Source organism: Zeus faber (assembly GCF_960531495.2).
Source record: "Zeus faber genome assembly, chromosome: 16".
Lineage (NCBI taxonomy): Eukaryota > Metazoa > Chordata > Actinopteri > Zeiformes > Zeidae > Zeus > Zeus faber.
Window position 1 is genome coordinate 26,457,483 of NC_137202.1, and position 53,886 is coordinate 26,511,368.

The window sequence follows — 53,886 nt, forward strand, 5'->3', positions numbered from 1 at the left end:
GCCAGGTCCGAGAGCCAAGTCTGAGCCCAGCCAGTGGAAGCCCCGATCCTTCTTCCCTGGCTCCTTATATAGTCTAACATACGTGCCGAACCACATGTGCGCAACTGGTCACAAAAGGACATATGGATCACAAAGAACTGACTCCAACCAGAGGCGTACGTGCAGGAACAAAATGAACAACATGTACTCAAGCGACTACATTCCAACCAGAGGAGCCATATTATCTCTAACAGTTCATATTATTTCTAACAGTAACCATCCATTGATCTCATGGTAATAACCTTTTGAGCGTCTCCCCCGGTCCTCCCGGTCCCCAGTGAAGCATTTCCGGAGACGGGGACGTTGAGAGGTGTGCGGCCCTGCGGTTCACCCTCTCGGCCCACAGAGAGGGATCTGGAGGGTCCCCGGCTCTGACATACGAGCCCAGTCAGGGCACGACCCCCCCCCCCCCTGGCGTCCCGGGGGAGGAGAGGGTGGGGCCGTCAGCCCGTCTAGTGGGGATGACGCTGGGGTCAGAGGGTAAGGAAAGAGACGCGAGGATGAGATGCAGGAAGTCATCAATCGATCCTGGTCGGGTCTTTCTCCTCCGTGGTCGTCTATTTTTTCCCGGGAATAACACACGCATACTGTTTTTTGAATCAGGGTCGTGGGCTACCAAGGCCAGTAGTTCGCAGCAGACGTGAAATAGTTTTGAATAGAAGTACATCAAAAATAAGCGATGATGAATGACTTTCCTTACTTCATTTATTCCCACGTCAAATAAGGAGCCTTCATAAAGCAGAGTTTTACAAACCCAGAGGCAAAAAATAAATAAATGGCCCATGCTGGTCATGTCCCTGTCACATTGAACCGTTTATTGACTGCGATTTGATCGTTGCCTAACTGATTCAAAGTATTGTGTTCCTCGCTATCCCCAAACCGTTGGGAGGTTTACAGAACGAGTTAAAAGTGCTTTTCACAATGAAATCCAAGCTTGGAAGACTTTGATCAATACTCATATTGATCAAAGTCATTTGGGGGGAGTCATACAGCGCTTGGCGTGTTTCCTTGCAGTTAGATAACGATGATTATTGACTGGTGGTTGTTATGTAAAAGCCTAAACCGAGCAGAGGCACGGTGTAATTCACGGTGCCCTAAGGAGCTAAATCGTACGGACTCCCGGCATTATCTGATTTAAACGCTTTAAACAGATCTACTGCGTCACGGTTCATTTCTGTACTTGATGGATTTCACAAACTAAAGCCACGGACCCAGAGATTCCCAAACGGCTTCCTTTTTTAAAAAATTCCTATTAATCATATCAGGTGTGTGTGTGTGTGTGTGTGTGTGTGTGTGTGTGTGTGTGTGTGTGTGTGTCTGTGTGTGCAAACCTGTGTTTGGACCCCACATTTCATTTGGCAGTGCCATATTACACTGACAGTCGCTGGAATGGATGGATGGCGTTGCCGGTGACGACCCGGGGCATCTTGTTTCCCCTCAGCCAGATTGCTCCTCTCTGTATAAGTGTAGCTCGTATCGATTGCTCAGTTGTGTTGAAGAAAGCCCCATTGATCTTGCGAAATAGAGTTGTCGCGGCAATAATTATGATGGTGCTTGTGCAGACAATTTGCTGGCTGGGAGCACCGCACGCCGCAAATTAGTTGTTAATGATTCCCAAATCCTTGAACAGTATTGACTCACAAAGAAATAATTCATCCATCAAATGATTAATTTCCTGCCGCTGTACTTCGCAGCTCCAGCTTGTGTTGCTGTGCAACTGAATCTCTTTATGGTGCTAAGGAGCGGCGACCATCTTTCTGTTTTCTGTGTTTGTACATTATGATGATGAACTGATGATGGATTCAAAAATACAATAATTGATGCTTGTGATAGGAAATGTAATAATTTATCATTTGTATTCTTGATATAACGCATGGATCATAGTTTAAACGTATGCAGCTCCAGAGCTGGCGTCAGCTTGTGTGACATCACAAAGCGCACGTGCTGGGCTGACGTCGGCGCTGTTCCCCGGGATTTTCCGAACACAATGTTCTAACAACCTCCCAGTTTGTTTAAACGTCAAACCTGTGTCACACGGCAATGTTCGGCTCCTTTTCATCGATTAAAAAGCTTGGACAGTCTGTCAGAGAGAGAGACGGCTATGCTCCATTGCGCCGTATTGGTTTTTCTCTCCTATTTTGCAAAACACATTTTCGTTTGGAGTCTGTTTGCGAAGGCAAAGATTCATCTCGCCGACCGCGCGTCGAGAGTTCTGCGACAGCATATTTCTTTGAATCGCGCCTTTTGAATAATGTCCGCTTTTAATATGCAAAGAAAAAAAGAAATGCAGGCTAATGATGTGAGGATCACTGCGGGGCCCTTTAATCTTCTGGAAGCGACCCCTCTATTCATCTCCTCTTTCTCTGTGGTTCAAAGGCGGCTGATTGGGCGACGGGCGTTGATTAGCCAGACAGCGTTAGAGAGGAAAACCAAAAAAAAACAAAAAAAAATAAAAAAGACAAAAAACATTTATCCATCAATCACACTCCAAGCAAATCCAGAGTCGGGACGCTGTTAGATCTTTTATGAACTTGAAATTTACTTAAAAGAAGCATTGAAAACGGTGAGTGATGCGAGCCCGAGCGCGAGCAGTGTCAAACTGCAGACAGTGGTACTGGAAACGTACGGGAAAGGCGGAGCATCCTTGGGTACTTTTGGACTAGTGCATATAAAAGTACAACAATGGCAAACCAGTGAGTGGTATAAGTAGAACAAATGGTTAAGACTTGGTCATAGCAAAAAAAGAAACAAAAAAAAAAAAAGGGAAAAACCCCAGCGGCGACGCCGCGTGGATGAGCCTCTCCGTTAGGACGACGCTTCTCTGTTTCTGGAGCGGTGCAGCGATCCCAGTACGAACACCACCATCACACGCAGTCGGGAGGAGGAGGCCGGCGCCTTTCAAACTACGGCGACACGATGCACTCAGCGTACTCGTTCCTTCCGTAAAAGCAAGATACACAACAAGGAATCGTCGGAACGAGAAATACCGCAAAGCTCTATTAATTAACGGGGGGGAAAGAGACGAGAATCGAGACGACTGTTATTTAGTGATCCCTTAAGACACATTAAAAAAAATATACAAAACTGAAAACTCTCCCAGGCATAAATATAACCTTCGATTGCGATATCTCGTCGGCTTAATTTTCAGCAAAGGTGTGCCCCGCACGTTATAACAAATATTTATAAGAAGGAAATACTTTATGGAAAATCAAAACAAGAAACCCTCGGTGCGAGGGTTAGGGTTGGGGGGTCAGGGTTTCCCATCCCAAGTTCACACGTGCTCGTCCTTCTTCCCAAAGAACTTCTTGAAGACGGAAGACTTGTTGCGGGGCCGCGGCAGGCTGGCGTAGCTCCTCAGAGCGCAGTCCCGGTAGGCACCGGCGTTGGGCTGCCACCCGGCAACGCCCGCCGACGCCGGGGGCGGGGCGCCTCTGTGCGCGAGCGGGCGTTCTGGCGACTTGTCTCCAATTACCAAGGTCACGGAGTAGCTGGAGCCCGCTTCCTGACCTCCTCCCCCGGGGCGCTGCACCACCGGGTTAATCTTCTGATAGGTTGCTGCGGGGGGGGGGAATAAATAAATAAATATATGTATAATAAATATATATATATATATATATATATATATATATATATATATATATATATATATATATATATATATATATATATATGTGTATATATTATACACCGATCAGCCACAACACTAAAACCACTGACAGGTGTATAACATTTTTCATCTTGTCACAACATGGAAGCAAGAAAAATGGGCAAGCATAAGGATCTGATTGACTTTGACAAGGGAATAGCACCAATTGCTGAAAAGGTTAATGCATGCTATGATGAGGCCTAGAAAGGCGTCAGAGAACACACAGTGCATGGCAGCTTGCTGTCCCATGCTGACCCCCGTCCACCGCCGAAAGCGCCTACAACGGGCATGTGAGCGTCGGAGCTGGACAGACTTAAAGGATCTGCTGCCCAGTCCTGGTGCCAGACACCACAGGACACCTTCAGAGGTCTAGTGGAGTCTATGCCTCCACAGGTCACAGCTGTTTTGGTGGTACCAGGGGGAGCTACACAATATTAGCGGTTATTAGTGGTGGTTTTAATGTTGTGGCTGATCTGTGTATGTATATACATATTGATCCTTTATGCGTCGGACGGCATTGTGAGTGGTTTCCAGTTGGTTTGGCCCGTTACTAACCAGAAGTGAAGGAGTGGGAGCGACGTTTGTTACTGAGCCAGTCCTGACCGCTGGTCACGGGAGATGGAGGGGAAGGAGAACCGTTCCCTCCGGAACCCCCGGACGGTCTCCGCAGACCACCAAGATCATCGCCTGGAAAGGGGACACAATTTATAGACTGCCAAGTCAAGAAGACCCGAACCCCTGGTCAATCAAATATACATCCATCGGGTAGATCCTTCCACTTGATGAGAGTTGGGATTTTTTTAATTTGGCGGTAGGAAAATAACCATTTAGCTCCACCTAGTGGTACAGTAGTGCGGCAAAGGCAAAATGAAATGAATCGCTCATGTCTAGTGTTCTAGAATCATGCAGAATTAGAGTTAACCATTCCTACATTGATGAAGGGTTTGGTCCACGAGGTAGAAGCCCTTACCGTGGCAATCTGCTACGGATATGGGAAACTGCTCCTCGGCTATCTTTTGATAACCCCGTGGCAAGTGATTGTACTCCCTGGTGAGGACAACAATCTCTTTGGCCGGGAAGCCGCCTGCGGGTTTGCACCGGGGGAAAGTGGAAATGACGTCAGGTCGGGAAGAGCAGTGGCATTTGTCCAGACGGCGGCAGCTGGGACACTGGGGGCGGCGTCTGGAAAGAAATCACGAAACCGTCATGGTATTTTTACGGCCGGAAGAATGTTCATACTTAAATGACAAAAAAATAATAATAATGGTGAACGATTCATTTCGGTAAAGAATTCTTACAGGGAAACAGGGAGGTCGGTGTCATTGGGACCTGTTGAGGACAAAAGCCACATAAATAACTCATCAAATCATCACCAGGCATTTTGTGGTCAAGTATTACAGGAAACCGTGCGTGTGAGGCATTCACCGGTGCTTGCTTGTAGTCTCAGCATCCATTTCTTCATCATGAAACGCGAGGAGGCGTTCAGGAGGTATTCAGAACCGTCCCGGAGTCTGGAGTTCACCAAAAAAAAACAAAAAAACACAAACAGTACGTTCAGCAGATGTGCGAAGCTCACACATGCATGCACATACAGCACTCTATCTAACTGCCCATTTTTCTAGGTTTGATGAATATCGCAATCTTTTCTTCGTTATTGTTGATTTTCTGGGGGTTTATTTTATTGCTTTTGTTAACTCTTAGGTTTTGGTTATTGTACTTATTGTCCCTACTTTTCTATCTTCAAGTTAATCCTTAGCTTTGTTGCCAATTATCCATCGACCATCCATCCATCCACCCACCCTTTCCTGTCCACCTCTAGCTGTGTGGCTCAAGGGGGGGGAAAGCTGGTTCGGTTGATGGGTAGGTTTGGATAAGTGAGGTTTGGGTACAGTATATGCAGCTCTACTGTGTAATGTCCTCACCGCAGACAGAAGCAGTTGGGCTTTTTGGTGTAGTCTGGCATGGGTGAACACTCCGCTCCAACAAGGTTCAGCGGCAGACCGCACACAGAACTCTGAAGCACAGCAACAAAATCCTCATTATTGACGAGCGCCCATATCCTCCAGACTCTTGGACTCTGTCATTCAAAATGTCCACTCCTTACCCTCAGTGTGTCCTTTCTATCCTGGTAAAAGCACAAGGTTTGTCTGTAGAGGACGGCGTGGTAGGAGTTCCAGGCTCTGGAAGGTGCCTGTGAAAATAAGATAAGACACAGCTATAGAGTTTGTATTACTGGCCCCAGAGCCGTATATCTATATTCAGCGGGAGCTTTCCATACTTTCTTTCCTCCCAGCTGCAGTCTTTGCTTCTTCTCCAGGGTTCCCTCCATCGGCTGCATCTCCGACTTTCCGCCCTGAAAGGAGTTTTTTTTGCAAAAATAACCCGAGGAAATTCCCGAGGAAAAAGTGGTTCACATTTTTAATGTGCAGACGTCTCTTTGGGTTCCAGGGAATCTCACCGTGGTGTTACAGCGCCCTGCTGTGGTCGTCCTGGCGTCATGCTCTGCCATCTCCTCTGGGCTCCCGGGGAGTGTCGCTGGCTCCTGGGCCGCATGCACACCCACATGGACCGATAATAAACCCCTGGACTGGTCCTGTTGGAGGAGAAAAAAGAGAGAATTTTTTTTTTTTCACATGCTATAAACACGTAGTTAACTTGATGCTTGGTGGGGAAACAGCCTGGCTTATTCTATGTCAAATTTGCAATGCTTTTCTTAACAGTAAGCATTTTCAGAATTAGTTAGAATACCTTCTAGCTGCTTATTGATGCTGCTGGTCTGATGTGGGCAACCCAGCCTATTTTTGGAGAGTGCCAATGTGATATTTTATGATACGGCGGCCGTGCTTTTTCCATTGGGTCGTTGGGTTCTGCTACAGGGTTGAGTAGGTGGCCTTGATGTTTGTTGTGGTTGCCGATTAGTTGCACCTCTTCATATTATTCAAAACTGTTCTAAAAAACTATGCAACCACTGGTCGGGAACTCCCCTCGCCAATAAATAAAATATACTAAATAAAGGAGCATGCCAGTTCCAAATTTAGTTTTAGCCTTTTTACTAGTCAGGAAACACATTTCCCATTACCCTATACCATCTTCCTGATGATAGATGAACGTTTACATAAGATCTTTTTATAATTTCTCTATTTTTCGGTTTTGGAAGATTTTAGTGGTGAGAAACCTTCCTTAAAATGATCTCCTAGTTCCACGGACAATTGCAGTAACATATTGTTGTTCAAATATTGCCATATTTTGTATTTCGTAATTACACTTGAAACGGTGGGAGCAGCACCATTGCACAATATGTGTTACCTGCTACTGCCAGTTACTAGTTGTTAGTAGGACCAATAGATCATTTTAAGGTAGGTTTCTCACCATATATTGTTCAAATTGTCCAAAATATAAGGAGGAAATAGGAAGAAATATAACGACGCCATTGATTATGCAACATGTGCTCAACACTCAATTTGTCACTGGTTCTCTAGATTTACATACTATTCAGTATAGGCTTATTAAAATGTAAAGAGTCTGTCATGTAAAGTGTAACTCTTGTTGCATTGTTGCAAAATAAATGGTGATCATCATTTTGCTTTCTGGTAAAAAATTAATTCAGGAGTATGGATGTGACAAAGAAGTCTTCAAGGGTATGTGTGGACATCAAAGTGGTTTAAACGTGGACCTCACCTGCAACCCGGCTGCGTACTCTTCCACCTCTTCCCCCACCTTGGCCTCCTCCTCAGCGTCAACGTTGTTGTTATCATCATCCTCCTCCTCCTCATCTCTGTATTGGTAAATGTATCTTTGGTTATCCTCAATATTTGGTAGTTTCAGTGGATCAGAGGCCGTCTCGTTCACCACAGAAGAAGGTTTCAAGGCTGGTTCTCCGTTGGAAAAGGCTGCCCAGGACTTCCTCTCGCCCTTGGCCACAGGGGGGCACTGATCCTCGGAAGACTTCTCCTTGTTGTAGCCCAGCAAGGTCTGGACGGAGGACGGCAGTCTGAACTCGGCCACCAGGAGGTTGGGGGCTGAGGCGGTGACAAGCTTTCTGTAAAGCACAGCTTGGGGCTTATCAGACGAGGAGGTCCGCGAGGCGGGTTCCGCCGGCTTGTCTGAGGGTGTGCCAGCCTGTTCCTGGTGAGGCTGGTACATGATGTCAGAGCATATACTCCGCCTGTAACCGTTGGTGTGGTTCCAGATGTCCTCCAGTTCCTCCTCTTCCTCTTCAAACTGCTGGTGATCTGGATGGACAGGCTCCGTTTCGACCTCCGCTGAGTCCAGAGATGTTTCTAGAGGTGGACCCATGGCGCTGAGAGTGGTCACTCTTGCTACTGTACAGTCTATGCCCCCCACCTCCAGAGACATGAGCCTCCCCACCACGCCCCTGGGCTGGGGGTTGTCTGGACATGGCACATCAGAGCAGAGCTTGAAGCTGCCAGAGCTGGAGATACCGGAGTCCACAGAGTCCTCTTGACTGCCGAAACTCACAGCTGACTTGAGGTTCACCACCATGTGAGAGGCCTGGCTCAGACCCTGCTTCCACTGAATGCCCGGGCTCTCCTCACCTACACTGGGGAGTTTTGCGCTGTGGTATTGGTGTCTGTCCAGGTCTTCAATTAGCATGTGAAAACTAGGGCACTCGTGTCCGTGTGTGGCTGAAGTCAAGGGGCTTTGGATTTTCTTTACATGCGGAGGGGTGTCTTCAAGGGGCTCAGGAGCTTTTCTAGCCCCTTCCATATTTACATAGGCTGTGCAGGAACTAGTCTCTGGTAACATTTTGTCCCACTTCCACTCCGTATCGTTCTGTGGACCGACCATCCCAAAGGACCTGGACGGGTGTTTAGGTAGGTCAGTACACGGGGCAGGTCGATCTTCATCCTCATTCCGGGAAGAAGCAAGAGACACTTGGGGTGCCTCATCCATATCAGTCAAATCTTTGCTCACAATAATCTGCGTCTGCGTTTCAGGGTATCTGACCATCCTGGTGATCGCTACGGGGCTTTGTTTGGAAGCCGCAGTGGGCACAGTCTGTTTAAATGAAGTGAGAGCTGTGTGTTTCTGCTCAGGATGTAAGCCAGTCCCTTTTTTGGACTCAGGCGGCGCAATTGTAATGATGTCCTGGATGCTGGGGATGAGACTCATGTCCTTAGGTAGGTCAAAGCTCAGCACTGAGCCCAGAGAGAGGAACCTACAGTGGCTCCTCACCGGACCTGCAGCTGGTATCGCCGACGCACCCCCCGACACCGCATATGGTGTAATGCTGTACTCCCCCGGACACTCCCTATCACAGTCACTCAGCAGGGGGTTCTTCATATCGCCCAAGTGTTCTGCCGAGTCTGCAGCAACAGGAGTCTTTGCAGCGCTCTTCTTCTTCCTCCTGTGCTCTTTCAGCGGCCATGTGTGGGTGTCGTACGAGATGGTTTCGCACGCAGAGTGGGGCGCCTCCTCCGGTCGCCCCTCCGCCCCCATCACCTTCTGGATGGTGTGTCTGCGGGCGTCTCTCTTCCTCTTCCTCTTTTTGCCCATCCTCTTCAGGCTGCTGAAGATGGAGCTGCCGCTGCACCTCGACGCGGGGTGGAAGGACACGGCGGCCGTCTGGGCGGCGGGCGCCAAAGGTGGCGGAGAGGAGGAGGACGAGGAGGAGGACGAGGAGGGGGAGGAGGAGAGAGGGGGTGGCGCTACAGAGACGAAGGCCGCAGGACGGGTCTTTTGGCGAGGCAGTGTGATACTCTCATAGACGGGGGTCAGGTTGTTCTCCGTGACATGCAAATAGGTACTAACCTTGAAAGAGAAGAGAGAAGCAAGTTAGACAATGACATTGCATCCCATTTGATCTGCACGAGCGTTATGACCGTTATTACTGTTAACCCGAGACAGATTCATGCATTCGTCGCTGCAAGCCAGTGGCTCGCAGTGCTCTGCGAAAACAAATCCTCTTTAGTTCTCAGTTTACATGTGTGATAGACGAATGATGACATAAGGGCAAAAAATGACCAGGACAATCAGCCACCCTTCCACTGACATGGATCAGCCCTCGTTTCTGGTGCACACACACACACACACACGCACACACACACACACACACACATAAAAATCCCTCTCATCCAGCACACGACAGAACAAGGAATGTACAAGCCCTATGTCACACTCCAATGCAAGCATATTAAGAAACACAAGTTAAAAAAAAAGAGACATGATGTCAAAGAACAAAAGCTTCTGGACACAAAATGTCCTCACTGCAGAGCTTAATAAAACTCATATGTGGCTGAACATGTCGTCATAGGCAGCTGTAATGGCTTGACCTTTCAACTCTGCGACTAATCTCATGTTGCCGTGGCAGCCTTAGTCTATAAATCATAGAGTGCAGTCTGGGGCCCTTTTCTCGGGAGTTCAGCGCCAGTTCCTTCGTCTAATGACCCCGCCTGTGTTGCCGTCTGGGTCCTTCTCTTGCTGGGAGCCCTTTTGGATCCCACTTTCACGGGAAGTGAGTGATGAAGTCATTTATTTTACACAATCGTGGTACAAAGTCGTGGAGAGGCAAACAAGACCAGCTCTTACGTCAGGCGTGCGGTTGAATGACATAAGGGGTTAGAGTAAACTTGTGTTCACAAGCAGGGCGCTCTGTGTGCCTCATCTCCACTCCCTTTGTCAACACAGCAATCAAATCCTTCTGGCTCATCCAGTGAGTCGGGGGCCAAGAAAACACTGTCAGGTTGGGGCGAAAGTAGGAAACTCTCAAATTTACCATTTCAGTGTTTAGTTTTCCGAAGAAGGTTTTTGCCACTTGTCTAAGTTTGCCTTTACCTCATCTAAAGATGGATTATCTGATTAACCTCATCAAAATTCCGCCGCGCTTCTCACGCAATTTGCTTGACAATATTCATATAAGAAAAATGTTGTTTCTCCCTGTAATGGATGCCAGATTCCACAGTAGAATTCAATAGGAGCTTTGCCAGTATGATTTAACCCTTAAGTGATCAACATATTGCAGATACAGTTATAACCGTGCCTGCACGGTGGAGGGGGTGGGTGGGCTTTTCCTGGGTCTCGCTAATCTTCAAGAGGGGGCTCATGTAGCCGGTTTAGGCCTATGTTCATTTGAAAGTAACCTTGAAAAAAAAAATCCTCTAATAAAACAAATTTCCTCAAATAAAACTCTAACATGTATATCAAATAGAATTTGCTGCTTTGATAAAATGTAGCATCACTGGGTTTTTAGGAGGGGCCATTCATTGCTTTGTGCAGCCCCATTAATGACCCAATGCGGTCAAATACGACTGAAACATAAAAGTAGTGTAAAAGAGGAAGAATTACATGGACACATTTAACCAGATTATCAATAGAAATAATACTGTGCTTATAAAATGTGTATTTTTCTTTGATACATAAAAGACCAAACTTGGGGATCACTTTGTGTTGTGCATGTATCCTGTCCCCAAAGAGCCCCTTGTGGGAACGGACATGGATCTGTAATCGCTTTCAGGGTCATTTATTTAAGGTAATGAGGTCAGATCAGACTCACTTGGTCACTTGAGGAGTTAAATTTGGTAATTGGAGATAAAATCCTGAAATATAATTATTCGTCAGAAAGCAAAGTCACTCTCACTTGTGTGTAATCATGTGAGATTTTGTTTATAATTATAATATGAAAAGGATGTGGGGTAGTGAATTACGTTTTATTTTGTGAATTGTAATCATAACACTTTACCTGTCAAATTGACAGGTAAAGTGACGCGTCTAAGTTTTGGCATTATAGTACTTTTGCTACTGTACTTTTATAGTATAGTTCTATATTTCCTTAGGCCTGGCCACACATGCATTTGCATGCACCAGGCATGGTGACCTGGCCTCAGTATCGTTGGGCAGATGAGCTCCAGCCTCTGTCGAGACACTGCCGACTGCAGTCTTGACGCCAAATCAGGAGTTAGTGGAACATGCCTCCCCTTAAGAGAGCGAGAACACAAAACACAAAACAAACAACACATCTACACACAGCATGCGTCCCCAGCACACTCGTGGACTCAGCATGCAGCGCCGATTCACACCACGCAATTTACCTCGTCCGCGCTCTGCCGATAAATCTTTGTCTTTCGTTTTAAACTACCCAAAGTATTTTCCAAAAGCCCCTGGCAGCGCCTCCAAAAGCTTTTAGAGGCAGTAGACTGAGTGGGCTGAGGGAAGAAAGTGGATGGAGGGGGGTAGGGGGTGGGGGGTGGGGGGGCAGAGGAAAGTGTTGAAGGAACAGCAGGGGGGTGGACTAGGAGGGAGATCCCCCTCTTCCTCCCTCTTCGTTGCAAAGGACAAACACATTACTGAGTCGTCGTTGGTTACGAACAGCAAACTGCACCTGGAATCATTTCCCTCGCAGCGAAGGAGCGAGGAGAAGTGTCGGCCCAAAGCAGGGGTCCGTAATGAGGCTGTTCCACTTCTAGTTTAAAGGCCACCTCCAGTTTTCCTTTTGTATTTCTGAGCTATTGAAGTGTTTTCGAGGGCACTTCTACACACGCACACATTCTTGATTTACCGAGCCGGCGCGCCCCACTTACCGCAAAATAAAACCTTTTCTTCTACCTTGTTTGGAGCAAGTGACAACATCCTTTTTACGACGATGAGTCAAATTTCGGGGATTGAGCTATTTATTTAGAAAAGTCCTCCCTCACATTGTTCACTTTCTCTATTATTGACACTGTGTCATTAACTGTCACTAACTGCCCCTTAATTTCCTATTTGGAGAGAATTTGTGGGGGAAAGCAGGAGGTGAAGTTGTCTGGAGGTTACAGATTGGTACAATGAGTTTGTATCTCACCCGATGGATGGGTTCAGAAGTCTCCTCTAGAACGTGGGGATGCTCTAGCACCTGAACCTGGCTGTCACCAGTGTTCCCCAGGTTGAGGACGAGGTTAACCGTGCCCCGCAGTGCAGAGGTGCCGGGCTCTTTAGGGATCGGGATCGGGGAGTTGGCAGAGTCTGAGGAGCCGATATCCCCTCCCCGCGGTCCGACGCTATTCATGACCTCGTACCCATCCTCGGGCTGCTTCTCGTCCCGGTGTTCAGCTTCTCCATTGGTGAGTGACTTGGCCCAGCTTTCTACTGTTGCAGATTGTTTGTCCTTACAGTCACTCGCTTGGAGCGGCTTGTTGCACCGGTAGACCTCCCCTTGCTCAGGGGTTGAACTCTAGGTGCAAAATTCAAAGGACAAAAAGGCATTATCAAACCCACCGCAATATGCCAAATTACTACAGCAATATCAGCATCAACAGCAACAATATCAGCATCATGATTGTGTGCGTAGTTGCACTGATAGCATAATAAGATGCCTTCCTGGGTTTTACCTCCGCAGGCGGAGCACACATTGCGGCTTCACAGTAGATGTTGTCCTGCGATGACTCCTCTCTTTTCATCCTATCAAGCCACTGTTGTTTCTGAGCCCTCCAGTGCACTGAAATCCAACCCAGCATGCTTCCTAGTTCGTCCATGCGCTCCCTTACCTGCAAGGAGAGCGGCACAACTCTTTTAAAGAACAGGCATTCAACTCAAACGACTTTGTGACGCGTCTCTGGGACGAGACCAACCCAAAGTTGAGACTTCCTACCATTTCTGTGAGGTGGTGCTCTGCATCTAACAGGTCCCTCCCGGTGGATGCCAGCTTGTCAAATTCATCAAACTTCTGCTCTATCTGCATATCCAGCTCTGTGGCTAATGGTTCCTGTCCATCTTTCCCGGCGTTCAAAGCAGTGTCTGAAAAAATGCATGACCGTGTATCCTCTGTCCACGAGCTGTCCAAAAAGAAAAATAATATAGGCGTTGGGTATTTTCAAGGGAGAAATGGAGCAAATACAGGACAGGCCTGTGAGTAAAGTCAGGTGTTCACAAAGCATTGAGGAATGTAAAACTCTGCGATAGCAAAGACATTCATTGTTTGTCCCGGAAGCTTGTATTGACCTACTTAGCACGTCGCCGATTGCACATTTCACTGGACAGTTTTACATGACAATAAGAACAGCCTGCTCTTTCGTTAAACAGTTATTGTAAAAGACAGATGTTCTCGCAAAGGTAGGTCAAGCGGCATTACGAAAGAAGGTCTGGCCATAAAAAAAAAGCGCCAGAACTTCCCGACGGCCCACTTACATCATTGCGAGGTATCTCCTGAAAAAGTGCTGGAGCTGAACAAACTCTTGCAGACGCGCTCTGTTTTCCATCATGCTGCTTCCCAGCTTGGTCCAGGCCCGCAGCGTGGCCTGGATCTTGGTCCCCAGAACCCGCACCCTCTCTGGGCACAGCTCCTCCAATCGAGAGGCCTGGCTCTTCATCTCCTCCACCTCCTCCCTGATGACCTCATAGTGGATCTGTGGGAAATCACAATAAAATAGAAGCCATCATTTCATCATCCAGAGGAATCAAGACGAATCCTTTCGGTGTTATCTTTCATGATGAGTTCATCATCCTGGCCCTCATGCATGATGCTCGGCTTGTGAACCATATGGCCTACATATGGCCCATAACGTTACAGCAGTGAACAATCTTGACCAACTTTTGACGAGGCGGTAATTAATAGCGTTGAGGGCTCTATGGTAGCCATACTTCATGATGTTTCTCAGCTACAGTAAGCCTCAGGAACACAAGGAGATGAATTCCTTTCTGCTGACGCCACAGTTATTTCGGTATTGGAGTTTAGGTCATTTCTGTGCCTCGGCGGTATCAAGTCCAGACAGCTGTGCATGCGTGCGATAAACATTATGCTGGCCAAATGTGACTCATTCAGAATACGCCACCTTCCAAACCTCCACAACTTTAACCTCCTGGAAACACATGTACACAAAAGCGTCGAAACCGAACCTTCGCCACGCACCTCAACGCTCTGGCGGCCACAAAGCCTTGGCCACGCACACCTGTGCAGATACGTGAGAGTGCAAAAAAGGCGCGCAGCAGCCATTTGACTCTCATGGAATATGGACTCACAGGAATAAATAAATAGATTTTGTGGATAATAAACGTTTGCACGCTCTGTGTCCGTATGCATGATTGAATGATGCAGTTTATAAGCTAAGCTAAACACAGCGCTGGCCTCAGCTAGACGTGAGCAACTCAGGGCGTAACAGGAAACAGACTGGGGAACAATGTGTGAAGGGGGGATCGTGGATTTCTGCAGAGGGGCTTCCCCTTTTTAATGACACAACGAGTTTAAGTTTATCGTCTGCTGTCAGTAGAATGGAAACTACACTACTGTGTTAAAGGGAAACTCCACAACAAAGAAGCGTCAAACTAATTTAAGAAATTGAGGAATAAGTAATTGAGTCTCGCTTGGTTGCTTTGTCCTCGTAGAGTGCTCGACGCTGTTCTTGTGACCCTCTCTTGGTTGTGGATTCCTGGACTCCCCTACATGTAGAGCGCTGGTGACCTCCGTAGGTAAGCAACTATTTCTATTTATAGAATGAGAGAGACCCAGGGTGTAGTTTCCCTTTGGACCCGTGGAGCGCTGTTTCAAATATGAATCGATGAGTCGGACGGGTTTTCTACCTCCAGCTGGTCCTGCTGCTCCTGCAGCCCGCCCAGGCTGCAGCGCTCCGGCTCACACTTGATGGCCATGTCGGTCTCCCTCTCCAGGATGTCCACGCTGAGCTCCTTGCTGCAGCACAAGCTCTCCTCCACCTGCACCGCCAGACCGGCGTGCTGTAACGGCACAGTTGTCGTAATGAGTCGCAACGTCACAGGGTACGTTATCGGACAATGCCTCAGCGGCGCTTATAAACACAATATCGTTCCAACCTACGAGGACTGGACGGGCTGATCGTCCCAGGTTGATTCATCATTTCCACCACCATCTGTTTAACGTCACCGTACTGAGTCCGTCATTGGTTTGCCATGCTGGTTATTGTGTTTTGACACAATAACCAGCATGAAACTCTGGGCGGCTGATCCGACGCTGTTTCAGAACTTGAAAGCATGACGGAAAATGTAGGTGGGCGTGTACATGTTTTAAGAAGTTATTTGACTTGACTTCAGTCAGTACACTAACAGGGTTGACCGGCACATTGCTTGATCAACATCAATCGTCCGAAGTCCACACTCCATGTTTCAGCCACTCTACAGCCCTGAATGTAGATTCATGTGAACATGTCAATAATTCTGACATGTTTATTTCTTTAACGTCCCAAAAATCAAATGAATAATAACTATTTAGAAAAAAACCCTGGCTGTTTCTATTCCAGTAGAAAAGATGAGCTGAACAGTGTGACAGCTCATTTGGAGCTAATTAAAGTATATTGCCAGAGACAAAAAGAAACAGATGTTGTTTTATAGGTTTTTTTTAGCGGCTGTTTGTGAAGACCGCGGAGACCGTCAACCCAAGGCGGCTGCATCTGAGATCTATAGAATTTAACAGAGATCGTGCCCGTCGCCGTACTTCATTTGGGAACATAGTCCGCAAAGAGTTTCCTGTGATCCCTCCCCGCCCCGACATGGCCTCACCTTGCTGAGCAGCGCCTGGACGGCGGCGTCGTGCCCCTGCGACCGGCCTCTCTCCCTCGCCGTGTCGTTCAGCATCTCCACCGCCTCCCGCAGCTCCTCCACGGGATCCCCCATGCTCTCCATCAGGGGCTCACCGCCGCCGCCGCCGCCGCTCGGGAGACACAGCAGAGCAGGGCTGGAGGTCATCTCGCTGTGGAGGGGCTGTCGAGAAAGGAGAAGGCCGCACACGGAAACGCGTATGAAGGCAGAACGTCGCGGTTTGCTTGTTTCGGCCACACCGACATCCCGGCGGCCGAGATGTCGAATTCGGTTTCCCCCACCTGCCCGAGGCCGTAGGGACTTCGGCTCAGCTCCTGGCTCTCTTCCAGCTCCACCCGCTCCAGGAACTCCGTCAGCATGCGTGTGTCCTGCAGCTCAGAGCTCTGCTGGGTCAGGGCGCTCTGGACGCGGTGGTACCTGGGGTTCCAGGCAAACCGGGGCGATCGTGTTGTTATTTTCTTTTACGACCGTTGTTCCATCCAGGAATGCAAGACCTGAGAACCCTCCACAAGCAACACTTTTTTTTTTTTCATACAACCAAAGATTTATGTCAACGAATTCAAACGTCAAATTCCCTTACGAATACAGACCTCTCACACCATAAACCGAGTTGCTGCCCATTCATTTATACTGGAAGTTGTATGAGACGCAACCTGAGATTTTTTTTTTCCGTCCCAGAACAAATGAGCCTTGAGCCCTGCCACTCAAGTGTAGGGCAAAATAATGATGTCACCCCAACTGTCTTACAGCTGCTGAGTAGTTTGGGCCTCTACCTGACACCCCCACCCTGGAAACATGTAAACCAAGCTCTTTCCGCATCTTTTATTTGCTTTGGGAAAGCTGGGTGTCCTTTACAGAGTCTGGCCGTCTGTTTATAGACATAGGTGGGTGCAATGAGTAAAGCCAACGTCATGAGAACGTGCCGGGGACTCGGAGGCGACTGCGTCCGCTAAACAGCCCCGCAGAGGAGAGCCGTCAAGCTGAAAGCATGGAGACTACCACGGCCACACTGACAGCCCCGCAGGTGAAGTGCGTGTCCGGAGTCTGGGACAGACCTTCCTTCCAGACCTCCGTGTGCTTTCAGGAATCACAAAAGCAGACTTCAGCCTCGCAGTATATGACCATACAGAGATTATTTGTTCTTTTCATTCATCCCAAATTGGTGTGAAATAAAAATCACCTTGTGAGTTCTATGAAAATATCAATTTAGTGCTTTTACGGGGTGAAATGGTTATTTTTAAAATAACTCTTATGAATAAGCTCTTCTACATTCACTTTGGTCAATTTATGTGTCGTGCGAGGCAATGGCGAGTGGAACTTTGGAAGCGCTCGGAAACACTGAGCGTTTCTTACTTTGTTCCCGATCGCGGCGAAAAAAACCCCCAAAAACCACCGCAACCTCAGGGCACAGCGCGATCACTAACATCCACGGCATGAATCATCGAGGACCACAGCCAAGACAGCCCCCGCCCCCCTGATCTCCACCCACACCACACCACACCACACTACACCACACCACGATACACACTTTGCACTCACTTTCTTTCTACCGCCTCCATGCGGGCTGGCAGCCCCACCGTGTGCGGGTGACACTGCCCGCGAAGCCTCTCCACTTCCTGCCGCAGAGCGCCCAGCTCCAGGCCCCGCGCCGCCACCTCCCTCTCCAGCAGACGGCTCTGCCTCTCGGCCACGCTCATGGTCTCGGGGTCACCGGCGAGGGAGGACTCGCTCATGGACAACTCCACGGACTCCAGCCAGGCTTCCAGGCTGCCCAGGGCCTGAAGCACTTTTACCACCTGCAGGGAGGGAGGGAGAGAGAGAGAGAGAGAGAGAGAGAGAGAGAGAGAGATATGAGCATTTAATCCCTTCACGCTCTGAAAGGTTTTTCCATAATGATGTGATTTAATGCAAAAATCAGGACATGATGGGATGTCCAAAGGAGTCACTCATGGATAACTGGCGGGCGGAACCCTGGAACACTTCAGACTTCGCAGGTAGAGAGTGTCTTGACCTACATCTCCGCGCAAATAAAAGATCTGTGTCTTTTTCCCGGGTCAGGAATCAGTCCAGGTGGATTTTCAGTCTCTTTCCACGACCTTATTGAATTACACAGCAGCACAATTTATATTCGTTGGACAGGTCTTTGTACACTTTAAGCGGGGATTGGGTGGGGATTTGCCAGTTCTGTCAATTAAGGGGGTAAAAAATTTAAGTCAATAAGCGCTGCTCAGGGAAAGTTATGACGTCTCAAGCTCGGAGCCAGCGCAGGACTTCTCACGGTATGAACGCCGCTCCAGAATCGTGTCGGGACCATAAATGTACTTTTTAATCAAAATTGAATTTGAAAAAGCTAATCGACTTACTCGGGAACTCAAGAAGACCTTCTACTCATGCAGACTTTATGACTAATAATAAATGTAATACAGTGAAACCGGCAGCCAGAACTGGAAAGCCAAGGTAGCCGGCCTTGTAAGATGGAATGGCCGGTACAATTTCATTGCTAACAAATTGAGAATGCTGTTCCAAGCCGGTAGGGGTAAACTATCCACGGACCATTTTCCTATGGATCGACAGTGTAAAAATATTGCTTGATTGATATGGAATAGCAAGCACGGGGTGGAGCCTTCCCCACCTCCAAGGACACGCAAGTGGCCCCTGGGTGTGAACGGGTGGGGCCCTGCAATGGTCTGGCATTCCATTCATACGCGCGTCTCGCCCTTTGACATCAGCATCGCCTGAACAGCCGCTCGCTCTCACAGCGCAGTTGCCTTCGATCCCGCTCGAGGCGGACAGGCAGGCGGACGGGCCTCACCCTGAAGCCCAGCTGTTCGGACGCGCGCAGGAAGACGCCGTTCCTCTGGTGCCTCCTCCGCAGCTCCTCCCACAGGACCTCCAGCTGGCCCAGGAACGCCTCGATCTTCTCCCCGCCGGGGTGATGTGCTCGGATGAGCCCGCGGCCCTCCTGAGAGATTCATGCGGAATGGGGGGGCGGGGTGAAAACTGATAAGTTATGTGTAATCTGTACATAGGTCGAGTACAAAACGCTCTACATAGACCAAATGTTAAATAAACCTTGCCACAAAAAAAAATGGACAGAAATACTTCCTGTGTCGCTATTGAATAGTGAATTATACTATTGCCCCCAGCGTGTTTTGGCAATTCTGTGGTATCATCTACATATGTACATGTGTTAAGATAATGGCTATGAATGCATGTTATTACGTAAATCATTTTAAATAACAGAAAAAAAATCATAATTACAAGTTAGTGAGACATCCACTAATTACTGCAATATACGCTCGCTCATGCTGTGGGTGTTTTCTTTTGCAGCGCCTGCGGTTCAGTTTCTGTGATTGTTGTGAATTTTGTATTAGGTATTCAACTTCCTGTCCAAAACGTCACCTATTGACAATTTTGGGGATTTTTCACGCAGCAGATCACATGCGTTCAGAGAAATGGAAGGTTTGGCTGCGCAGGTTTACCCTTTTGACCACCTCGATCCGGGCTCTGTTGGAAAGGATTTCCCGCTCGAGAGCCTCTTGACACCTCCCGGCCGCCTCCAACCCGTCGAAACTGGCCATGGAGCACACCTGCGTTGCCGTGGCCACGTTGTCTTTGAGCCAGGACAGGGTCTGTGACAGACGGGAGGGAGGTCCGTTGTGGAGCGGGAGATGACATGTGAGGAAGGGTGAGACTCGATCATTATCACAAGAGGTACGTGGAAAGAGGATCCAGGACAATTCCTGGAAATTACACAGCAGAAGCTGGCACGCACACACAGACACACACACACACGCACACCCACACACACACACACACACACGCACGCACACCAGCACCTCTTCACACATACAAAGACATGCATGTACTTACACACATATACATCATATAACGTATGCACATCATACAAGTTATGGTGTGTACAGTACATGAAACTTGTAAAGCTATTGTATGCATATGTGGCAGGCGCAGGTGTGTTTTCATTCGTGTGCATGTGACCAGTCACCAATCAAAGCTGTGAATATGATGACACTTCTCCCCAGTGTCTATTGTCTGCCTGTGTATTGTGGATTATTGTGACATCCTTGTATTCATTGTAACCTGCCAATTGCACTACAGATAAAAATGATCTCAGGCTAAATGTACTATGATATATCAAACAGATATATAGAAGATGGCAACATGTTATTATTGTATGTTCCCTCACAGATAAATGAAATAATAATAATAATAATAATAATAATAATAATAATAATAACACTGATGAATAAATTGATGTAAATAAATAAATAAATAATATTGATAAATAATATATAATGCAATAAATAAATAATCAATTAATGTAAAGAAATAATAAATTAATTAACATATATAAATATAAAAGCCACCTTGTCAGCAGACAGGGTGAACTTCTGGAGCTGGACATGGAGCTGTGGGTGGCCGCGTGGGGTGGTGGCCTGGAGCTTGGGCTCCCTTCTCGCTTTCCTGCAGCAAAAGCAAACACCGACATGTGACTCCAATTATGACTTACATAAGGAGTGGGCCGCGCCGAGGTGGGGGGGGGGGGGGGGGGTCCGGAATGAAATGTCACCTTTCGACCAACGACTTATGTCTGAGCGTGACATCATCGTCATCTGCAGGGGCACGGCCGTCTCCCAGGGCCGGGGGGGCGAGCTTCGGCAAATGCTGCTCCTGCTGCTGCTGCTGCAGGGTTGTGCCACACAGAGCTGTCTGAGCGCTTCGGCAGTCACGGGAGTTCTGATCAAAAAAGGAGCAAAAGGCTCTTAAAAAAAACAACGAGGGGACATTTGATTAATGTCAAGACGTGACAGGACACATGCTGCAAGATGAAATACGACTTTCATTAGTGGCGACACTCTGAGGAGCAATGCTGTAGGTCAGCGTGATGTTGCCATAGTAGTTTCCTGACGTGAAAACCCCCCCGATCCGTCTGGAGAGACTCGACAAATTGTTTTTTTATTGTTTTTCAAGGAGGTGGGAAGTGTTGTTTTGGAACTTGACTGTGTGCAAAAGTGTGTTAGGGAGACATCAACAGCCACAGAGCCTCTTTTTAACAACCCCTCGGGTTCAGAGAGAGTTGCCAAAGGCCCAAGCACCGCTCCTTTCCAGAGTGAAAACGTTCAGGATCCTTAGTCTAAAGACCCTCTCACCCACTCACAAACAGCCTCCAATATAAACGTATTCAAAAATAATGCAGATCATAATACATTTTGTGCATTCGTCATTTGTCGTGTTGCAACAGCACAGCAAGTTTTCTGCAAAAAAAACAAAAAAAACAAACACATGACAAATAGACATAATTTAAGGTTTAAATAAAACATAAAAAAAGGAAAAAAATCATGAATGCTGAATTTACACATAGGCCAACCAGCACAAGGCAGCCATTAAGAATGGTGTTTTATGGAGTGGCTTTAATTCAACCCCCGGCATTCTCTAACTTGGGTTTACAGAGGGAGTGAGTCAGAGCTGGAGAGGAGCGTTGCCTCCACAAATCCTGCAGGAGATGCCATAAAAAACGAAGGGGCCTAACATAATTGACTAACACGCCAGTTGGTTTATAGAGCAGTCTGAATTTCATAGCGGCAAATTATCCGTGTGTTTACACATTCACAACGGGGAGAGCAACGTTCTGACGCGATTTATTTGACGACGGGCTGATAACCATCGACCCCATGTCCGCTCGCCTGTCGCTCGCTTCCGTTCCTCGTCCATCACGCCGCCCTCCGCTGTAAACAACTACTGTTTTTAGGAACTCCGTGTTCCACCGCTTGATGAGATCCCGTCCTCTTCACGTCCCCTACGCCTTCATTCAACAGAACATTAACGCTCTTTACTTTTCTCCCAGTCTCTCCCTCTCGCTTTGTGTGCGTCTGCAGCGTGCTATGCGGTGATGTCAGCCAAGAACTATCACTACACCGGCACCATCTTCGGCCCATCTGCTCCGCAGCGCTGGCATCTGGCTGCAATTAGCCGGAGAAACAGACGTTCACCTCCGGCAAGAGAAAAGGGGACTGGGATGCTGTTGACAGAGGCTAAAAACGTGACACACATACTGTATAACGCGCGGCAATTGGTATACTGCATGTTTGTGTGCTGACTCTGGACACTGGCGCTTAATTGGTTTACTGAGTGAAATCCCGCCTCGAATGTGTGTGTGTGCATATGCAGGTGTCTGTGCATTTACTTCCTGTGAAGCTACAGTTGGTTCTCCCGCCTGCAAACGTAGCCGTCTTGGCCTCGGCAGTCTGCAGCAAAGCCATGAGACAAAAATTGCTCATGAAAAAAATAAAATAAAATTTGAATTCCCATAATATTCCTACAGTATTCTATAGCATGCCTATAGTATTCTCTGAAGCATTCGTACAAGATTGTATAAGTTGGGGTTGCTTTGTGGTCTGGGGGTGGTGTGATTTAAGCAGCCGCACCTGTCTTGGGCTCAGGATCAGGGGTGGCTTTGCACCTGTTGCTCATCAGAGCAATCGATGCGCACGGGTTAAATCACCGAGCCCCACACACACATGGGAGGGGAGCGTTTGTCATGACACCATTCCATCTGCTCCAGGCATGTTACATCTTGCCAATAAACCGGTTTGTCCTTAACCATCGTTGCCTGTCTCTCTGTCGACACGCCCTGGAAAAGCCACTTCGGTGGCGTGTGGCAGGAGAACGGCTACAGGCTTCTTATAGGAATTCCTATGGGATTGTGTCATACATCCTATAGGAATTGTCCCACAAAAGCGTAGAATTCCTATATTCCTATAGTATTCTTATACAGTGGTACCTCGACTTACGACTGTAATTCTTTCTATAAGAACGGTCGTATGTTAAAACAGTCGTATGTCGAAGCAATTTCTCCCATATACACCAGGCTCATATTTCTCTATGATTTCCTTCTTAGTTTCAATGGGAGTCGTTGCCTTTTTCCATCGTCTTCTTCTTAGGACTCATCATGGAGGGTGAAAATAAACAAAACACACAGTAAATGTGAAAAAAATATCCATAAGCCATGAACTACATACGCACACCATGTAGGTCGCCCGCTGACTGGCTGCTGACTGACTGCTCACTGACTGCTGACTGGCTGCTGATTGACTGCTCACTGACTGCTGACTGACTGCTGACTGACTGCTGTTGACAGCTCACTGACTGCTGACTGGCTGCTGATTGACTGCTCACTGACTGCTGACTGACTGCTGACTGGCTGCTGTTGACAGCTCACTGACTGCTGACTGGCTGCTGACTGACTGCTCACTGACTGCTCACTGGCTGCTGATTGACTGCTCACTGACTGCTGACTGGCTGCTGATTGACAGCTCACTGACTGCTGACTCGCTGCTGACTGACTGCTCACTGACTGCTGACTGACTGCTGACTGACTGCTCACTGACTGCTGACTGACTGCTGACTGACTGCTCACTGACTGCTCACTGACTGCTCACTGACTGCTGACTGGCTGCTAACTGGCTGCTGACTGGCTGCTGACTGACTGCTGACTGGCCGCCGACGTGCCAACTGCAAGTTTCCACGCTCGTATCTTGGAGCAGTCGGTCTCAAGTCGATACAAATTTTTTCGACTATCGCTGCTGGTATCTTGGATTAGTTGTAAGTAGATGTGGTCGTAAATCCAGCTACCACTGTATAAAGATTTCATAGAACATTACTGGAAATATCCAACTAAATCCTATATTTCTTTGTGAGGGTGGGACTAAAGGGGGGTTTCATGCGAGCCGGGGGTTCAAGGAAAGGAGAGGAGCGCTGCCTCATGGGATACCTGTGGCCTGAACACAAATAGCCACTGTGCATTCACCTCCATGTTGTTAAGAGGCAAATTGCCGACATAAAAGACTAAATATAAACATAATTGCTGGTTTTTAACATACCACACACTTAAGTTACTAAATAACTCCTCTTTCTCCAGCGAAACAGTTATTTCCTTGTAGGTTTTATGGACGGCCACGTGTTCAATAAAGTCCCGGCGGCCTACGAGATGTGAAGCGCGTTGTATTTAAAGACTACAAGGGCCCTGCAGATAATCCACTTACATGTACCCCCGACTTGTAAAGCGAACGAATATCACACGAATCCAAAAACTGTGGACCTTTTTTTTTGCCACAGTAGTGGAAAGCCAAGTTTTTATTCCAACCATAATGTCAGAGGATATGAAATCTATTAAGCGTTTGACTCGAAGTGAAGGGGACCTATTTGCATTGGCTTACGCTCGTCCATGTTGTGCTGTCATTGCTCGAGATTTTTCATGGAAACTTATGGAATCCTTGAGCCAGGGTAAATAACACCTCCAGGAGTTCTTCCTCTGCGGCGTGCCGTGCTATATTTGTACGTGTTTTTAAACAGATAGCGAGGAACAGACACGGAAAACGTAAAGCAGCCCCAGTGCACAAATACAGCATGTTGTATTGTTGTGCTAATGGAATACAGGTTCTGCCTGGGAATTCCCCCGCCCAGCATGTTGAAAAAAATTATAACATACTACAATAAAAAGTTTGGATCTCTTTTTTGGAAAAAAAGAAAAGAAAAAAAAAAAAGACAGCCTTTATTCCTTTTTGCATTTGATTGACTGAGGCGCCGTTTATATGGGACATAACAGGTTATAGCTCATAATATGGTTTTGGGCAGGTTACGTGCGTGTGTGCGTGTAAGACTGTGTGTTCAAAATTGTGAATGAATTGTTTATTAAAAATCCAACGCGTAAAGTTTGCCGTTTGCCAATAAAGGAGTTGCCACACCGTAGCCTCCAAAATAAAAGCTGAGAGGATGGCTTTAGTTTTACTCCCTGCTTTTATTTTGGAGGCTCATGTTGGACATTTTCTCCCCCCCCTTCTCTCAGCTGAAAACCGCAGTTCAATGTAAAAGAAAACAAAAAACAAAACCCCTTCTTACCACGCAGCCTTTGAGGCGATTCTGCTCTTCCTTCCCCTCCTTTCCCATGATCCTCTGCGGCTCCGTTCCCACGTTGCACTGTGGCTCCCGGGCCGGTGTCAGGGGGTCGTCCTCTTCCCTGGTGAAAGTGGGAGGCGGTGGGGTTCTGTCACTCCTGCAAAGGGGGGGCGGCGGGGATGTCAGGCCTGTCAGCACAGCTTTCGCTTGACGTCACGAAGCTCCAAAAAGCTCGGCATGATAGATTCAAGATATGGATTAAAAACCCGCCGAGTGTTTGTGTATGCGAGGTTTAAATAGTCATGAAAGCGTCTGATAAGAGAGAGAAGATGTATTATATATTTGTCATATTTGTTGTTATATTTGGATCTAGAGATAGCCTGGCGTGAGAGGCTCGACGAAGGACTGGGAAAAAATTGGGAGAAATGGAGATGCAGGAGAGGGATGTCAGAACTGATCTGAATTACGAAATGTCACAATAAATTTTTTTTTCGCATATAGTAGAAAAAATCTGGAATCGAGGTCAGACCACTGACCGCCGTGTCAGTGTTTCCACCCTCACTTCACACGCAGTTGCTTCAAAATGAACACTCTTCTACAGGTATTCCTGCAAAGAAAATGTGTTCATTGCGTTTATAAAGTGAGCTTTTTCACAAAAAAGACAAACGCCACTTTTTTTCGGTGAATCTTGAATGTCCGAAAATGTCATTCCGTTTGTTCTGTTGTATTCACCTAGAAGTTACAGTAGATGTTTGGTAGTAGTGTAGTAGTTACTATCACCCTGCCAATAGAGTATTTCCCCTGTGAAGTAAATACCAATTCAATTCTATACCTCAGCTCTCAAAACCCTATTCAAACGGGTTCCACCGAAACGTCAAAATCTTGTCAAAGTAAAGTCATACGACTGGGACACCGAAGTATTCGGCCTCCCAAGGATTTATTTGGAAACGTACGTGTAGTACGAGTTTAAAACTTGACGTCTTCGGAGTGAAAACTGCGCGGTAGTTCGACCACCAGCGAGGTCCTATGCTCTATTTTGTTTTCATTGATTCAAATCCAAATCAAACAAGACTTGATCAAGAGGGGGGAAATAAAACATCTTTACACGACTTTAATTGTGATTCGGAGCGCTCCAAACTCGCCGTTGCCAACGCACATAGAGTAACAGCGCGCTAATAACATAAAATGTCCGAGCCAAAAACTCCAGTTCATTGGAAATCTGCAGCGGCCTCATTACCGGTTGCAATGGCTGAGCGAGTATGGAAGGCCGGCGCGGCTGTCCGCGGTTCCCCGGGCCCCCAGGGGCCTCCGATGTCTTACCTGACGGCCGTCTGCAGCGCCGCCCAGCAATCCTTCACCTCGCACTGCTTTCGCGTGACTCCGGCCGCCAGGGCGGGATGGAGATTGGACAACTGGGAGACCGTCACGTCCAGCATCTGCCAGAGAAACGCCGCGGAGGTCAGTAGCGGCCGGCGCTGCCGCGTCACGCGGGCGGGAGTTCGGCTGTTTTCAGTTGTTCGGGGAAACTCCTGAACATCTGGTTGTGGAGCAACACGGATGCCGCAGCGCGCATCGGGGCGACTAATTTAGTATGTCAATGTGTTTAACATGCGTAAAACCGTAGTATGCATCAAGTAGCATGCAGGAAGTACCAGGATGACACCTTGACTGAAATATCGTGAAATATTGCGGTTATTACCCCAAAAATATCATGACACTGTGATGTGGAAAGTTCCGCGACAGGAGAGATGTCACCCACCATGATCTGAGTGGCGATGTCGCGGATCTCCCTGTCTCTGCAGGGGGTCTCCCCCACTGTGCAGGCGGACGCGTTTGCTCTCTGAAACGGAAACAAGACGCGCGTCACGAAGCGGATTCCCCAGGGCGTTTCGCACGTCCGCCCCCACGCGACCCAGTTCCCTTTACCGCGTTGTTGATGGCGAACAGCGCATTATCCGCCTGCTGGTAGAACGAGGACACCTCCAGAGCGAGCTGCAGAGTCTCCCGGTAGTTCTTCAGATGGGACTGCACCTTCAGCCACCTAGATGGAAAAATAAAATAAATAAATCGTTGTCAGCAAATTAAAAAAAAAAAAAAAAGTCTGAATCAGGCAAAACTATGAGAGCATTTTGCCTGACGTGACCTTGTGGAACGAGGGAAGCAATCTGTTCGACTCTGAAGCCCGCCTCACATCGAAAGTGTAACCTCATCCGACAGTTGAATCCTCCCTCTTGTGGGCGTCGGATGAACTGCCTCTTAGTTTCGCGTCAGAGAAAACGGGAATGTTGTTTTTTTCCAGAGCGACAGCGAGTAGTTTGCTCAGCTGGTCATTTACTATAGTGTTTGCAAAAAATACACAGAATTCACTTCAAAAATCAAATGACGTGTATGCCTTTGTGTAATAATTGATTTGTTGACTTCTTTTTAAGCCGACTTCCAACTAAAAATTTGACCAACATAACTTCTGGTCGTAGTGCAGGACCAAAACGTGACGCATCAGGTTGGCATCAGACTCTCCATAGGAACGAATGGACCTCTGCTTTGTTCTTGTCGCTTTTGTGAAGCAGGCTTAAAAAAAAAAAAAAAATCTTAAAATCAGGATCTCTTCCTTTGGAGCATCAAAACTCCTCTATTCTCTTCAACAAATTACATAGTTCACATAAAAAAACAGCTATTTTTGGAACTTCTACACACGATTCTAAGGTCAAAGAAAAAAAAAAAAAAAAAAAAAGAACAAAGTTCGACTGTTTATTCTTTCCGATTTTCTCAGATGAAAAAAATTCTCCTCAGATTCGGTCGGGGAGGCTCACATTTTGTTGACGTGCTTTCTCCTGCTGGAGATGTTTCTTCCATCTGTCTTCCCTTGTTTCTCCAGCCTCAGCGCCAACTGATTGATCTCCTCGTGGAGGTTCCTGTATAGCTGCTCGTCCTGCAGGGGGAATACGGAGCGCAGGCCAACTATGACTTCAGCCGTCGTTACAGTGCACCCCGGGAGGAGAACAATAAATACATGCACGTATGACACAAATGAAAAACCCAACAATCGATGAAGTAAGCAACAGCGGTCAAGGGAGCTTTTTCCAGCCAAATGAGAGTCTCAAGATCACCGCAGGCGGGAAGGGCTGACGCGCCCCCTTCCCGCCTGCGCCCGCTCGCCGCCCTCACCTGCTTGAGGTCTAAGATTCTCCTCGTCAGCTGCATCTTGTCAACGCTTTCCGCCAGGACGCTCACCAGGCGCTGCTCCTCTTCCTGCTGGGACGAGGGGAAAAAGAGGCGGATGACTCCCCTCCCAACCCTCGCGACGGCAGAGGACGAGAAGCAGAAATGGCTTCCAGAGAGTGAACGCAAGTGAATGAAGATTAGTGGAGCTAATTTCGGAACAGCCGGAAAACAAGTGGCGGGGACGGGGCCTCCAGTTAAATCAGCTTGAGCTACGCACGATGTCCGTGTCTGCCCGTGGCCGTTGGTGGACGATATTTTAGAATATATAGTAAGTACATACACTGTACTTACTCTGCAGTAAGTAAGTACAACACTGACGTCGACAGATGACACAGGCACATGTTCAAATTAGCACCGTCTTTACATGAACTGAGTAAAATTAGACAACACTTAGGTGGAGAAAAGAAAGAGGTAGAAATGAAAATGAGATAAGAAAGAACAAACATGTATGCATAGCTAAAGAGAGCCAAATACCAGCAAGTGGCAGTTAGTTTATAGTAAGTACAGGTTACAGTATTGCATTACTGATAAAAGTGGTATACGGTCGTAACAGCGGTGAAATAGTTATATTAATACAGTAATATTCCTGTTCCGTAATATACAGTACACGAATGTTCTGATTATTAAAATACATCTTTGCCCACATTGGGCTCACTGCCACTAAGTAGTACAGTTGAGTGCTCTGGATAGATGTGTCCATGATGTCACAGAATACTTATTTTCCCTTTCTTGACTTTCTTGACTGTTTTTTGCCGATGTGACACCCACGGGGATTAATAAAGTTTTATCTTATCTTATATTTGCAGTGTCTTGCAGAATAGAGCTGCAACGTACGATTATTTGAATCATCGATTAAACCGTCGATTATTTTCTCAATTAATCGATTAGCTGTCTCGTCCATAAAATGTCGATCACCGTTTCCCAAAGCCCAAGGTGACGTCCTCAAATGTCTTGTTTTGTCCACGACCCGAACATGTTCAGTTTACTGTCATACAGGACTGAAGAGACCAGCACACATTCACATTTAGGAAGCTGGAATCGGAGCATTTGTAGATTTTCTTTCTTCTTTGGAAATTTCACTCAAAACGGTTAATCGATTATCAAAATAGTCGTCGATGAATTTATTATTTGGCAACTAATCGATTAATCGGCCAGTCATTGCAGCTCTATTGCAGAATATGCAGAATCTGCATTATCCACATTTACATTGAAAGTTTACAAGAAAAAAATACCGACGTAGAGTGAATGAGAGATGATCTTATTTGCAGCTCTACCTTTTCCTTAATCCAGGCCTCCAGCTGCTCCACCTTCCGATTGAATTCATGGAGGCTCTTGGCTCCGCCCAGCACCCGTGTTTGATTGGCCGCCGTCTGCTTCAGAGTCTGCCAATGGTCCCTCAACTGGCCGAGCTGTTTCTTCACAAGGTCGGAGGTGGGGTTCGGCTTGCAGATCAACTGGTCGCCCATCTTGGGCAAATGGGAGAAATATTAGTGCTTTTTCTTTCCGGTTATGTACGCAAGGCGGCTATCATCTGGCAGGGTCGTTGCTTGTGCGCCAGATGTTGGAACTCGCCTTGGAGAATTGCCACCCCCGCCCCCCACCCGTCGAAGGCGTCTGTGTGTCAGGGAGGGTTAATTATCCGCAATGTTCTATTTCCAAACATTTTGTCCCGAGGGTGAAAGTGTAAACTGAGTTGACAGGCCCGTCTGGAACATTAAGAACCATGAGAACGGGTCCGTGCTCTACTCCTGTGAAAGAAAATGGTTGTTGGCCAACGCAAGATTTGGTGGTTGATCAGAACTGTGACATGACTTTATACGGAGCCAGAGTAAACAAGTCAAGCTCTCTATGTGTTTCATTCAATATAGCTTTAATGGCTACTGTGGCGGGACCGTTTGAGGTCGTCCTCTGAGTCGCCGAGGTTCATTTTCACCTGGTTGAGCTGAATGAGGGTGTTCTCAAAGTATCTGAGGTCTCTGTGAAGAGCCTGGGAGGCCTCCTCGCAGTCCTCCAGGGAGCGGTGCTGGACGTCTCCGCCGTCTTTTAGGTCCTGCAACTTCCTTTTGATCCAGCCCTCCGCCTGCGGAGAACGGCAATATTAGAGCCGCTCCCTGAAAGGCAAACACTAACGGGGTAAGGCGAGCGTTCGTGCCGGGGGCCGAGACACAGCAGGGTTAACGCCCTCGTGCTTCAGCAGTTCAATCAGGACCCTTCACTTCTGTGTCCGTCTGTTCTTCCACATAAAGGTTTTTTTTACAGTGTTCTCAATAATCACATTCAAAGTGGTTGCCGTTGCCGTTTTTCTGTCAAAGGCTTTAAAAGCGTCGCATGGTGTCCACGCCGTGTGACAGCGTGTAACGTAACAATAGCACACTCGGTGAGGCGCGGCGCAAAGTGGTTTCGAGATGCTAATGTCGGCACTGGGTAAACACAATGTGCTATTATTTTTCGCTGATCGAGTGACCAGACCGAGGCGATAATTTCCACCCGAGCTTAGAAACACACATTACTTCAGAAACATCCTCGAGAACCGGGGCCCTTGTCCTCCCGCTCTCCCCTGTCACGTTATGCAGAGCAGACGTTTCTTTTGGCATGCGCGCGGGATCCGTTGCATAAGCCCTTGTCATATTGAGCTGCATGTTCTGGCAGCATTTGTTATGGAATGGGATAGTCCTCATCCAGGTGGCCAAGCTCAAGGAAGTGTTACTAGAAAGTAGAAGCTTGTTCCCTGCGTGGATGTGGGCAGCCCACACAAGTCAAAATAATTGAGCGTGTTAATAAATCACTTCATTTAGCTGTCCATGTCTGACCCAAGTCGAATTGAATATATATATATATATATATATATATATATATATACATATATATATGATGTGATGTGTAAATATGTATATGTGTGTGTGTATATCTATGTATGTATATAAATATATGTATAAAAATAAATATATATATATATATATATATACATATATATATATACATACATATATGTGTTTATATATACGTACACACACATATAATATATACACATATATATATATATACTTACATACATACATATATACATACATACATACATACATACATACATACATACATACATACATACATACATACATACATACATACATACATACATACATACATACATACATACATACATACATAAATATACTGTATTATGAAATGACCACAACTCTGTGTGTTCTTCATTGCAACACTGCAGCGACAAATATTTTTCCCCGAAACTCATCATTTCATAACCCCACGAGTTATGGTACAAACAAAACAGCAGAGCCACCCGTCTCACAGCGGCCACACAACTTTATTGACAGGAAGTCAAAAACGTGACGTCACCTTTCCTCAGTGAGTCGAGTGCGACAGCTTCACGGGACCGCCGCCGGGGGGGGGGGGCTGCTGTGGTATTTCTGCATTAAACAAGAGTAACCGAGCTTGACTCCACAGGCCTGCCCTTATCTCCACGCATCAGCTCTCATGGCAATGCAATGACCTCATACAGGAAGCCCGTGATGGCTTTGTTTCTTCCTGTTCTCGTCACAACAATGGCCTTTTGATGAAAGCTGTACTGTAGGTTCTCAGCATGGTCATAAAGGACCAGTCGGGAGTTCTAACACTTTCTAAATGTAACGGCAAAACAGACCATCACAAGAGAAAACTCTGATATTGTGTAAAAAAATAGACACGATCCAAAGCAGGCCCGAGTGATCGACTTCCGTGGAAAAAATTTCAATAGAAGGTGTTACAACCAAAATTTTGACCAAAACAAATGACCAAACTGTATCAGTCTCACACACGAGGGGTTAGTCAACAAGTGCATTGAGCAATCATGTCTCAGCACTTTCACGGCTCTGGGAGTGAAAGGCTCTCCGGTTACAAACACTAGCGTCTCCTCATCGAGGGGATGAGACGGCGAACAGCCGCGTGACCTCCCGTAGAACGGACGGGGCCGTCGGAGGGGCCGCAGTTCCCCGTGCGATGACCCGCTTTGCTCTCCTCGCTCGGTGCCCTGGGTCTGCGGCGGGGTTTTACAAGTGTTGCTCTGGAAGGCTCACTTCCACTTCCACGGCAAAGCGATACTGAAATAACATCTATCCGTCAGCACTATCGGCCGACCGGAGCGCCGTAAATCAAGTTGGCCCACAGGGCACCAGGATACCGGGAGTCGTTTAAAATAACCCCCAATGACGAAAGACAACAGGCGGAAAAGCGTGTCTGGCTTGTTCCCACTGTTGATGGGCGGCGGAGCTTGAGGTGGCCGCGTATGTGTCGTACATTTTCACCCTTGTGTGGCGAGCGCGCAGCCGCTCTGACGCCGACGCCAACTGCGGGACCCAAGGACGTCCGCGCGGCCCAGGGGGATCGCTCCCAGTACGTCCCCCTCTCTCGGCCCGGAGAGACGGAGTCGGCGATGAGATAAGACGGCCAGTTGTGCTGCTCGGGTCTGTCTCTCCGGGCCATAGGCGTGAAGAGACGGAGCCAAGCGATGATCTCACCCCGAAATAATTGCTTCACTTGTGGCGGTTTCCCCTCTCCCCTCCCATCCCTTAGACCGAAGCCAACACAGCTCGTACAGTTCTCCGACACAAATAGGAACCGGTGCATACTTTGCCTTTCTAAAAGGGTCAGGGGACAAGCAGTGTCCATTCTGATTTCGTGCCAATGGCTTTATTTGTTTGTCGGATTTCGTTTTGTTTTCGCCAAATCCAAATCCCACTCCTTCCTTTTTGGCTTTGGTAAAGCGGGTGTGAGATCATTGGATTATTAAAGGCCACTACCTCTGAGCATTTCTCCAGCTCAGATAAACATTTTAAATATTTTAAATGGAACAAACGGTACTAGGCAAAAAGGGACTTATTCAGGTTGCCACACCATTATTAGATTAGAATAGCAATGGCCTACATCGCACCCGCCCTTTTCAATTTGGAGAAAAATTGAGTGGATGAAGCAATACGCAAAGTTGGCTTGAGACGACCCTTAAGGCAATTTGAGCATTGTGTTCATATGCCAAACATCAAGTCAATCTCCCTCCAGTGTCAAAGCGAAGGAAAGAATCGTATCCAAAGGAAAGATAATGAGAGCCTTTTCATGAGCGATTCAAACACAACGCCGAAAAACCGAGGCCGTGCGATGGACACATCCACGGAGCGACCCGGACCGCGGCCGGCTGGCCAACGCAGCCTGCGGGACACATGCACCAGCGCCACTGATCACCTGAAGGATTTCCTTGTTGAAGAGGGCGCCGCACTGGGTGAAGCAGTCGCTCCGGGACGCGAGGGCTACGGGGCCGTCGCTTGCAGCCTTCCGCTGACCCTCCTTCTTCTGCGCCTCGCTCTTCGGCGACGGAGGCCCGGCAACTGAGACCTGCGGGGGCGGAGAAAATGGCCTCCTCAGAGCTGGAAAACACGGGGGCCTTCGATAAGACGGGAGACCGCAGCAGACTGGGCAGAGTGCAAGGAATGCCCGGGGAGTCCTCTCGGAACGGATTTGCCACTGATTATAAACTCACATAAGAATTAAGGGCCGTGTGAGGCGGTCTGAAGAGGACGGCGCTCTCCAACCGTACAATAATCACCTCACAGGGCGGGGGAAGTCTAACCGCACATTTAAACTGGTAATCGCAGCTTTTGTACAATCTAGAGACATTGCAAACATGTGTCGGACGGGCCCCTCAGGTCCCTCGCAACAAAACCCCACTGTCAGCGCCACGTCGGATGAAACTAAATGGACTGGCACAACTTCCTTAATGGACGAGCGCTGTGCCGCTCCGAAATCAGGAAACATCTGGGCAAATGGAGGAAGCAGCATTGGACGGATATATGGGTGGTGTTGTTTTGTTTTACAGGTAAACATGATGTGTCATCCAGAACCCTGAATAGTTCATTGTTCAACATACCAGGACACAGCAACAGAGTACATTTTTTTTGTGTTTACAAAAAGAAAATACTGATATTCCATATATATATATATATATATATATATATATATATATATATATATATATATATATATACATACATTTGGTCCTTCTTACAGGAGCCAATCGGAGCACGGCCATGCCACTGTTTTATTACCTGGCTCCGTAAGAATTTCTCCATGCCTTTTCTATTGTTAACATCTTCCCTGACCTCATGTTTTCCAGTGAACTGAAGCGCACCCTGCCTCTATGAAGGGTGCGATGGAGCGGAGCTCAAAGTGAAGAGACCAATACGTACGTTTAGCTTGGGCTGCACAAAGAAGCAAACTACAGCTAAGATAACCTTATAGGATCTCATAAAGCTGATAATCTTATGACACTGCCAATATCTTGCTCCTATGCCTTTACGGGAGGTTTTCACCATATGCTTAAGATACACCCAGTAAAACAAAATCCATCCAGTATATCATTTCTTTGAAGTCAGCGATCATACAGGTATTTTAGTTTTGATATTTCTCATTAGAAATCAGCAATTTGGCATTGTATTTTCCTCTTTTTTTTCATGCTTCATCGGTTTCTTCACGATTCGTGATGCATCTCAGGCATTTTCTATTGATATCTCTCTTCTTAATAACGTCTGTAATAAACGCAAAACCAAACTAAACCCCCATGGCGATGATCCGGATTTAGACCTAAGGGAGTTTGGGAGTTGTTTGTACTATGATGGAAATTTGTATAGAATTAGAGTTGCGATCCCCTGTTTTTTTATCAACCTCACTCTTCACACATATTTCTCATGTCATAAATATATTGTGTTCACCTCATTGTTGTTAAACTTTGGACGTATGCTTTATATATATATATATATATATATATATATATATATATATTGTTTATGTTGTTGATTGTTGGTATAATTGAAATGCTGTACATTGATTTTTACTCTATTCCTATTCTTTATTTTTTTTTTTCCCTTTTTTTATTTTTCTATCTGTAGTCCTCTGCCCAGCGCGGTCTCTGGAGTTAATGCCTAATGCCTCAAAAGCATTTCCCTACATGCTGTACAGCGCAATAATGTAGGTGACAAACAAATCTTTTGAATCTTGAATCATTTAACGTGACGTCATAGCCGTGATGGACGCTCCAGTGCGTTGTGGACTAATTGGTCAAATCCGCCCAAAAAGAGAAGCAGCAGGTTTACCTTGAGGTGGGAGCTTGTCTTGTTCTCACAGCGCATCCCCACGACCCGGGGCAGCTGGGCACCAGGGGCCGTGGCCCTGCTGTTGTTATTGTTGTTGTTGTTGACGCGGGCCCCCAGGGGCCCCTCCGGCCCCTTGACGTCCTCTCCGCTCCCAGAGATGGTTATCTTCCTGATGGACCTCGAGACAGCGGGGGCAGAAGAAGAAGGAGAAGAAGGAGAAGAAGGAGAAGAAGGAGAAGCGGCCGCGTTCGGGTGCAGACGGTCCTGGCCCGGGTCCTCCTGCCGGCGCTGGGCGGGGGCCACCTGCCTCACCGGCGCCGACGAGACCACCGGACGCGGGCCGAGGCCGGGGCCGGGGCCGGGGCCGGGTCCGGGGCCGGGTGCGCGCACCTGCGGTCGGCCGAGGTAGAGGGTTCCGCCCTCGCCCAGGTGATGCCGCAAGCTTTTCCCGCGGAGGTAAACCCGCGGGAAGCCGCTCGGGCCCGTCGGCGCCGCGGGGGCCGACAGCCGGGTCCCGATGGTGAACGGCTGGACCTTCCTCATCACGCTCTCCGACATCACAGCAAAAAAAAAAAGAACAAACAAACTCACCAAAAACCACTAAAACAAAAAATAAAAAATAAAATAAAAAGCGTGCGGACTGTCTCTCCAGTCGAGTCTGTTCGGTGTGACCCAGCGGGGGGCGGGGGGCGGGCGCCGGGGTGGTGTCAGTTCTCCACCTTCTTGTGCATGCCGAGGATGCACAGCACGCAGCCCAGGATGGCTTCCTTGGACTCCTGGGACCGGACGCGCTCCCAGACGTGGCGCAGCGCCGCGCCGACCTGGGCGGCGGCCGCGGAGACGCTTCTCCCGAGGAACCGCGCCGCGGAGCCCGCCGCGCTGCTGCCGAGGAGCCTGGTGAGCAGGGACCGCAGCAGGAGGAACACTGCCGGCATGCTGCCTGGCTGTCGCTGTGCGGGGGGAGAGAGAGAGAGAGAGAGAGAGAGAGACACACACACACACACACACACACGCACAAAATAATAAAAAAAAAAAACTGAAAAAAGAAAAAGATGAAAAAAAAACAGAAAGGAGGGGAGGAGAAGGAGGTTTTGTTAAAGGGAATGAAGTCACCACCTCTCTCTCTCTCCCTCTCACCCCTCTCAAAATTAAGTTCTCGCTCTCTCTTAAAAGTCAAAGTCTCTCTCTCTCTCTCTCATTTGCAGGACAGAGGGTGAATAGAGTGGTGGTGGTGTGTGTGTGTGTGTGTGTGTGTGTGTGTTGGGGGAGGGTGGGGCGATGGAGGTAGTGGTGGCGGTGTTGCTGCAAAGCCTGGCTGTCAAAACCTCCTCCCTGAACCTGCAGAGAAAAGCTTCCTGATAAGAGGAGTGGTGGAGTCAGAGAGGGAGACAGAGAAAAGAGAGGGAGAGAGATAGAGAGAACTGAATTGGGAGACGCGGGGGGGGTAGAGGGCGAGCAAGAGAGCGCCTTGGGCCACACCACACTCCAGTCCCAACTCCCTCCACCGTGAGGTGGTGTCCCGGCGGCCCCTTACCTCCGCCTCGCAGGGTGCAGGGCTGTGGATCTCTCCCTGCGCCGTGTGTCGCCGCTCCCCAGGAGAGAGAGGAAGACGTCGTTCAAAACACACGTCTTGCGGTTGGGGCTGAAAAGGGAGGCGTCCACCGCGCTGCGCTGGGGTCCAACGCGGGAGGACTCCGGCTTCTGTCCTGGATGAGACGCGTGTGAGGGCTGCATCGCGGTCGGCCCAGGTCAGAGTCCCCACCCCCGCCCCCACCCCCCTCGCCGCCGCGGCCCCACCTCCACCCACAGTTGTCATGTGGGGCTACAGCTGAATGGAACAGTGCAGGCCTGTCACTTGGCCCCTTAAACCATAGGACTGCTGGCACAACAAATGTGAGTAAGTAAGTAATGGTTCCCGAGCCCCACCCCGACACACACACACACACACACACACCCACACACACACACACACACACACACACACACACACACATGCATGCACACACACACACACACACGCGTGCGCACACACACACACACAAATCAAGGCTGGGTTCAACACAGCGCATGCTGGGCTAGCAGGGGGGCTGCTGTCGGTGTGTCAAGGGAGTGAGTTAGTGTGTGCGTGTGTGTGGGTGTGGGTGGGTGCTGGGGGGGGGTTGAGTGGAGCTATCGAGGAGGTAAGACAGCAGAGAAAACATTTTGCCACGAGGAGACAGGTGAGTTTGTTTTTTTTCCCTAAAAAGGAACTCAAGGATCTCACGCCGCTGCCCTCTTAACCACAATCCCCCGCCCTAACCCCAGCCCCCGCCCTAACCCCAGCCCCCGTCAGGCGGCTCAGGATGCAGCCCCGTGCGGTTCAGCCCGTCGGCCCCGCCCCCACGGATCCACTCGACACCACGAAAATTACCGAAGAAGTCGAGGAAGACGCCCTTCGTCGACGCCGGCGGGGACGTGTGTCCTGGGCGTTTGACCCATCCTCACTGCGTATCAGTGCAGCCGCCACGGCACCGAGTCCGGCTGCAGAACCAACGTCTGGGGTCAACAGACAAACCCCCAGAGGGGGTGCTTGAGCGTTCCGGCGGTCCACCACCGCGTTCCCCCACCGTGCTCCACCACCGCGTTCGACCACCGCGCTCCACCACCGCATTCCACCGCCGCGTTCCACCACCGCCAAAAACGCTGTCGTTTTGGGGGACGGAGGGTTTACCGACACCGTCGAGCCCGAGCGGATGTAATCAAATGACGCGGCGGCAGCAAACATTATCCAAAATTAAACAACGGTGGTGGTTTATGTATTACAGCCCCTCAGTGATGCAACACGCCGGCTGAGGGTTTTTTCATTTTTTGTTTTGCTGTCGCTGTGTTGTTTGAAGTCGGGGGCTCCAGCTCATGTAAGTTAAAGGCCGCCGCTCAGAAGCGAACCACAGGACCGGCCCCGGATTCGACACGGTTAATGATGCTCTTAAAACAGCTCTGGTTTCGCGATGAAGTCATCTGAAGGAAGAGTTTTAATTTGTTGCAGCTTGGAATCAGAGATGAACTCCAGCGCAGGCTGGGTGGGTTTTAAGGGGGTGGGTGGGCGGAGCTCGGAGGGGCTTGGCCGGCTGTAAAAAAAAAGGAAAAAAAAAAAAAAAGGAAAAATTGCCATTTCCTGGCTTCGATGGATGAGTGGCTTCAAAGGTGTCAGGATAAGGTCTTGTAGTGCGTGGCGGCTCCGTGGAAGTGAAAGCGGAAGACGTCATTTCAAACAGGTCGTCCTTAACAGGAATTTCTCGACTGCGAAAAAACATTACGTAATGGACGGTCAAAGAGTGAGTTCTTGTTTGCAGCGTGGCATAAGAATCTGATTCCATCTAAAAACAAACACACACAGAATATGACTCATGCTTTTGAAAAATGCGCTGATCATTCTGCATGGAGGAGTCCGCTTGGAAAAAAAAAAAAGGATGACTCCAAGAAACAGCCGTTTGATGTCTGACTATATATTCTGGTGCCGTCTTTGGTGGCGGGGTCCGCCATTTCCCACCGAGAACGCAAAGGTCGGGCCCACCCGAAAAAGATTTTGGGGTCCTCTCAAGCCCAGCTTCCATCCGCTGTTCAACTGACCCTTCTTAAAGGGGAACTATTATGCTTTTCCTTATTTTCTGTTGTATATATATATATAATGTTAGTGTGGGATGTTCATATTAGACGTGGCCAAAGTGTCACATAATGAGGTCAGCTAATGACAGAGCTGACTGGCTGTGAACAGAACGTTCAGGATTCCACCGCTGTCAACGCTCGGTTTTCAAAGGTTTTTATCTGCTCTCTGCACGATCTGAGCTCGTCACCCTTGGCTTCATACGCTCATCTGCTCCATCCCATGGGCTGCGCCTTTCTCCAAACCAAACCAGTGAGAGTGTGTGTTTTTATCGTAGACGTACCGTAGCTATTAATTTATTTTATTCTCTGCCGTTTAACTAATTGTGGAAGAAACAAAAAAGAATCCCCGTCTGCGGTGTCCCCCACACGCCCCCGACATGGCGACTAAAGTGGGAGCAAACTTTCAAACCAGGCTTCGTGCATCTCACACCAGGGAAGACGCAGCGGCTGCGTCGCTTGTTTCTCGCCTCCAATTTGCCCGGGAACAGATTTCGGTGGAACCACGAGGGGAAATCGGCGACAGGTCGCCGGCTTCACACGGCGGAACCCGGACGTCGTGCTCCAACCCCGGCGCCGGGGCTGAGGAGGGTGGCGCCGCCCACTGTCACAGCGTGGGTTGAGGGGCTCGTTAGAGTGACTACGGTACGTGTTTTTTTGGGGGCCTCAGAGACCTGGATGAACTTGTTGAAAAGCGGCATCATCGGCCCCCCAGTAAAAACATACATTTATCTTGGTATCAACGTGCTCCTGGAACGCCTGACCTATGAATCCTGCTTTTCCACACACAATGTAAACATTTAGGAAAATCAGAAGGGTTGTTTGCGGGGGGCGGGGGGCGGGGGGCTGGGGGGAGGGGGGGTGTTCAGATTTGAACCAGGTGTTCCCCCCCCCCCCCGCCTCCGGCAGATTAAGCTACCGTAACACCTTCCTTATGCTGTTTGACCCCTCGGAGCCCCCCCCGTCACCCCCCCCGTCACCCCTCTCTCACCGCGCTGCCCGCACCCCCCCGAGGAACGATGATGTCATGGACAAACCTCGATTTCACTCCAAACGCCGCGCGTGTGTCATCTTCTTTTACTTGAATCTTTTTTTTTTTTTTTTTTTTCCCCTGGAGGAGCGCCGCCAGAGACCGCCCGCTCTCCGGCCCGCTCGGTGACATCACCGCCTCCCAAGGCGATAACGAAAGCCCCCTGCTCTGCCGAGCGCGGCCCGTCCGTGCCGCCGTCAGAGTCGGTAAATACAGGTTGCCGGCCGCGCGCGCACGGGGGGGGACGCTCCGCTCTATCGTCGACCACTCTTTCCGCTTTTATTTCACGGTGACGCGGTGACGCGGTGACGCGGTCCCCCCCGCCAGTGTGTCGGGGTCCGCCACAGGGTTAGAACACAAACGCTGTCTTAGACGTGAAAACACGTCAAATGAGTTGTGGAGAAAATGCGATGGTGAATGCAGAATGGTGACACGTGGTGCGGGGTTGGGAGGGTGGGGGGGTGAGGTTTGACGGATAGGGTTGCCCCCCCCTAGACTGCACGAAACCATATCGGTTGACGTGTTCGCACACCTCCGGCGTCACAGCAGGGGGGGGGGGGGTTTCCTGTTTCAAACGCCCGACGCCTCCCCTCCTCCTGGTGACCGCAGAGGGCCCCCCGCGGGGGGGCCCATCCTGGGCCGATGATGTCAGCGCACTGCGAGATGCCATTTCAGTCAGTCATCCCTCGTTGTTTGGAGACGCGCGGTGCCAGGCGAGAGGCGAGGGCAGACCGACAGGAGTGAGTCATTAAGGAAACAGGCGAAAAGACAAATTGTAGACCCAGGCACCTCGTCCCCGGACAAAAGAGCGGTTTTGATGACAATCTCTCACTCCTCGCTTGCCTTGCGATGTGTTTGTTCCATCTGGTCGGCCGTGCGCCGCCAGCGGCAGGGCGGCCGGGTCTTGTCAGCGGGGGAGCCGGGGCTCCCATCCGAGGAGAGACCCGGGTTCAGGCCCGTACCAATTTGAATTTGATTTCACCGTAAATTGTAAACCGTAAATTGTAAATCACCGCCTTCCAATTGGAAAACCAGCAACTCCAGGTCCACATGTGTTTTCTGTCTGCTCGCCGCATCCCTGATAGTTTATGCCAGAGCCCATCTGTAACATAATTCATTCTCTTTCACGCGAAATTTCACGCGTCTGTTTGGAGCACGAGGCACAGAGAAGCCCAACAAACCACCGCGCGGTCCAGTTTCTATATGGGCTTGAATGTTGCGTAAAAGTGTGTCGTTTCGGCAAGTTCTACGAAATAAATCAAATTTCAATTAAGTGCCCAAAAAAAAAAAAACAACGATGACGATTTTAGTTAACTGAACAAGCCGCGGTCCCTCAGCTACGAGAGCACAGTAAGCACACCGCACTGGAGGGGCCTCAGACCTCGGCGAGTGCAATCAGAAGTCTGCCTCAGGTGGCAATCAGCCTGGATGGGTGGGTGAGGTCACTCCGTCATGTGACATCATACTGTAGCTTTCACATGGTGTATATGCTCCGGCGGCTGGAAGCAATCAGCCCCCATATCAAAGGTTAAAAAAACAAACAAAAAAAACCAAAACAACAAACAACATAAAAAGCAGCACCTTATTCTTTGTGTCCACGTGAGGTATCAATCACCTCCAAAGGGGGTGGGTGCTACGGGGTTTAACCTTTGACCTGTGATTTCATTGTGGCGTTCCATCCGGGTCCCGTCAGCTCTCCCTTGGTTGCCAAACTTCGCGGCTTGATTCAGTGATCGCAGCGGGGAGCCTTTAATCATGCGCTCCAGCCTGCGAGGAACACAGGTTTTCTTTGCTTTATCAGCGTTACTAAGTGGATTCATTAGTTGAGACACTTTGAATGCAAAAACAAAACAAAACAGAAAAACGGAAAATAACAATAACAAACCTGAAAGCGTTTCATTTACATGTGTTTGGAATAAAAAAAATTAAAAAAAACCTGTGCACACTCGCTTCAGAAGTTAATTCGCTAATGTCACATTTTGCTGAAAACGACCCTTGCAATTCCCACGGTACGTCCAGAGCATAATGTTGGCGGCGGTGGGTCAGTAGGAAGCGGCGCCGCTTCCCGTTTCCGGTCTCACCGCCTGTCACCGTTACCGAAGGCAAATGAATTTGCCTCGGACACTTTGGCTGCAAACGCAACGGCATCTCGCGGGCGCACACAAACCTGAAGTCTTCCGAGAGTCCAACACGGTTTGTACACAGATCCTGTGCATGATGCCTTCGGAAGTTAAAACCGCAGAGGAAATCACATGTTGAGCATAATTACAACAGCTCTTACGCCTCGAACAGCTCATCGTTTTTTTTTGTGGGCAGGTATAACTGTTATTGGAGGTAAATAAGAAAATACAAAAGCGCACGACTTGCAAAGCTCCCCCAGATGTGCTTGTGTGTGCTAAATCTCTTCCACCGTGGGGGGAGAGGGGGTCATTCCTTCTTGGCAAAACTAGAAAGACATTATTTCTTTTTAGATCACGCAGCCTGGATCGAGTACAGGGGGAAGAGGATCCAGTTTTCTTTCTTCCTTTTTTTTTATTTTTCTCCCCCGGCTTTGACATAAAAGCTCAGCCTGAAGTTGTTTTTTCGCATCCAGCGCCGGACCTCTTGGAACGCCTCGCTCGCGTTCCTTCCCACGTCGAGCTCTGAGCCCCGTGCGTGCTTGCCTGCCGATGCTCAAACTCCAACGGTCCCCGTCGTCAAAATAACTAAAAAATTTTTTTTATTTGTTTCAGTGCTGAACCAACGTTTTTATGAAGAACAACTCAAGATCCTGCCACGCAGCGACCGTGATCCCGGACGACGTGATCCCGACAACATTAACGTCTCTTTGAGTTGAGCTCCTTATGGCGGGGACACCAGGCCAGAGCTCGTTCCCGAAGACAGACCTCACACATTTCAGGACGTCTGCCCATCCCCGTAGCGCACGCAGCATGGGGTTTAGCCGGGACGGGGACCGCAGGGGGATCACGTGTCCCTTGGTCTGGTCCCGGTCTCGTCTGGGCCTGCACCACGCTACACCCACGGAGACTGATCTCAAATTTGATCAAACTAGCCTGAGGACGCTCCCTCTGATTGCCTTACTTACTGACTTACCAGCACTTACTGTTAACCTCTGAACTCACGTCTGCGCTACAAATGTGTGCGCTGATTGCCTTTCATAGAAATAACATGTTCTTAATTCCAGGGATGAAAACGCACACACACACACACACACACACACACACACACGTGTGTGTGTGTGTGTGTGTGTGTTTGTTGAGACAGCCTCCACAGCTGCGACCAAACGCCGTCCGCAGAGAACAAGGCCGGCGCAGCATCAAAGTTAGCGGGATTAGCGCCCCAGGTGGCGAAGCCCTGGGCGGGAGGAGCGGCAGGTGGAGCTCGCCTCGGACGTGGGCGTGCGATAACAATGGGGTTCGAAGAACAGGTGGAGATCTTAAGACGCGGCGATCCGGGCGACAACTGTTCTGAATGTTTGGAGAGGGGGTGGGGCGGGGTGGGGTGGGGCGAGCGACTCTCCCTCGAGGGGGAAAAATAGAAAGTGTGCCGCCTAATTAAAGTGCTTGGGATGTTAATGCTTTTCTCCTCCGGGCCAGTTGCCTTCTCCTGCCGCAGTCACTCTGGAGTAACATCTGAATTACAGGACCCCACAGCACGTCACGGTCTCCTCCGTCCTGAAGTGGAGTCGGCCTCATCATAAATTCAGGCTAGAATGAAATGATGTTTCATTTATCGTCGCCGCAGAGAACTCGCTGCCGCGAACCCAAGTTTTATTGTCGTGGAGCCTTCACGCCGTCACACCCTCACCTGCCGGCGGCAGGTTTGATTCTTTTTTTTTTTTTTTTTACAAAATCGCCAAACATGCAGTGACGCAGGACAACTGTGTGTGTTTGTCACAAAGTCCTTTTGGCTGCCATGTGAACACTGACACAGGTTTTCAAGAGGTACTTACATACACGTTCATACATATATGCAGTGAAATGTCTTTGCAACGCACCCGGAGATTATGCACAATAGTTACTCAACCGAATAAAAATACTAAAATGTGCATAATCCACTCGGAGCGCCTGTGCAGGCAGCCATAACGGGCGGCGCCGCGCTTCAGCACGAATTCTGAGCCGAATAATAAGAAATGGGCAAAAATCACATGACTCCAAATCAGTGTTTCTGCAAGACGTACTCATATAATAAAATTAAAATAAAAAAATATATTAAAAAAACGTTTAAAAATATTGGTTATACAGATTATCAGAAAACTCCTATGTTATTAGAGGCTGTATATGAACACAAGTTTGATAGCCTCCATCTTTGCTATCCCACATATTTTCAATGCAACCTTTTTTTATGAGCATATCACATGTCAAGAAAAGACTTACACGCAACCTCCAGTAGCTACAGGTACTGTAGATGAAAGGATGTCTCGTTTTCTTTTCACAACCAGACGAAAGAAAAGGGGGAAACCAACGGTTGAAAGTGGTCGAGACGCAAAACCGAAAAAAAAAAAACCACGAGACAGAAGGAGAATCCACGGAAAAGGAAAGCGAAGCCGGAAGCAACAAATTTTTTGCCATCTTGGGGAAGAAGATGTTCGGGTGGGATTTGTATCCACGCCCCCCTCTTAATGTTGACGTCAACGCTGCGCGTCCAGTGCATCACGTATGTTCATTTTACCCAAAAAATGCTTTGTGCCAGTGAAGGAGACGTACGAAGAACTGCTGCTCTAAGTCGCTCAGTGGAGTTTGATCCAAGACCTTGGTGCTCTAATCGGTAGCGTGACTTTGCTCATAAAATATTGCTCGTTGGCCTGGAAAAAATAACTGAATCAATTAGAAAACTGCTAAAAACGACAATAAAAGAAACCAAAATTAAAAAACAAAAAACAAAACTGCTCGATCCGTCTTGAATAACTCAAAACAAAGCACCAGTGACAAAATGAGCCGACGGCCCACACCGATCCTCTTCCTCGGGAAACTCTTAAGAGAGGGGGCTCTGTTCATTTAATAGCCCCAAATTAAAGGAAAATGTATGATTCAGTCAACTTGCCACAGAGTGAGGTCATGTGTTATGACATCATTCTGGACGGCGCAACGCCGTTGACCTAATCCAACTTACGGAAGTCGAATTAATGCACCGAACATCCGGGGAATATCTCCAGTGACAGTCGGCATACAAGTGGACTGGCCGTAGGCTCTGTTCGGTTCGAGCGCCGCGGGCTGCACCTCTCCCCCGATTCCAAACGGAGAAATCATGTTTTAGGCGCGTGCTGCTTTTCTGTTTGGCACCGGAAAAATATTCCTTTTCCTCTCACTTTATTTATAGTCTTTATTTTGTCCCTTGTTTTTTAGCGTCCGTTATAGCTACCCTTTGGCTTTTTATGTGCTGCAGGGGAAGGGGAAGGTTTACCCAACGCGCTGTGGCCAAGCCCAGCCTGTATTTTGCGCTGCCACAAAGCATTGCAGAGCCCTTCCATCACTCAGTCTGCCTCCAAATCTAGAACAACAGTTGGTTTTTCAGCAGTTGTTGTTGACTTGCAGAGTTATGCCGCAGTTGGACGACTCCTGTTCCCCGTGTCAGGCATAACAACAGCCAGACGGCGCATGTGTTGGCCATAAAGTTTGAGAAAACGCAGCGCTCAGCAAATGTGTCAGGGGTTTCGCTCGGCGGTCAGATGGGAGGAGGCGGCGGTGGCGGCGTGGAAACACCGTCAGGTGCGATGGAGCGGCGGTACGGCGTCTCCGAGACCGGTCGACGGTGCGGCGACAATTTTGGGTTCTGTTGTAGGAAGCGGATTTGAGGAGGAAGAAATGTGATGAAATGCAGTTGGAGAGGAGTGGTTAACGGTATGAAAGGACGCTATATTTACTGATCTATTTAGAGGAAAATCAATACACACTGTAGCTTTATCTCTTTAAAGGTGAATAACCACAAACAAATCAAAACATTACCATAGAAACTGGACTGACTCGTGTCGTGACTTATGCCTCTTATAGCGGCTTCGTGCAGAGATCTGCCGACAGATTTGCTTTGCTCTTACATATAGACCTAGATGTAGAAATGAGATGGAATTAACTCTCAATGAACTGAACCCAGTCGTTACGGCTTCTCTCCCTCTCCACAACGGGTCTCGTGAGGAGCCGCTGGTGCTTCTAAATATCTGGAGAAGAGGGTATTCTCACAACCCATCGAAGAGCGTCCCCACATTCTTTATTATCTGCTTTTACTATTCATCTGAGCCGCCGGGGCAATGCCGTGAATCCTTACAGCGTTATCCAATTTATTTTTCACAGCTTCATTTTGAGGTGAGTGCTTCTGCGGTCTGTGGTCACCTATCAGTTTTCGGAGGGGCAGCCACGGGCAGCTGTTCGACCCGTCCGCCCCCGAGCACAATCTCCCCATTGTGCATGACCCGCAGCTGGCATGGGGGCTGGAATGCCAACGCACAATGAATCAATCAAAGCCCCTCCTAAGTAGACCAGACCTAAAGAGCCGTACGGGCAGCTCTGGGGCAGCTGTAATGTGACCATATGGGCCGTAATCCTTTTACAAGGCTCTGCTTTGGCCTCATATACTCGACTGCGGACCCCATGGATCACCGAGTTGCATGACGTGGCGTGTAATGCAGACAAAAAATGTAAACGGGCGGTGAAGGCCGACACATGATGATACTACCTTGACCATATCAGCCGCACTCCGGCCGGTCACCAGACCAGAGAAGGCACTCTCCACAGCAATGCTCTGGGTGTGTAGCCTTGGAAGAGTTGTGAAGGCCTGTGTAAGTCAAACGCAAAGTTATATCTGGACGCCAGTACGAGAACAGTATTGCCTTAGAAAGTTCATGCCATGCAACATGGGAGTCGGGCCACTGACATGGACGGCATCTTAAGTCACTAGCTAATCAATAGTTATGAGCTGTATATAGTAAAACAGGTCATTGCATTACATTTTTATTTAATTTAATTTTATATTATTTGATTCTATTTTATTTTAATTTTTTTCAACTTTCAATTTTATTTATATTATAATTCTCTTTCATTTTTTTTTTTTAATGATTTAATTGAGAAGAAGCATCATATTTTACAGACGTTCTGAAGGTTTCACTGCTTCTGTCATTGTATTTTATGAATTTGAAATGTTCCATTAAATGTCAAAATGTTCTGTATTCATATTTACTGATATTTTCCTGTCACTCTGCAAGACCGTGCTGGGGCAGCAGCGCGAGCAGAGATTGTGATTTGTGTCTCAGCTTTTCTTTGGGGATTTAAAGGCATCCCGTGAACAGCTTGGAGATGGAATTCCTCCAGCGCACACAGTGACGTCTCCTCCCATTCAGCCATCACACAAATACCCCCAAAGGGAGGCGTCCAGGAGGTATCCTTTGCTCAAACCACCTCAATTTTACAAATAAACACATCCGTCCTGGAGATAGAAGACTAAGCCTCTGTTAAGACGATCCGCATTTCTGTTCAGTTTTTCTGAACCTAATCAGTGACCGACTATGGGTGGTGGACAACTCCAGGTTCAGAAAGAGAAACGTCTGAGCCAGCTGGCGTCACTCCTTAGTTCTACGTCTGTTCTACGTTGTGCGAATGAGCAAATAAAGAGCAAATTGACGTGGCCCGTGTAGGGATGTCATCAAACCGACGAACCCACGGACACAATGAGTAAAATGCACCAGGGTAAATTCTAAAAAAATACCTAAAAACATCACCTTCGGAATTTATAGACATTCGAGATATCAAGTTATGCTGTACAATGTTCCTGAATTGTAGTGAGTTGTAACAATAAACATAAGCAGTTACACAGTGCAAGGAACATTTATTGTGTTGTGTATTTATTGTCTTTGTGTTTTTGGTTCCAGGTGCCTCAAAGAAGCCGACATTCCAAGGCAGCAAAGAAGCGGTGGGCAGAATGTGCTGCTTTGCAGGTCAGCCACTCTCCTCTTAAAAAAAAAAAAAAAAAAGACAAAAATACTCTTTGAATCCTCTGAACAAAAGTCTGAACAAACACACTGACGTATTTTGGGCTTTGGTTGTTTTGTCCAGCCGTTTTGGCCAACTGTTCAATAAAACACTTTATCTTTTACTGGTTGTCATGCTTTTCCCTCCATTTGGACTTCTCTCCTACCCGTTCACCATGACTCCTCCTGGTCCACATAAAGACGGGGGTGATGACTCAGAGCGCATTGTGACAAACTCAGTTCTCCACTCGGAATCCTCACGAAAAAACACAACCCCAAAAGAGACCTTGACAGAGGGAAAAATTGTAACGTAAATGTGTACGCCATTATAGACTATTTATTTAATGACATGTCATCTTGAATTGCAGTTGGTTATAACAACAACCTTAATAAAATTGACCTTAATAAAACCTTAATAAAGACGTCACCCAGTCACACACGTCAAACCGATTAACCTGGACTGTGTGTGTCGCTGCCTACAGCTCTATTTTTATTTTATTTTTCCTGGTCATTTGGGGTGGTGTGGATAACAAGCTGCGCTGGTTTATCAAATCCACTGAGGTTGCCTTTCAATTCTTGGCCGTGCCCGAACTTTGCATTCTTTCCGGGAAAGGCGGACCCCGCCATTAACAATGGAAATAACACATAGAGGAGCAAATGCATAACGCATATATATATATATACAGTGGGGCAAAAAAGTATTTAGTCAGCCACCAATTGTGCAAGTTCTCCCACTTAAAAAGATGAGAGAGGCCTGTTATTTTCATCATAGGTTCACTTCGACTATGAGAGACAGAATGGGGGGAAAGAATCCAGGAAATCACATTGTAGGATTTTTAATGAATTAATTGGTAAATTCCTCGGTAAAATAAGTATTTGGTTACCTACAAACAAGCAAGATTTCTGGCTTTCACAGACCTGTAACTTTTTCTTTAAGAGGCTCCTCTGTCCTCCACTCGTTACCTGTATTAATGACACCTGTTTGAACTCGTTATCAGTATAAAAGACACCTGTCCACAACCTCAAACAGTCACACTCCAAACTCCACTATGGCCAAGACCAAAGAGCTGTCAAAGGACACCAGAAACAAAATTGTAGACCTGCACCAGGCTGGGAAGACTGAATCTGCAATAGGTAAGCAGCTTGTTGTGAAGAAATCAACTGTGGGGGCAATTATTAGAAAATGGAAGACATACAAGACCACTGATAATCTCCCTCGATCTGGGGCTCCACGCAAGATCTCACCCCGTGGGGTCAAAATGATCACAAGAACGGTGAGCAAACATCCTAGAAACACACGGGGGGACCTAGTGAATGACCTGCAGAGAGCTGGGACCAAAGTAACCAAGGCTACCATCAGTAACACACTACGCCGCCAGGGACTCAAATCCTGCAGTGCCAGACTTGTCCCCCTGCTTAAGCCAGTACATGTCCAGGCCCGTCTGAAGTTTGCTAGAGAGCATTTGGATGATCCAGAAGAGGATTGGGAGAATGTCATATGGTCAGATGAAACCAAAATAGAACTTTTTGGTAAAAACTCAACTTGTCGTGTTTGGAGGAGAAAGAAAGCTGAGTTGCATCCAAAGACCACCATACCTACTGTGAAGCATGGGGGTGGAAACATCATGCTTTGGGGCTGGTTTTCTGCAAAGGGACCAGGACGACTGATTCGTGTAAAGGAAAGAAGGAATGGGGCCATGTATCGTGAGATTTTGAGTGAAAACCTCCTTCCATCAGCAATGGCATTGAAGATGAAACGTGGCTGGGTCTTTCAGCATGACAATGATCCCAAACACACCGCCCGGGCAACGAAGGAGTGGCTTCGTAAGAAGCATTTCAAGATCCTGGAGTGGCCTAGCCAGTCTCCAGATCTCAACTTTATAGAAAATCTTTGGAGGGAGTTGAAAGTCCGTGTTGCCCAGCGACAGCCCCAAAGCATCACTGCTCTAGAGGAAATCTGCATGGAGGAATGGGCCAAAATACCAGCAACAGTGTGTGAAAACCTTGTGAAGACTTACAAAAAACGTTTGACCTCTGTCATTGCAAACAAAGGGTATATAACAAAGTATTGAGATGAACTTTTGTTATTGACCAAATACTTATTTTCCATCATAATTTGCAAATAAATTCTTTAAAAATCAGACAATGTGATTTTCTGGATTTTTTTTTCTCATTTTGTCTCTCATAGTTGAGGTTTACCTATGATGAAAATAACAGGCCTCTCTCATCTTTTTAAGTGGGAGAACTTGCACCATTGGTGGCTGACTAAATACTTTTTTGCCCCACTGTATATATATATATATATATATATATATATATATATATATATATATATATATATATATATATATATATATATATATATATATATATATAGAATCACTGTTTGTTATGAAGTGCCAGCTAAGGAAAGTATCAAATATTGAATTAATTTTTTTACAAAATAATCTTAGGGATTTCCACTTTAAAGTGGAGTAATGAGACAATTTCTGAAGCCCATTCCCCCATCCAACAGATTTCCCGAGACCTTTTGCTCTCACATGAGAACGTGATCTAGGGATATTTCTGCGCTTCTTAATCCTCAATTGCAATGGGACAGCACCCTATCTATCCAACAACAATACACTCAGTATGCGCATTATGTCTGTCAACGTCATGATTTGTCTAACCAACCGAAATTCTTGTCATGCACCATGAACTATCAAAATTATTTTCCAGGAAACAAGCACAGATGTCCCACAAACTGGACCTTCTTCATGGACATGGATCCTTTTTGCATACCCTTCCAGGTGGTCAGGGTCACCGAATACAAATGGTCATATTCCCAGAAATTTGTAATCTAATCAAGTCATTTCGGATTACTTTTGTAATACCTACCTTCAATAAAAATGTCTTTGAAAATGTCACGTCTTTCAACTAAACCTCCAAAAAACCTTCAATATTGTGAAGAAGCAACCTACGTTCTGTCTTGAGGAGACATGATGTGCAGACAATTTTCAACATCCATATTTGGCCCCATCAGAACAGTGAAGATGAAATTGAAAAGTTGAAAGAAAAAACAACAACAAATAAAAATGATAGAAATAGAATCCTTAAAATATATGTATAATCACGGTACTATATTTATGTATGTATTTATTTAAATAATAATAATAATAATAATATAATAATAATTATAATTATAATAGTTATAGGGCTAGGCTGTTTCATAATCTGAATACATATTAATTATGCAATCCTAATTATGCAGTCTGTTATTATCCATCTCACATGACCGACCCTTTGTGGGGATATTTATATTAGTGACTGCAAAGTGGTGGTAGGGGAGTGTGTTGCTAGGCAGCATCGGATGGTGGTCAGTAGGACAACTGAAGAGGAAGAGAGTGAAAGAAGAGCCAAGGATAAAATGGTGGAAGTTGAAAAGGGAGGAGTGTTGCATGCAATTTAGGAAAGAGGTTAGGCAGGCAATAGGTGGGAATGAAGGGTTACCAGATGACTGGGAAACAACTGCAGAAGTGGTGAGGGAGACGGCCAAGCAGCTACTCGGTGTATCATGCGGGAAGAGGAAGGAAGACAAGGGCTCTGGTGGTGGAATGAGAAGGTACAGGAGAGCATAGAGCAGAAGAGGTTGGTGAAGAAGAAATGGGAAAGTCAGAGAGGTGGAGAAAGTAGACAGGAGTACAAGCTGATGCGGCGCAAGGCGAAGGGAGAAGTGGCAAAGGAAAAGGAAAAGGCGTACGACAAGTTGTATGAGAGGTTGGACAGTAGGGAAGGAAAAAAGGACTTGTCCCGATTGGCAAGAGAAAGGGACCAAGCTGGGAAGGATGTACAGCAGGTTAAGGGTGATGAAGGATAATGATGGGAATGTGCTGACTAGTGAGGAGAGTGTGTTGAGAAGGTGGAAGGAGTAGTTTGAGGAGTTGATGAATGAAGAAGATGAGAGGGAGGAGAGTGGATCAAAAAGTGCAGCAAATTAGCAAGGATGAGGTGAGAACAGCATTAAAGAAGATGAGGAGTGGAAAGGCAGCTGGCCCAGATGACAAACCTGGGGAAGCATGGAAATGTTTAGGTGAGATGGCGGTGGCGTTGCTATCGAGACTGTTTAACCACACCCTGGGAAGGGAGAGGATGCCGGAGGAGTGGAGAAGAAGTGTACTGGTACCCGTCTTCAAGAATAAGGGAGACGTACAGAGCTGTAGTAACTACAGGGGAATAAAGTTGATCAGCCACAGCATGAAGCTGTGGGAAAGGGTGGTGGAGGCTGGGTTAAGAGGAGAGGTGGGGATCAGCGAGCAGCAGTTCGATTTCATGCCAGGAAAGAGTACTACAGATGCAATGTTTGCTTTAAGAATGCTGACGGAAAAGTACAGGGAAGGCCAGAGGGAGTTGCACTGCATCTTTGTGGATTTAGAGAAAGCGTATGATAGGGTGCCGAGAGAGGAAGTGTGGTATTGCATGAGGAAGTCGGGGGTGGCAGAGAAGTACGTAAGAGTGGTACAGGATATGTATGAGGGCGGTCAGACAGAAGTAAGGTGTGTAGTAGGTGTGACGAAGGCATTCAAAGTGGAGGTGGGACTGCATCAAGGATCCGCTCTGAGCCCTTTCTTGTTTGCAGTGGTGATGGACAGGTTAACAGATGAAATCAGGCAGGAGTCTCCGTCGACTACCATGTTCGCGGATGACATTGTGATCTGTAGCAAGTAGGGAGCAGGTTGAGGAGAGCCTGGAGAAGCGGAGGCATGCATTAGAGAGAAGAGGAATGAAAGTCAGCAGGAGTAAGACACAATACATGTGCCTGAACGGGAGGGAGGGCGGCCAAAAGCTGAGAATGCAAGGAGTTGAGGTGGAGAAGGCGGATGAGTTCAAGTACTTGGGGTCGACCGCCCAAAGCAGCGGAGAGTGCGGGAGAGAGGTGAAGAAGAGAGTACAGGCAGGGTGGAGTGGGTGGAGAAGAGTGATCTGTGACAGAAGGGTTCCAGCAAGAGTGATGGGGAAGGTGTACAGGACGGTAGTGAGAGCAGCCATGTTGTACGGTTTAGAGGCGGTGGCTCTGACTAAAAGGCAGGTGGCTGAAGTGGAGGTGGCAGAGTTGAGGACGTTGAGATTTTCATTGGGAGCAACGAGGATGAACAGGATTAAGAATGAGGACATGAGAGGGTACATCTCAGGTTGGACAGTTTGGTGGAAAAGTGAGACAGGCCACACTGAGATGGTTTGGACACGTGTGGAGGAGGGATGAGAGTTACATTGGGAGAAGGAGGCTGAGGATGGAGCTGCCAGGCAAGAGGAAAAGATGGAGCCAAAGAGAAGCTTGATGGACGTGGTGAGGGAGGACATGCAGGCGGTTGGTGTCAGGGAGGAAGATGCGCAGAACGGAAGGTGTTGGAGGCAGATGATCCGCTGTGGCCACCCCCAACGGGAGCAGCCCAGAGAAAAGGAAGATCAATAAAAACATGTGTGATACTGCCATCTACTGCAGACGTTAGGTACTACAGAGAGAGAGCGAGAGATAGCTTCACTTGTCTGTATGTACTGTATATAAAGAAAAATGAACAGCATGTGTATAGATTTTTTAAACAGCAATGTTTAAAATGCTTTATTGTATGTAAGTACATAGACGAATGGACGGATAGAAAAATAGATAGAAAGATAGATAGATAGACAGATAGATAGATAGATAGATAGATAGATAGATAGATAGATAGATAGATAGATAGACAGACAGATAGATAGACAGATAGATAGATAGATAGATAGATAGATAAATAGATAGATAGATAAATAGATGGATAGACAGACA

The 53,886-nt window shown here is 47.8% G+C and overlaps 2 protein-coding genes across 5 annotated transcripts; both read right to left on the reverse strand.

The window, feature by feature from the left end:
* Positions 1-2,548: 2,548 nt before the first annotated feature.
* Positions 2,549-36,141, reverse strand: mymx (myomixer). Of its 4 annotated transcripts, none has more exons than XM_080016782.1 (33): positions 35,458-36,141; positions 33,554-33,703; positions 30,255-30,401; positions 29,596-29,787; positions 28,265-28,348; positions 27,910-28,028; positions 27,026-27,140; positions 26,859-26,939; positions 26,420-26,535; positions 25,103-25,256; positions 20,775-20,941; positions 20,572-20,668; positions 19,666-19,815; positions 18,996-19,145; positions 17,723-17,979; positions 16,465-16,600; positions 16,145-16,345; positions 15,194-15,346; positions 13,805-14,022; positions 13,269-13,452; positions 13,009-13,164; positions 12,483-12,851; positions 11,734-11,847; positions 7,364-9,457; positions 6,144-6,278; positions 5,964-6,038; positions 5,790-5,876; positions 5,608-5,699; positions 5,111-5,196; positions 4,984-5,014; positions 4,656-4,867; positions 4,241-4,372; positions 2,549-3,594 (listed from the first exon to the last, which is right to left on the reverse strand). In XM_080016782.1, the coding sequence occupies exons 1-33, from the start codon at positions 36,013-36,015 to the stop codon at positions 3,311-3,313; spliced, it is 7,296 nt and encodes a 2,431-aa protein (XP_079872908.1). In that variant the 5' UTR covers positions 36,016-36,141; the 3' UTR covers positions 2,549-3,310. The 4 variants fall into 4 exon arrangements, with proteins under 4 accessions (XP_079872908.1, XP_079872909.1, XP_079872907.1 ...); XM_080016783.1 differs by having other exon boundaries at positions 25,103-25,220; positions 28,265-28,351; XM_080016781.1 differs by having other exon boundaries at positions 28,265-28,351.
* On the reverse strand, positions 36,038-36,392 carry LOC307242352 (protein myomixer-like; the record flags this gene model as incomplete). Its single annotated transcript, XM_080016785.1, has 1 exon — positions 36,038-36,392. One exon carries the CDS (start codon positions 36,390-36,392, stop codon positions 36,165-36,167), a length of 228 nt encoding a protein of 75 aa, XP_079872911.1. The 3' UTR covers positions 36,038-36,164.
* Positions 36,393-53,886: the final 17,494 nt, after the last annotated feature.

What these genes read in the sequence shown, in the direction of transcription:
- mymx (XM_080016781.1), bottom strand. Translation starts at nt 36,015, where the DNA reads ATGTCGGAGAGCGTGATGAGGAAGGTCCAGCCGTTCACCATCGGGACC. An exon ending in GAATCTTAGACCTCAAGCAG is followed by an intron (nt 28,029 to 28,264) that starts GTGAGGGCGGCG and finishes TTCCCCCTGCAG; the next exon opens with GACGAGCAGCTATACAGGAA. An exon ending in ATGGAGGCGGTAGAAAGAAA is followed by an intron (nt 16,601 to 17,722) that starts GTGAGTGCAAAG and finishes CTGGAACCCCAG; the next exon opens with GTACCACCGCGTCCAGAGCG.